The 72,089-nt window shown below is 41.0% G+C and overlaps 3 protein-coding genes across 4 annotated transcripts in view; 2 read left to right on the top strand and 1 right to left on the bottom strand.

The window, feature by feature from the left end:
* LOC138212824 (adenosine receptor A2b) overlaps positions 1-441 on the top strand; it is a 2,501-nt gene extending 2,060 nt beyond the window's left edge. The window contains exon 2 of the mRNA XM_069173417.1: positions 146-441. Within this exon, the coding sequence (XP_069029518.1) occupies positions 146-441 (296 nt within the window). The remainder of the gene's footprint in view (positions 1-145) is intronic.
* A 5,426-nt stretch (positions 442-5,867) lies between these two features.
* cyb5b (cytochrome b5 type B) lies at positions 5,868-10,705 on the bottom strand. Its single transcript, XM_069174218.1, has 5 exons — positions 10,277-10,705; positions 9,581-9,709; positions 7,698-7,724; positions 7,565-7,596; positions 5,868-7,409 (listed from the first exon to the last, which is right to left on the bottom strand). Exons 1-5 carry the CDS (start codon positions 10,457-10,459, stop codon positions 7,319-7,321), a joined length of 462 nt encoding a protein of 153 aa, XP_069030319.1. The 5' UTR covers positions 10,460-10,705; the 3' UTR covers positions 5,868-7,318.
* A 3,219-nt stretch (positions 10,706-13,924) lies between these two features.
* On the top strand, positions 13,925-34,114 carry dhx38 (DEAH (Asp-Glu-Ala-His) box polypeptide 38). Of its 2 annotated transcripts, none has more exons than XM_069173682.1 (27): positions 13,925-14,172; positions 14,721-15,055; positions 15,483-15,676; positions 16,050-16,211; positions 16,303-16,465; positions 16,869-16,987; positions 17,077-17,156; positions 17,261-17,416; positions 17,560-17,721; positions 17,864-17,971; positions 18,644-18,768; positions 18,871-19,008; positions 19,161-19,347; positions 22,089-22,274; positions 22,459-22,599; positions 22,691-22,801; positions 23,013-23,129; positions 23,263-23,370; positions 23,508-23,620; positions 25,092-25,300; positions 26,797-26,951; positions 27,849-28,004; positions 28,351-28,485; positions 29,074-29,199; positions 29,295-29,390; positions 30,320-30,441; positions 32,845-34,114. In XM_069173682.1, the coding sequence occupies exons 2-27, from the start codon at positions 14,724-14,726 to the stop codon at positions 32,924-32,926; spliced, it is 3,783 nt and encodes a 1,260-aa protein (XP_069029783.1). In that variant the 5' UTR covers positions 13,925-14,172; positions 14,721-14,723; the 3' UTR covers positions 32,927-34,114. The 2 variants fall into 2 exon arrangements, with proteins under 2 accessions (XP_069029783.1, XP_069029782.1); XM_069173681.1 differs by having other exon boundaries at positions 15,480-15,676.
* Positions 34,115-72,089: the final 37,975 nt, after the last annotated feature.

Below are 72,089 nucleotides of genomic sequence, written 5' to 3'. Positions count from 1 at the left end.
AGTTTATATACATGATCAGTGACCAGCAATAGCTAGACTGTGTTTCTTTCATTTGTGATTTCATTTGGACACTTCTGTCTTGTGTTAACTCTGCTGTTGTCACGGGGGGGATTCTTGCTCAGTCTCTATGTCTTCTGCCCCACAGCTGTCTCGGGTAGCAGTGTACCAGAGTGGATAGAGTTTGTGGTGGTATGGCTGCCCACCTCCAATGGTTTCCTCAACTGCATCTTCTACTTCTGGATAAACCGAAGCTTCCGCAGGAAATTCCATCTTGTCCTCCAAAAACTGGTTCTGGCCCTCTGCCCTAAACTGGCCGACACTCTTGGCTGCTGTGGCACTTCAAATACGCAGTTTGTGTCAGGAATTCTGGACAATAACAACAGCGTCCACGGTCGTTCTTCCAGTGTATCCTCCACCTGCACCATGCTGAGCTTGGCTTAGGAAGAGCATGACTGACAAGGACATGGTCAGTGGCCTCCGTGTTGTGCTGTATTGTCTGGCTGGGCTGGACGGCTGAATTCATGTTGGTGACATATCCTCACATACGGTATGGAACGTAAAAGATAAAGTAACATGTGGCATGGGTTCCATTGCAAATAGTTTTATAATCAGGCAGGATATGATTGTAAGTATTTGAAATAACTTGTGTATCATTATAATTTGAGTTATATTATTGTGTATTTTTCTTATTTTTATTTTTTATCAAATTTCAGTTTTCAGTTGACTGGAACAGTTTATAACTAGCTTGGATTTTTTTGGTTTGTTTTACTCATTCACGCACTGTTGCCAAGATTTGATTTACTGTCAGAGACGGCCTCTTAAACCACCTTTTAGTTTTATATTCAGCCATCAATCTTGTCTGTGCACCAAAAAATGCCTGCCATTATACTGCATTCAGCTAAATAATTTCTACTTTAATAGTGTTGGCCTATTTAGACCTGTTGCTTCGGTCAACACATTTCAGACATTTGAAGATGGTTAATTAAGTCATCACAAGAAACTGATATTTAGATATCTTTTCATACAAGACATTTGTGAACATCACTATCCGATTGGAAGCACTTTCATCATCTAACTCTTCTTCAATTTGAACTGTGTGTTGAAGACCTTGGCATATAACAGCTGGGAGAAGTTAACCTTTAAGTCACAGCATTTTGTATGCCAGGAAAAAAGTAATTAAGCATCTACACTGTAGAAAGGTCACTGCATTTGTGCTGGTAAGCGATAACTTGAGTAACTTCTGAGGCTACAGTTGTTTATTTTGAGATATTAAGCCCGAGATCTTCCCCTGACTATCTTCACCTTCAGTCTGGATCCAACTTGGCAATGAACATGGTCATCTTTGTCTGAATAAGGTTTTCTGTCATGGTGATAATTGATTTAGATGAAAAGTTAATCAGGAGTATAATTTTCCAAAAAGACAACAAAAGGAATTAGTAACATTTTATGCTGTTTATTTTAGCCTTTAGGTTGCTGCTTGGTGTAACTGTCATTGACGTTTGTGCAGTTAAACATCAGAGATGTAGCTAAATTATGTGAGGAAAAATGACTGGCCTAATAAGGACCTTTGTATGTATACATTTTCTTTGTTTATAAATTCCTCATATTAAATAATGTATTGACTGATATATGATCTAAGAAATAAAGCACAATGCCTTTGAATTGTTTGAGTCTGGGTCTTTAGTGAGTTTGATATGTTGCATATTGCAGAATTGTAATAGAAGTTTAAGTGAAAAGTGTTTACGAATCCATCTGCATCATATTTTTCTGTTGGTAGTGTATGGTCTGCTGCACAGCACATTACTAAAGAGCAAAACAGACCTGTCAAACTAACAGTCTAGAGCAGGCTAACTTACTCATTCTACCCGTATCTCATGGTTGTTCACTCCTATGACAGCATGGTACTGCATGAGCTGCTCTGCCTTGTCAGAAAGCATAATTTCAATAAAATGTATTGCCTAGTCTATTATTATAATGTAATACAAATGTGTTACTTTAAAGCAGTACTTTCAAATTAGATGAACAATTAACTTCAATGGATGGCTATTGTCTGTATAGCATTGGGCAGCCTGCACACTCTAGAATTCCAAAAAACTGGTGTTCTGACATGAATCTCAGAAATTGTATCGTTAATGACAATTAGAGGAACATTTTCCAATTACTCACTTGTGTCTGATATGTATAACCATAAGTAAAACAACTCTTATCAGTAAGTTGGTCTATGCACGAAAATTTGTCTCTGTTTCTCTTCTGTTGAAATGTTAAATTATGATTAATTTGAATAGGATTATGCTAATTGCTACCTACCAGGACCATGTTAGATAACAGGCTGAGCCCCGGGTATTGAGTTCAAGAATATTATAAAAATGTATCAGAAAATGCGGATGTAATGCTTTGGCTTCTACATAATAGATGGATACAAATTTGATTGATATTGTGCCTGGTATTGTTCCTAACAAAGGATGAACAACAGAACAAGGTCTACATATGATGTCAGCAAATTGTTTGTGAGGCAACTACATGGTTTCTTATAAAACTAGATTTATAAAGCATTAAGTTAGAAAGATATCTTAACAATCTAACAGTATGTGTTTTAGAAGTGATAAATATATGACTTGAATATCAGTAATGAAATATTCATATGCAGCAAGTAATCACATAAGTAGTCAAGTCTAATTTGCTGAGGTTCATATATGTTCATGGCTTTTAACTTTAAATTATTTCTAACAAAACTAATATGTTAGGGATATTTCAGTGACTCATATTGCGGTGGAATGATACATAGACCCAGGCTCAGAAACATGACTTGGCAGGGGGAAAAAAAGTCATTTTATTCCTTAGGTGAATTTAGTGCTTTCTTTATTCTATGTACTTCGGGGGGAAAAAACCAAGCTGGACATGTTTATGTTGTCAGCTGAGTGTTTTAGGGAACCTTTTAGGGGGTTGACAAAACTGCAAAGTCCATTGGGATTCCCTCTGCAGACAGAAAATTTTGACACTGGCTCTCTGTATGTCTCTGCTAGTGTGCCTACATGCATGAAAACAGTGATTGATATTAAAGTTATCCCATGTAAAGGTCTCTCAGGACGCTGGAGTGGTGTGCATTAGCAGCCTCAGGTCTCCTTGAGGATGGACAGAAATGACAGGCGATTCAGTCATGGGGAAAGATGTTTATCTGAGGGTTTCACATGTCCATACAGATACAATACACTGCCATATAAAAGCTTATCATGATCCCTGATCTTTATTCCTGTCACAACACCAAGGCTGACATAGAAGTAAATGGCTTCATTGCTTTGTGCTGAAAACCTCTATATATTTATAACTACAAGACAGAATGCAGAGCCAACAAAACTCTAATGCATTGCCTCTGTGGCTTACAAAATGAAAATTGGACACTTCTTTGTAAAACCTGGTTAATGTGTTGTTGATGCGCACTACCTTCCAAACTAGTGAAAAGCATTTTCAGATACAGACTGGAGTTGAAAAAACAGTCCAGATAATGGTTGTCAGTTTTGTCAGTTTATTGTTTTGAAATATCACCTTCAAACAGCTCATTAAAATGGTCTTTATCATTGTCACACTATCACTAACAATTTAGCAGGTTGTTGTTTTCATCATTGCATAATATCTGTCACACCATGTGAGACAGCGTTGTATTTATTGTGCTCTCTACTGTTCCGTGCTCATGAAATCCTAAAGATAAACACTGCTGAATTCTGTTATTTATTAGAGTGGGTGCTCAAGTCAGATTACACATTTTAACATATATTTTCTCCATTTCTGGCCATGGCCAAACGAAACAACTGGCACATTTCCATCTTGAGGTTGTAGTGACATCTTGTGTATATACTAAGTATAGCAAGGCAAAAAGAGCAAGACCTTTCAAACAACAAATTTATAATAATTTCTGACTTTTTGTGGAGGTGCTGAACAGAATGAATTATTGTCATTTCATACTATTATTTACAATATATGGGGGGATTTTCTTTTGTGTTCAAGGTTTCTGTACTACTTATATTGAGTTTCACAAAGTCCAGTACAAATTGTACAGATAGTACAGCAGCCATTTTCAATTAAACAACATTTTTTTTAATTTTCTTTAAACAATTTACCAGTTTATGCAATGAGGAGATCTGGTTCTTGGTGTGTCCCAGCTGATTGAAAAGGATGAATCATTGGGTGCTGATTGGTGCGTTCTGTGGTTTGCTATGGGCACTTGATGCTGTGAGGGCTCTTGTGGAGGTTGCAGATGGAAATGCTTTCATTTTAATCAGCCCTTCCTGCTCCTCTCCACTTTGCAGGAAACATAGCTGGAGGGAGCAGGCATATGCACAGCTCAAGTATCATGCACTTTATGCTGGTATTGCACTATATAAGAAAATTATATCAGATATAAGTGCTTAAACACTTAAACACCTAAATGCAATTTTCACATTAAATAGTATCATAGTGATTACATTAACAGATAGTACAATATTTTTCTCAATGCCATTCACTTCTCTGTACAGAATAAAAAGTGCCCCGACTTGTTATGAATCTGCTGCTCATCGCCCCTCTGTGCTACAATAGATTATACAAATTTTGATACTGCATTTTAAACGAGCTCTTTGGTCATCAACTGAATGTATGAAAGAACGCCCTCAGCTCTTGTAGCCAGGGGCAGGACCACAGAGTGAAATTAAACCCTGCTGTTACATTTTTCATAACTGCACTCTGTTGAAATTAGCACAGTATTGTTGTGACATCCAGTCCATTGATGACGTCATGAATATTTAAAGGAAAAGGAGAACTACTATGGCACATATTTGCCAATACAAAAATTAATATAAATTGTCTGAGACATTATTGAAACAGGACTGGTCAGAGGAAGGAATAATAATGTGCTAATGCAAAGGTGGTGACCACAAATGACATAAGGCTTTGATGTAGCGCTATCACCATAGTTGCCTCATCTAGTGACAACGTGATAAGTGGAGTTCTCTTCAGGGCTGCTGCAATTAAAGGTGGTTGTCGAAGTGGAAGTAGATCTCCAGACTGCTTTTGTGTTTCTGGTCCCTAGCATTGCCCTGGCATTTTAACAGGAGCTGATTTCAAGCAATCAAGCACATCAAAGGCAAAAGTTTTTAGAAACTTTGCAAAAACTTGAAAGCATGCTTCATGCACACAATACCCAATGACGGAAATGATTTATTTTCTTTTAGCATGGATAGGTTTCTGGCATTTTTTTGTTTGTTTGTATGTTTATTACATTTGTTTGACAACTGCCACAGGCCAAAAATGTATTGTGCAGGACTTTTACATATAAATTAACTAGTGTTACACTGTTATATTGAAGCCCTTGGCATTTGAGTTCACAACATGCTAAAATCACTGCCAGAGAAATCTCTGAATTTAGCAATAAACTATTTTTAAATCTGGTGTCTGTTGAGACATTCTCTCGCCAACAAACTTCTGGTTTAGCTCTTGGCTAACTTAAAAAGGAATAAAATAATTACGTCATGTGGCTCATCAAGACTTCACAATTGCTACTGAACCGAAATGGTGAAATTATGATAGTAAAACAGGGATTCTGACGCTCAACAGTTTATCCACTGTTTATCCACTTTAACAGTAGTGATGGGAGTAGGTTACGGTGAAGCTTACAATGTGAGCACTTTTTAATGGGGTATTTGTACTTACTCTCACTGACAGAAGAGGGAGACAAAAGTTCTGCTCTGCAGGTTTAAGAAAATTCATGTTTTGTTCAGAATTATAATCTTCATATATCGTATTGAATACATATAAACAGTATCCCATATATATATACACCAACATATATTGTACTTATAAATCTAAACTTCTTCACATAACAATGACTAACCATGTGCACTTCAAGAATCATTTTATTCAAAGAGACTTTTAATGACAGGAAATGGCAGTTGAAATGTAACATGATGGAAAATGTTCATCAAAGTTGACCAACTAAATCTTGCAATCTGCATATTGTTCTCACATGTAAAAATAGCAAAGTTCTAGTCAGAAACTTTTAAAAACTGACATGTGGTGCATGTAAATGGACTTCCAATTGTCTTTGTTGTTGGACATATTTTCATAGTAAAAAACTCTATGAATATCTAATCAATTAAGTGCTTTTAGAAATATTATGCAAAGTTTACCTAAACCCCAAAAAATTAAACAGGGTAAAAATCAGCAACTTGGAGCATTTAAATAGACTTAATGAATAAAATGGATTATTAAGCATAAATGGTAACTAACAGTGGACTGAAAGATACCCATCTATGGCGGCAAAGCCCCCAATTTACCAACAGCAGCCAAACAAGAAACACAGACCAGACTTCACTTAATATAATTCAAACCCTCCAATGCCTGTACCATTCATCCAAAACTTTAAATTAAGATGCATTACAATGAAACTATGTTATGGCACAGAATCAGTTAAATAACAAGTGACATTGAGGAACAATACAAATTTAAAACAGAACGCTCAAATAACAAATCCTCAATTGCATTCAAGGATCAGTCATTCACCATCATCTATTAGATATGGGTAATACAAAAAAATACTCCACACATCTATAAGAACATTTATATAGATTCCTGATAAGAGAACTGTAGAAAAAAATGGACAAGTCAGAGCACATTCTACCTTAAATGGTCACCGTTAAAATATAATTCAATTAAAATTTCAAAGAGGGACCAAACACAAAGATTTGACTCGGCATTTACATAATTGGAAAGATCATGTGTTTGTAACCAAGTGCAATCAAGCTTTGCTCAACACAAGAACTGTGCAGTTCATGATTCTTCTTGAGAGCTCGGTAGCACTAACATTTCTCACTTTAATAAACCTAAGAAAATGCACTGGAAGTTATAACCTAGTAGAATGGTGACTGCTAAGCCTCACTCTGATTTCATCACTGTTCTGCATATGAATGGTGAATTTATCTATTAAGTCCATCTGTGTGATGATGCATAACAAGTTTTCTCTGAGCAGGCAAATGGGTAATGCATATCCATAGACTAAACAGCATCAAATGCATATGAAAGTTAAAGACAACATTTAACATTAATGACAACAGGCACAGTGACAATTAAATATAAAGAAAGTAAAGGCAGACAATTTTATAAAGTCTCTGCCCAACTGTCTATTTGGTGGACTCTGTGTAGACGGACATGGGCAAACGTACTTCATCAAACTGCTCCCTCCCTCTTCTCTTTGCAAACACTCCTTGTGTGCATTCACTGTGGGGATGTTTTGGTCAAACATTTCAAGGCCTCCAGATGAAAAGAATGAGATGAAAACAGGATGCCGCACTCAAGAGGACTTGTGTTCAAACATGTAGAAGCGATACATGATACCGACGACAACTGCAGCAACAGCAGGTATAAACCACATGGTCCAGGAGCTGGTTGGAAAAAAATAATAATTTCAAGAGCACATCTTTTTCACATATGTACAGAGATTAATACACATATTGCAAATCAAGTTTTGGTGCTTATGGGCATCAATTGGGGAAATAGTAAGCAATGAGCCTGACACACATTCATCATAATGACCCACCTGGACTCTCCTGAATTTGTGATGTGTTCCTCCTGTAGCAGAAACGAAAGGACACAAATTCAAAAGGGATATCGTAGGAAAGTCAAAAATGATGTATTATCTGAGGGTCCATTGAACATACAATGGAACTTACCTTTGGCTTCTCCTTTCCTCTGTCATCCTACAAAGAAAATAAATGAGTATTACTTTCTTCATGTGATGCCCTTTACAAATCATTATCAATAAATGTGCAGAAAATCTAAATATGAAGCGGTTTATCTACACAATATAGATTCAAGACATGGACTCTCATACAGGCACACATACCAACCTTTCCTCTTGTTGATAGCCACATCACACTTGCTGTCACAAGAGCGACACTCCAAATATCATTCAGCATTCAGAAAAATGGGACTGGTAAAAGAACCAGAACCAGATCATCACCTGCTTTGTGGCAGGTTGAATCAACTGGCTTGAAAATGATGATTTGAATAAGTGTTGTGTTGGAAGTTTATATAAAAGGCAGACAACACAAACTTGTTGGAATGATGCAAGAAATCTGTGTCCTTAGAAAGCCACTGCAATAATCATCCAAAAAGGAAGATGGCAGCAAATCTTTCTATTGAAGCGCAACTTTGTCTGCTGTCTAATCTTACTTTCTGTCATTATCACACAAGAATTTCGCTTTGCATTTGTATGCCTCTGCTCACCAGTCCAGCTGCAGTTGACATCTACGCCTGTCCAGACTGTAGTGAAGAATTTATTAAAAGGAATGTGTTTCTTTGTTGATATGAAAGTTATCACTTTAGTGTCATGCATAATAATGGTGAATCATTTTAAGTGAGAAACAGTTTGTTTTCACTATATCTTGACTTTTTGTTTTTGATGGAAAGATTCTTTTGTTTTTTTCCTTTTTATGTACATGTTATGTTATACTTTGTATAAACAGGAGGGATATGATGGAAAGGAAAGATTTGTCTCTTCCTCTTGTTTGCATTGTGGCTCCGGAAAGTATCTTTGTCAAGTAGGCTCCGAAAAGTTTCCTTTGTTTTCTGTCTTATTTGCAAGTGATTCTTTCGGCATTTAATTGACGACCATCTTGTGACCTACAACCAACTCTGTATTACCATACGAAAGCAGGTACAAAGGGAATGGGGGTGATGGTCTACTGTTTGTCCCACTGTATAAAAGCTGACCTATGGAGGAGGGAAGGCCCCTTCTTTGCTGGGCACCTCTCTTTGAGGGTGCATGTATGTGTTCCTTCTTGCAAGAATAAATGTCCGATGTGTTTGATTTTGAACCAAGCCTCTTGAGTAATTTTTCCAACAGTTTTACAGAGAAATACAGAGGACTGAAAGAGAGCTTCGTCACATTATACAGCGACAATCAGTTGAATCAGTTAAAACTCAATAGCAGCAAAACCAATGAGCTTGTGGTGAACCACCAGAGAAACAGGAGGCCCCCTGTTGTGATTGTCATTCAGGGAGAAGTGAAGAAGGTGAACTCAAAGTCAATCAATAAAAACTAGACTGGACTCACAACACTAAGGAGAAATGCTTGGCCAGTAAAAGTGATTCTGTTAGAATAGAAAGTTCCTACAGATTTGTAGGAAACAAACCTGTAATTGTTTCTTACAACAGATTTTGTTGCCTCATGCTCTTGTTCTTGCATGTCCCTGTTTTTTGTCACACAGTGCTTGTTGTTCTCCAGGATAAGATCTGTTTACCACTCTTCCACACAGACTAGTTTTGTAGTGCCCGCTATCCTAATGGCATGATCTCCAGTTTCATAATGTTTATGTCATCTCCCTAAACTTGTTTATAATCATGTAAAACACAAATTATTGCACGGCACCATCATGTGACTCCAAGAAACTTTGTGCGACAAAAGGCTACTCAAAGATTTTGTGACACCAATTAGGTTGGGATCAAGCAATGATAATGAGTGGTTGGAAGCTTATCTTATGATGTGATGGAGAGATGTGGGCATAAGGGAGAGATGCTACAGGCAGGAAACCAAGTCTTTTCCTGTTCTTACCATGTGAAGCTCCCCAAGGTAGTACTGCTGGAGCATCTCCCTGGCATCTGTGGAGTGACCCACATCCTCAAAGCTCTCTGTGGCGTCCGCACCTGCCTGCTCCAGCAAAACCTCCTCACCACCTGGATGCTGAAATCACCATAGGGGAAAATATACACTCACGTATACGAGTTTATGATGTTGTATGATTCTCAAAAACGCGGCATAGTTTACATGTAAAGATTCGTGACAATTATTTTGCTACGATAGCACAAAAAAAAAAAAAAGAAGAAGCTTTAAAACCAGCAGCTCCGTGTTGTCCTCGGTTAAAGGATGACTGCTGCTGGATTGACAGGCTTGTTTTCTGTAAGGTTCATATTATATAACAAGTTATGAAATAGGAGCACAACAACTTATCTAGCTGTTGGATAACGTTAGATAATGCTGCTCAAAGTCCCCCCGGTGTTGCACAAGAGAAAGTTTGATGAAGTATTGCTTGAAACACCTTGTTTAAAACAACTCGAGGGAATAACTTTATACTGGCAGATTTTGAAAGCTGCATGGGGTCGATGCTAATGAACACACACACACACACACACACGTCCAGACTTACTAGTTGCATGAAGTCGTCCACGTCACAATAACTTAACAAACGACTTAACGTACAAACTTCAACACCAACGCAGTCGCTGCAAGCCGACACACAATGTTTCTTACCTCTTCAAGGAAACTTGTAACGTCGTATATTTTGTCGTGGATGATGAGCCATGTATCGTTGCTCATGTTATGTAGTTGTATTTCCTCTAATGTGTAATATTTTATGCCGCCATCCGCTGTTTTGCCGTTTTCTTCGACCAACGAGTCGTCAGCAGGTCTGTTTCCCTTCATTTCTTCACCCATTGCAGCGACGGGGCGAATAACCGACTCCGCGTTAGCTAACGTTAGCTTCTGCTAGCCAGGAGTGGATTTGTAACGCCAGCGAGCGAGCGGCGTCTGGGTCCGTTTCTATCCCGATTTAATTAGATTAGTTGTGTTCAAAAAGCTCCTGTTGACACGGCTGAAAAGATGTGACATAAACACAAGTAAAAAAACGTTAAACAACGTTGTGTTACGAAACCATCAAACCACCTACACCGGCGACGTCAGCTGACATGTGAAACTGACCAATAACAGGCATGTTATTTTACCAGCAAGCGGAATCACCAACAGTGACCAATGAGAGTGCGACGGTCACAGCGGTGGCCAATCAGATTGTCCGTTTGATGATCACGAGACCGTGACGTTTACAAAGATTGTCAAGCGTGCGTGTAGTCAGTGCGCATGCGAGCGTTTTGCGTTTCCACTGCAATGACTTGAATGTTACGTGGCCCTTGTAGTCCTATGTAACCTTTTGTAACATTTGTTTCGGCCATATTGTAAAACAATTCTTTAATTTAGCTTTTTTTTTTTTTAACTGCAGACCATACATTGGATATAAATACCCTTCAGACCTAAGCAAGCATTACACACTGTGTGCAAAATATTGTCTATTTGGAATATTATCTGTTCATTGCTAGCGAGCAATACTTGATGGCAAAGCATTGTATATAATTTCAAATTCCATATCATATTTCGCCTAAATATGTTGTAAATACATACTGTGCTTTGCAACAGTGGATTCATTGTTGAACAAGTGCAACTCTAAAACCCAGAGAGTCTTCATGTCATCTAATAATATAAAAGTTCTATCACTTTGTAAGGAAATTAACTCCCTCTAGAATCTATTCCTCTATGAATCTAGTACTTCATTCATAATTTCAAAATCAATTGCTTTTAACCCACCTTCTTCATAGTTTTTTATTGGTCTCCTTTTCTAATGTATTGGTGCTTATTTTTCCAAATAAAATGAAAGTTAAGTTTGTTTATTTCTTTGATAATTCTGGGAGCTATAGCCAACGAGTATGCAGGGTAGATTAGCTTTGATATACTTTCTGTTTTTGTTAATAGTGTTCGTCTAGTGTTTATATCTCTTTGCAAAGAAAACAAAATGTTTTCTTACATCTATTAATAGTATTTTGGATATTCTTTTTTTTTTACTGTTGTAACTGTTTACATTTGGTTATGCAAATCCCAGGTATCTGTCTCTTTTTTGACAGGTATATTGTACAATGAAGAATCAGCACCATTGTGGATACTCATGAGTTCAAATTTGTCAAGATTCAAACGCAGACCCAGAAGCTTGAGAAAACGGCTCTATTGTTTGTATAGCTACAGGAATTTTACATTTGTTTTTCAGAAACAAGGTTCTATCATCAGCTAGCTGGCTAATAATACATTTTTTGACCATGTATTTGTAATCCCTCTATGTTTAAATTTTATATGTGGATTGCCAGTAATCCTGTTTTATTCCCTTTTCTACATTTAATCTAGGGCAAGTTCCTTCTGGGAGGGTGATGGAAAAAAAGATTTGTCTCTTCCTCTTGTTTGCATTATGGCTCCGGAAAGTCTCTTTGTCAAGGTGGCTCTGAAAAGTCTCTTTTGTTGTCTGTCTTATTTGCAAGTGATTCCTTTTTGTTTTACTTTCCGCATCTAATTGACGACTCCCCTGTGTCCTTATCTTGTGAATTACCATACGAAAGCAGATACAAAGGGAATGGGGGTGACAGTCAACTGTTTGTCATACTGTATAAAAGCTGCCCTATGGAGGAGAAGCAATGCTGGACACCTCTCTTTGAGGGTGCATGTATTTGCTCCTTCTTGCAAGAATAAATGTCCGAATAAATGTTTGATTTTGAACCAAGCCTCTGAGTAATTTTTCCAACAGAGGGAAACACAGCTGTTAACATCTGTATGTAACATGACCATCATGTTTATGAATCTATCAACAAATCCAAAGTGTCTAAGTGTATTAAATATAAATGCATGTTCAACTGAGTCAAAGGCTTTAAAACAACGACTACCGACCGGTTGCCCTCACATCTCATGTGATGAAGGTGCTGGAGAGGCTGGTCTTGGCCCACCTCAGGCCACTGGTGAAATCTTCACTGGACCCTCTGCAATTTGCGTACCAGCCTCATGTGGGAGTGGATGATAATGCTCCTGCAGTGAAAAAAATGTCCCCTTGTGGGATCGATCGATCTATCTATCTATCTATCTATCTATCTATCTATCTATCTATCTATCTATCTATCTATCTATCTATCTATCTATCTATCTATCTATCTATCTATCTATCTATCTATCTGTCTATCTGTCTATCTGTCTGTCTGTCTGTCTGTCTGTCTGTCAGTCAGTCAGTCAGTCAGTCAATCCATCCAAAAATAGCATAAATCAATCATCCCTGATTAAGTGACCAGAACCAAGTGGATATTATTATGGGCAGATCTTCCTTTGAGGAATACTGATTAGGTCGTGCTAATAATTTTACAAATACCTGTTTTCAGTTGTGCTGTCAAGACTGTTGTGAGAATTTTGTAGTCTGTATTTAAAAGGGTTATAGGTCTGAGATTGTTTACGATTCTTTTATCTTTTCCTGGTTTATGTATTAATCTAGTTATGCCTTGTTTCATTGTCATCATCAGCTCCTTTGGGAGAACACATTCATTTATTGTCTGAAATAATAATGTTTTGATTTCGTCCCAGAAATATTTATAAAAGTTAGCGGTTATTCCATCTGGACCCGATGAGCGATCTGAGGTATATTTGTGATAATGTGATCAAATTCTTCAATTCCCAAATCTTCCTCACATCTATCCCGGAAAACAGCGTCAATTACAGGAATCATATTTTGTATCTTTTCAAATAATTTAGCACTTTGTTCAGAGGATGATGATTTATAAAGGGTGCTGTAAAAATCCAACACTTCTTCAGTTTGATTCTGTGCATTCTTCTTTCCTTGTTTATTTTTTTTTACTCAAGGCTATAGATTGCTTCCTGATAATGAGTTTCAGATATTCCCATGTCTGTATCGAAGTAGTACTTGTGTTATCATTTTCAATATCCACAATTTTTGTTTTAATTTTCTTACAGCCTTCTTCATTTATTAGTAAGTTAGCATTACATTTCCAGTAACCTTTTATTTTATTCATTTCATTGTTTCTGGTTAATTACAGGTTTATTAGACAATGTTTTTTTTTTATTAATTTTTTTTAAATTTTTAATTTTTTTTAGCCTGTCCGTTAGCTTTAAACCAAGAGAAATGTCTTTCCTCTTTGTTTAAGTTTCTCCAGATATCTATGAATTTATTATCATTGATGAAATTACCCATAATTGGGTTTCTACGTTCTTACAAAACAACAACCATCCTGTCCCTCTGTAAACGTACCCGTTTAAATAAAGTTGTCGCTGCTCTTCGACCGTCATCCCCTCAGAATTATGGGATAGCAATGGCTGCTCCCCTGTCTGTAAACATACGCGTCGTGTTAACGAAAGCCGCAGTATAATTATTTTCCAGGCCGCCACAGGTCTTCTTTTCACCACTCTCTCGTCCCTTAGTTTGCCTTTATAATCTCTAACTTCATGTGAGAGTTTCAGTGTTATACTGAAAGAAACACGCGGCGGTTTTCCGCGGTTTGCCGCCTTTGTCGGGACAGAAACAGCTCACAGGCTAGCAACGGCTAGCTGCTCCGACCGAGGTACGCTAATTTAATTCATCTACCTCCTTTTTTTTTTTTTTTTACACATGAAAATAGGATTCATTTGATCTGCGGGTTATTGTAGTAATCACAGTTAACTGCCCGGACACCCAGTCCAGGTTACCTAATACTCTTAAAACAGCGGAAAATGATTCCACCTAATCTTAGTTTTAATGTTAGCCTCAAGTTACTTAAATTATTATTGACGTAAAACAAAAGACAAGAAAGCTACTATAGCTATTAATATATGGATGAGGTTTAACGTGGTGGCCATGGTATCTTTGGGTTGGTTCTCGGAAAAGTGATAGATTACTAAATCGATCATTTCGAAGACTGATCGGACGTCAATCATAAAAATGTATAACTCATTGTTGAATCAAATGATTTATCAAGACAGAATAGCAAAAATATATATATATTTTTTCCAGCCTCATCACTGTGAAGATTTGCTGGTTTTCAGTTTCGTATCATTATAAATTAGAACTGAAACGGTTAAAGTTGCTCTCTTCAGATTTTCACATCTACCACCACATGTAATCCCCTCCCAGATAATGGATGATGATGATGTGTCCATGCATCGGCTGGAAGGGACTGATCCAGCTGCTCAAGTTGGTGGGCTGATAGTAAAGAAGAAGAGTGCTGCTGCAGAGCCCCATGTTTTTCGGGCTCCCACTCCACGCACCTCTTTGCTGGGTCTGGATCTGCTGGCTGCCCAGAAGAGGAAGGAACGTGAGACAAAGGACCAGGCGGATTCCAGCGGTGAAGACGTGAATACAAAGAAGTCAAAGGTTTCCTCATACAAGGACTGGGAGGAAAGTAAAAGTGACTCTGACTCCGATGAAGAGGACGATGATGATAAAAATAGAGACTCCAAGAAGGAGAGGTAAGAGAGAGAGTGCTGCGCGCAGAATATACGTTTATTGAAAGTAGTGTATAATGTATGCAAACGTTTTTGCACCCTCCTGCAAATTATGTTTGTTGATGTGGGAAGTTAAATAACGAAAACACAACCCCTGCTGCAAAAGATAGTAAAATTAACCTGAAAGAAAAAAAAAAAAACTTTCGTAGTTGTTTTTTATTTTGAGCCTAAAAAAGTTGAAAGAAAAACCCCAAACTTTACTTGTAGCTTGTGCAAAAAGTTATGACAGTCTACTGAGTCGGGACTTACTCCCCTTTGGCAGATATCGGAGTTTGCAAACAATTTATGCAGCCAGCCAAAAGTCTTTCTATTTTTGATTTGAATAATTTTTCATCAGTGTACAGACACAGCATGAGTAATGTTGAATATTTCATGTTTGTCTTGATAGCAGGAAGTATCGTGTGACTGGTTCTGAGACGCCCTCTGACCCTGGAGGAGTCAGCGAGGAGTTCAGACGCAGACACCAGCAGAGAGAGAAAGACAGACGAGAGCACGGAGTCTACGCCTCGTCCAAAGAGGACAAGAACAGAGAGAAAGACCGAGAGAGGAGCAGAGATAAAGGCAGAGAGCGACGGGGTGAAAGAGGTGATTGTATTCCTTGTATCGCTTCATTTAAATTGTATTTTAATGAGGTGAGACTTGTGGTTTTAGTCCAGTCCAATTCAAACATTTGCTCGTAGTAGTCTCTCAAATGTAAGGATTATCATATTTTTGTAAATTAGATGCATTTTAGATTTTTGACTGCTGTCAGAACAAAAAGCCATTTTTGGACTCTGGCCACTTATGATGAGCAGATGGGTCATTATTTTGTGTGTAATTAATTAATTAATTCATGTTTTGTAAAGTGGATCGGGCATTGGAAAAACATTAGAGGTAGATTAACTGATCATGAAAGTAACTGTTAGATCATATGATGATGATGATGATGAGTAATTCTCCTTTGTTCTCGCTCTGTCAGATGAACGTGAGGGCAGCCATAGCCGTGGCAGCAGCAGCAGCCGGTCAGAGCGTTGGGAACGCAGTGAGAGGAGCGAGCGCTCACAGAGAGACGGCTGGTCTGAACGCATCAGCCGGGGGACTAAGAGAGATGAACCTCTGACACCACAGCAACGTCCCAGAGGCAGGGGTCTTTTTTTTTTTTAGTTTCTTATTTTGCTTTTTTTGAATTTATCAATTATTTGGTTGACAACATTTATTTTGTGTGTACATAGATTCTTTCACACCTTCAAGATCCAACTGGGAGGAGGACGACAGCGGTTATGCAAGTTCAAGGCTTTCCCAGTGGGAGTCTCCGTCACCTACCCCGTCTAACAAAGAATCAGATCGCTCAGAAAGAAGCCATCGCTCTGGTAGAGAGAGTGAGCGGAGGGACAGGTCAGCAGCCTTCATTCATTTTATCTTACATTTTTATCCCCCTGATCCCAAAGCATTCCTTTTATGTAACTTTTATTATATGTACATAAAGTTGAAAGTGGACTTGTGATAGCACACAATACATGATCATACATAGGTTTTAGCTATGGGCTGTTTGAATTCTACAGCATGACTGTTTTCTGTATGATATGACCACATTTTCAGCGCCATTATTCATACTGTCACCTTTTTTGTATCACAAAATATTATCCCAACATCCTTATTATGCCCAGACACTTATCAGAGGCTTTGGTAAATCACCACTGTAAATTTTACTCTCTGCATCTGACATGAAATGGTTAACCGCTGGCAAACTCCTGCTGATGATTGATGCTAACATAATATTTATTTTCTGTGTGCGTAGGTCAGTCAGAGGCCGTTACCCTGACGACACACCCCTGCCTACCCCGTCCTACAAGTACAACGAGTGGGCCAACGACCGAAAGCATTTGGGTTCAACGCCACGTTTATCACAAGGAAAAGGTACTATTCAAAAAAACAAGCCACTTTGTCCTCGAATGCAAGATTTAAATACCTGCATGTCTGATATCATTTCTTACTCTGTTCTTCAGGCAGGAAAGAAGATGGAGGAGAGGGAGGATTTCTGTTTGATGATGAGGATGAGAAAGAACAGTGGGAGGAGGAACAGAAGGTGAGCATCACAGTTATCACTCATTCTTGCCTAAAAGAAACAACTGTTAACTTTGTCCTGATTAAAAGTGGTTTTCCATCTCTAATTGTCTCACTGAATTGCAGCAAGCTGACAGAGATTGGTACATGATGGATGAAGGCTACGATGAGTTCCACAACCCTTTCACTTCCACCTCTGAAGAATATGTAAAGAAGAGAGAGCAGATTCTTCAGAAGCAGACTCAAAAAAGAATATCTGCCCAGAAGCGACAGATCAATGAGGTAAAATCACAGCGTTACTGATCAACCTAATCAGAACTGTGTGTCTGCATGCACAGGCATATGAAATATATGTGTTTATTTGTTATTGTATTTGTCTTGTTAGCCCATTTATCAGTGTAACAGGCTGTGTTTCTTTTTGTCAGGATAATGAGCGGTGGGAGACCAACCGAATGCTGACCAGTGGTGTGGTGCAAAGGTTGGAGGTGGATGAAGACTTTGAGGAAGACAATGCTGCTAAAGTTCACCTGCTGGTTCACAACCTGGTGCCCCCCTTCCTTGATGGGAGAATAGTCTTCACTAAGCAGGTAGTAATGACCAAGTTTAGGATCAAAGACCTGTAGTCACTCTGTTTTTCAGGGTATTGGATGTCATATTTATAATTGACAACTATAATTGAAGACCATAAGATTTAAATGTTTGTATGTGGGTGTCATTTGTCTCTTGCAGCCAGAGCCTATCATACCTGTGAAAGATGCTACCTCTGACATGGCCATCATCGCTCGGAAGGGCAGCCAGCTTGTCCGTAAACATCGTGAGCAGAAAGAACGCAAGAAGGTAAGATGGATTTGCAACTAAAAATCCAACTGGTTTACGGTAGAAGAGACCTGGCTGTGTGATCCTGCTTCAATATGGGGAAGGTTTAATACTTTTTCAATAATATTGTGTATACCACGCTGTGCAAAAGTTTTAGCTAAGCTAAAATAAGGATGCTTTCAGAAATATGATCATAATCATCATGGCTTCTATTTATCAGTTATGAGTGCAGTAAATGGACAAAAACCTAAATCAGTATTTGGTGTGACCACCCTTTGCTTTTAACAGCATCGATTCTCCTCGGTACACTTGGCCAGTTTTTCAAGGCACTTGACAAGTAGGTTGTCCCAAGCCTCTTGGAGAACTTGCCACAGATCCTCTATGAATTTAGGCTGCCATGATGTTAATTTCAAATCTCGGTGGGTCCACACCATCTGTTGCAGGACTCGTTGTTCTTCTTGACACTGAGGATAATTATTTATGACTGTTAATGACATTATGTTTGTGATCATTGTTTCATGCTGCAGAAGAAATTTTTGACCAATCAGACACTTCCACCGTGATATTCCATTGTAGATAAGAATCCAAACATCTAATGGGCCGAAACGTTTTGCACAGTAATGTTTGCAGCTAAAGACTGCAGCTTTAAATTTCATAATCAGTGAATTAACTGGAATAACTATGTTCTTTCAGGCTCAGCACAAACACTGGGAATTGGCAGGCACCAAGTTGGGGGATATCATGGGTATCAAGAAGAAAGACGAGGAGGACATCTCTGGGGGCAAAGCGGTAGGCGAGGACGGCAAAGTGGACTACAGGTGACCAGACTGACATTTCACATTTTCTTTGTCATAATCCTCGTAGAACTGTCGTGTCAGCTTGCTTGACCCACCATATTCATTTTCTTTTTTTCTTTACAGAGCAGAGCAAAAGTTTGCAGACCACATGAAAGAGAGGAATGAGGCCAGCAGTGACTTCGCTAAGAAGAAGACCCTTCTGGAGCAGAGACAGTACCTGCCTATCTTTGCTGTCAGACAGCAACTTCTGAACATCATCAGGTACTGATACCAAGACTACTCTCATTGCTCTCCTCCAATCCAACTTTATCACTTAAAATTCACCTAAAAAGTGATTTACATTTATTACATCCAAACTGTGTTGAGTCATTCTTTGAGTTGTGACTGACTGTTGTGTTTACTGCCATCTGCAGGGACAACAGCATAGTGATTGTTGTTGGAGAGACAGGCAGTGGGAAGACCACCCAGCTGACCCAGTACCTGCATGAGGACGGTTACACCAGCTACGGCATGGTGGGTTGTACTCAGCCCCGAAGAGTAGCAGCCATGAGTGTGGCCAAGAGAGTGAGCGAGGAGATCGGCACCAACCTTGGAGAGGAGGTGAGACAGCTACTCTGGAGCACAGGAAAACAAACTGCAAGTGAGAGTATCTTCCAGAGCCAGCCTGCTTTCTGCCTCACTGAGCATTTTTATCTCTGATTTAGGAATGATTAGGAACACCAAAAAATATCTTGCTGTTGATATGTGGATAGATAACCTGCTGAGTATTGATTTTAGAATTAACTATAGCCATTCACATGACATTTACTTTTTAATTCTTTAAGCTATTGAAAGGTTTTGACTATCACTCCTGTTTGACATTTTATTACATCATTTCATTGATGAGGTCTGACAATATGACTGGAAACTAGCTGTTACTATTGGTTAAACTACAATTTATTCCACACACAAACCACATACTTGAAAGTGGAACTGACAACAAATGAATCCAAAAATGTCTCTATTGACATGTTGAATCAGAAAGCAGTAGCTGTGAAGCAGTAGTTATAACGAGACATTTGGCTTAATAACTTGAGTGCTCACCTTTGTCTTCACTTTCAAAAAGTAAACATGGTAAATCTGTGAACTTAGTTAGGTTAATGATGTTCGTAAGACACTGTTACTGTAGTGATTGCAGTGCATAATGTTGAGACTGAGGTAGTATCTCTTGCCAATCACAGTAGTGATATGCTGTGTAACACTGCCATCTGGTGGGTGACTTGGGATTTGCAGATAATTAGAAGTAAAAGGAAATACTAGTGATGATATAACATTTGTTATATCTGGATATACATCCATACATATCTGCATGTATATACAAAATAAATGCTTTTTTTTACTTAGCCAGTGGGATTCAGCACTATATTTCTTTTAATATATATTTTTTCCCTTTACTTGAAATGCATGAGAATGTCACACCATAGTATTTGATGTTAGGTTAGGTAGGTTAGGTAGTTACTTTATTAATCCCCGAGGGGAAATTTTTTTCACTACAGCAGCATACAGGAGCAATAAGATAATAGTAGAATAATAGAAAAGCAATAAAATAGCAGTAAAAAATATTAAATATAAATATAAAATATAAAATGCACAGTATATACAGTACAGTATATATCTATATATATTATATACAAACAACCAAGAAACACAGTCAACAGTGTTATTGTTATGTGATGGATTTTGCCAGAGGTGAGTTATTGTACAGTCTTATTGCGGTCGGCAGGAATGATCTCCTGTATCTGTCCTTGTGACAGCGGAGCTGGAGGAATCTTTTGGAGAAAGTGCTCCGCTGTCCCTGCAGCAGGTGGTGGAGAGGGTGGTCAGGATTATCCAATATGGATAATAGTTTGTTCAGCGTCCTCCTCTCCACCACCTTTTCCAGACTATCCAGATTGTAGCTGATGATGGAGCCGGCCTTCTTAACCAGTTTGTTAAGTCTGTTGGTGTCACCAGCTCCAATGCTGCTCCCCTAGCAGACCACAGCGAAGTACAATGCACTGGCCACAACAGACTGGTAGAACATCTCCAACATCTTGCTGCACACATTGAAGGATCGAAGTTTCCTCAAGAAAAAGAGTCGACTCATCACCTTCTTGTAGACAGCGTTGATGTTGGTCTTCCAGTTCAGTCTGTTGTCGATGGACACACCGAGGTACTTGTACTCCTCAACCATGTCCACATCCTCTCCCAGAACTCTCAGCGGTTGTGGAGCCGTCGTCTTCCTCCTGAAGTCGACCACCATCTCTCTGGTCTTGGCCACGTTCAGGAGCAGGTGATTTCTTCCTGCCCACTCCACAAAGTCCCCCACTACTGCCCTGTACTCCTCCTCCCGTCCATCCCTTATACACCCGACCACTGCAGAGTCATCAGAGAACTTCTGCAGATGGCAGGACTCTGAGTTGTACTGGAAGTCAGTTGTGTATAAGGTGAACAGGAAGGGGGACAGAACAGTTCCCTGAGGCGCTCCAGTACCACTGACCACCGTATCAGACAGCACACCGCCCAGACGGACAAACTGTGGTCTGCCTGTCAGGTAGTCAGTGATCCAGGAGACGGTGGACGTGTCCACCCCCACCACCCGCAGCTTCTCACTCAGCAGCAGTGGTTGGATGGTGTTAAATGCACTGGAGAAATCAAAGAAAGTGATTCTCACAGAGTCACTGGTTCCATCCAGGTGAGACTGAGCTCGTTGCAGCAGGTTGATGATGGCGTCGTCCACTCCCACACGAGGCTGGTACGCAAATTGCAGCGGGTCCAGTGAAGATTTCACCAGCGGCCTGAGGTGGGCCAAGACCGCCAAGAGCACCTTCATCACATGAGATGTGAGGGCAACCGGTCGGTAGTCGTTGAGGCCAGATGGAGTCGTCTTCTAAGGGACTGGAACCAAGCAGGACGTCTTCCACAGCACCGGGACTTCCTCCTGTTTCAGGCTCAGATTGAAGAGGTGTTGTAGGACCTCAGCCAGCTGGACGGCGCAGGTCTTCAGGACCCCGGGGCCGATGCCGTCAGGCCCTGCAGCCTTGCGCTGGTGGAGTCTCTCCAGCTGTCTCCTAACCTGGCCAGTCGTCACAGAGAGGGGGGTGGTGGTGGTGGTGGTGGTGGTGGTGGTGGTGGTGGGGGGGGGGGTGTCGTCAAGCTGTCGATGGAGGAAGAGCCCTTTGAGATTGAGGGCTCTATGCAGTTCACCAGAGGGGGGAGGGGGGGAGGCAGCAGAGGTGTTTGGGAGGTGTATGTGATGAAGTTCTCTAACGTTGTGGCCATACATATGTTTTATTTGGTTATTCTGACAATGTCTCCTGCAGGTGGGCTACGCAATCCGCTTTGAGGACTGCACGTCGGAGAAAACGCTGATAAAGTACATGACGGATGGAATCCTGCTTAGGGAGTCTCTGAGGGAGTCGGACCTGGACCACTACAGCGCTGTTATTATGGATGAGGCTCACGAACGCTCCCTGAATACAGATGTGCTGTTTGGCTTGTTACGTGAGGTCAGCACTCAACTACCTTCTCTGTTAAAGATAGATTTTCTTTGTTTCTTCCAAAACCGATAGACAGCTCTCTGCTTCAATGAAATGTTTTTTTTTCCAAATGATGTCTCCTCTTCTGATTCCAGTGTAAATACTTTATGGTGTGAATTTAAAACGCCACTTCCGTTTTACTGTTTCCTACCAGGTTGTGTCTCGACGCACTGATTTGAAACTCATAGTTACCTCTGCAACAATGGACTCAGACAAATTTGCAGCCTTTTTTGGCAACGTACCCATATTCAACATTCCAGGAAGAACCTTTCCAGTGGACATCTTGTTTAGCAAGGTACGTTTATGTTTCTATTCTATGTTCACATAAAGTGTGTTGAGTGTTTTTGTTTTGTACTGGACTGATTTGTTGTGTTGTGTCGATACAGACACCTCAGGAGGACTACGTGGAAGCAGCTGTGAAGCAGGCCCTGCAGATCCACCTCAGTGGGTTGGTGGGAGACATCCTCATCTTTATGCCTGGGCAGGAGGACATCGAGGTGAGGGACATATGGCTGTACTGCATGTTGTGTTTTTATTTTATTTTGTATTTATCCTTAACTCCTAAAAACACAGAATGGGAAGCAAACACATGCTATCGTCATCATGTTTTATTAGCATGTGTGTGTTTTATTTTGAAGGACAGGGGAAGAGAGGTATTGTCCATTTTGTGTTTCTCAAGGGAATTTGCGTTTTTCCTGGTCTTTGCAGGTGACGTCAGATCAGATCGTGGAGCGTTTAGAAGACTTGGAGAATGCTCCTGCTCTGGCTGTGCTGCCTATTTACTCCCAGCTTCCATCTGACCTCCAGGCCAAGATCTTCCAGAAGGTTTTTTTTTTTTATCACTGCCCATAATGTTGTATTGTTTGAGCTATGAATTAGTTTTCCTTATTTCACATGCGTTTATACACCTCTGAAAACATAGCTGACCCCCTGCTGCTTGACTTTGTTCCTCTGCTAGGCTCCAGATGGTGTGAGGAAATGCATTGTTGCTACAAACATTGCTGAGACTTCCCTCACTGTGGATGGAATCATGTTTGTTGTGGACGCAGGATATTGCAAACTTAAGGTACTCGGTTGCACTTTAAATACATTTTGTGTGTATTTTAAATTTTTCATATTATGAAAGATCATTTTTATGTGTACAATATTCAAAGCAAACTGATATGATTGGAGTTTTACTCACTACTTTCTTTTTCTCAACAGGTTTTCAATCCTCGCATTGGAATGGATGCTCTCCAGGTTTATCCGATCAGCCAGGCTAATGCCAACCAGCGTGCTGGCCGAGCAGGACGTACTGGACCAGGACAGTGCTACAGGTAATACTTAAGCCCTTGTCTGCTCTCAGCATACATTTGAAGTTACAAACCCATGCACATGTTTCACATACCAAGAGGTCTGAGCTGGAATTGGAGCATATTTCATGGTTTTTCTATGCTCAGACTTCTGCTCATTACCTTAGCTTTTAGTTGTTAATACTGAGGGTCTCCTGATTCTACAAGAGGAGGGATATTCTTATTTTGTCCTTCTTTGTCTGGACGGCACTTTGTTAACTTTCAAGTAAACCACCTTAATAAGATGTCTTTTCTGTTACTGCACCCCTGAACGAGTAGCATCATTGTAGCGTAACTGTTTGTTAAGGTGTGTTTTCTTCCTTCTGTCACTTGCGATCGGTGCTCTTCTCAAATGGTGTGCTTAAGGTTCTGGATGCGTGACATGGCCATGCTTTCTAGTCAGTCAAGGGGAGGAAGGGAGGGAGGGAGAGAGAGAGTGAGGGAGGGGGAGGGAGGGAGAGAGAGGGACAGGGAGGGAGAGAGAGAGGGAGAGAGAGGGACAGGGAGGGAGAAGGGGAGAGAGAGAGAGAGGGAGAGGGAGGGAGAAGGAGGGAGCGAGAGAGGCCAGAATCCGAATCGCCAGAGGATTTCACGCAGTTTATCACTGTTTATGGCAGGGACATGTGCCACAGGAGATCCTGTCAGAGGTTTTTCTTGACCTCTCTCTCTCTTTTTCCACATTAACTCAAGTAGAGACTGAGTCACACACACACACACACACACACACACACACACACACACACACACACACACACACACACACAGTGATACATTTTTCATTCCTAATGAGCTGCAATGCTTATGAAAGCCCACATATTTCAGGGTAAATCCAGCCAACCTGCTCTTACACACAAGCTCACAGAAATCTATGAAGAATCAGTTTTGGAGAAGCTTTACACACTGAGCACAGTCAAGGTGTTTTGAGTAGCTGTGGATGTGTATAAGCGTTAGAGAGCGCACAGACTGAGTCACGCTGGTTTGCTCAGCTCGCATGGAAAATTCCCCACTCAAAGACCCTTTTAGCTGTGACTGCAGGCCCCCTCATACCAGCTCACAACCGTCACATTCAAATCTGAATTCTGTAACCATAAGCACCGGCATCACAGCTGTAATTGTTGAAAAAGAGGAACCTTTACTTTAACTCAGACCCTGGATGTTCCCCTAAATATTTTTTTTTTAGCTTCCTGAAGTTTCCTTGGCAATCGATCTACATTTGGTGCTTACTGCTCATTTACAGAACATATTACAGAACAAAATACATCAGTGCCACACAAGAGAAAGATATTGGCCAGAGAAGCATACTCTCTGTCCCAGTTTACATCAAAAACAAAAACGAATGATCAAACATCTGTATATTGTTAAGATTTTACTATGACATTGTTTTTGATGGCTTAAACTTTACACTCATTCTGTATTTCTATCTTCATGTCTGTCTCGTATCACTCTTGCCGTCCAGGCTGTACACTCAGAGTGCCTTCAAGAATGAGATGCTGACCACCACCATACCAGAGATCCAGAGGACCAACCTGGCCAATGTGGTTCTGCTGCTGAAGTCTCTGGGTGTTCAGGATTTGCTCCTCTTCCACTTCATGGATCCGCCACCTGAGGACAACATGCTCAACTCCATGTACCAGCTGTGGATCTTGGGAGCTCTGGACAACACAGGTGGGTTGTGAACAAGTGAGAATTACAGTCCATCCATCTATTAACTTTAGCTTTATCCTGAACAGGTTCACGGTGATCTTTTAGCCAAAGTCCCTGACAGGTTGCTAGCGCTGAATTATCATAGGAATCATAATGGTATCATGATACAGTCATCTATAGTGTAAGATTTAAAAGTTATTTCCAATATATTGAATTTTGGAATATGTTGCAATTTAATAGCTTTTTGACAACTAAGTAGAGGTGTATATGATTGATTGATTGATAGATAATCATTTTTTTTCAAACACAAATTGTAAGACTTTCGATGAGATAGATAAGACGACTGGCTCTGCAGGCTTCCACACAGGACCGGTGCCAGTTGAATTCAGCTGTTTCAAATTGTGTGGATTTTATCCTTTTCTTTGACTTATGTGAGAGTCAGCTCCATGTCTTTGAGATTCAGACTGTTAATAAAATAGAACAAGTCACTTTCAAAAATTTGGGGGACCCCCCCCCCCCCCCCCCCTCCTCCCCACACACACACACACACACACACACACACACACACACACACACATTTGATAGGCAAAACAATTACTGGATTTATGATGATTGACAAGTATTTGTACAGTAAACCCATGTTTTATATTGCCAACTAGTATACAGTCAAACATAATAATATTTTTAAAGTATATTATTATCTATCAACATTGTTATGCAGAATGAGTATCCTTTTTCAATTGCCCGTAGGGAGCAGACCATACCCAGGCTAGTCTTAGATACTATAGGGCCAGTCATATAAATCATCCTCCTGATGGGATGAACGAGGTTATTGGGTATTTGAGAGTTGCACTTCCCTCTCGGCGCTGCTTTGAGCGGCTACATAGTGATGGTCACAACACAAACACACACACAGGAGACTAACTTGTGGAAAGGATGCTGCATTGATAATGCAAACTGGACAAACAGCCCTGGAGGAGGTAGTTGTGAGGTTTTAGCCAGTGAAGTAATTGCCTAGTAACTGATCCTGTGTTTGATTTGACTGGTCGGGTCTCATTTCTGTCTCATCCTTAGCCAGATTCCAGGGGATTTAGGGATTTGGGGATAAGGGGGGACTTTTGATGATTCCCTGTATGGTGTGTTAACAGCAGATTATCTCTGATTAAGGCTTACCTGACCAAAACTGGCTGCTCTGCTACTCTGCTTTTCCTCCTCGTAAGCTTCTTAGACTCTTTCGTCTAATCATTTAAATCAGAAACTGCAAAGTTTTTGATCTTGCTCCCTTTTTTTTTTCCCCACAAGTATTCTCAGCTGTCAGCAGTTCATCCTCCTCTCTCACGCTGATAGATAAATAAGTGTCACATTATGCTGGCTTCTCCCTTACGCCAGCAGGCTTTTGATGGAAAAGAAGCTTATCACTCCTCTTCCTTCTTGTCCCTTCTCTTTCCTTCACGTCTCATGTACTTTTATATTTTACACATGTGACCTTGTAATTGTGTTCACTGTTGACTTCTCAGGTGCTTTGACACCAACTGGGCGCCTGATGGTGGAGTTTCCCCTTGACCCCGCCCTCTCCAAGATGCTGATCGTGTCCTGTGACATGGGCTGCAGCGCTGACATCCTCATCATTGTCTCCATGTTGTCTGTGCCAGCCATCTTCTACAGACCTAAGGTATATCTCTTTTTTTATGGCACTTGCTTCCATTTGATGTAGGAGCTGCAGAAGAGGTCGACTGGAAATGTGGGGAAATTGAGCAGGGGACTGACATAACTCAAACCGGGGGCATTTCGCCCACGTGGTATGCTACCTAACCACATGGCCATCGGGATGCCCTGTATACCTCATTTGATAGTTATTGTGTAATTGAGACAAATATTATTAATTATCAGCTTATTTTAAAATGCCACTCCAAAAAGGCTGGAGGGCTCCTGACCCTATTATCATATTTTTTTTTAAAGCATCCATTTTCTGTGTTAAATCATTAATAATCCATATTTCGTATTAACAATGGGTCACTGGTACAACTTGTATCTGAATGGTTTCTTTTCATGATGAACCCACAGAGAATCACTGGACTGTGCAGTTCTCTATAGCTCTGTCGAGCCTTATAGCATTTTATAGCTTATTGTTTCCAGCTCAAAAGTTTACTGTTATGCTTCATTCTCACCACCCTCATAACATTATTTTTGGACAAAGCTTTTTCAGGGGAAAAGCTCTTAGAATGCACTGTACCAAACAGCAGGCAGACACAGTTAGCGACTAGCAGTTTAATAGCCAGATAATCCCCTCAGGAATTAGCAGATTCCAAAAACAGAGCTAAAGAGAGTGAATGTTGGACTTGGATTAGCTATGTGGCCAGGAACATGACTCCTTATGAATAATATTGGCGCTCTGTATCGGCTGGATGAGTGAATACGCGATAAGTGTTTTATACCAAATTTACTGTTTTGTCTTAAAAGGTGACAATATGTCTGTCTAGGTTGAGTTTCGCAGCTCGTTTCTCATCGTAGTATTTTTAAACATGAATGAAGACTTTTAATAATAAACTCGATCTGTTTGTGTCTGTAGGGTCGTGAGGAGGAGAGCGACCAGGTGAGGGAGAAGTTCTCGGTCCCAGAGAGCGACCATCTCACCTACCTTAATGTCTACATGCAGTGGAAGAACAACAATTACTCCAGCATCTGGTGCAATGATCACTTCATCCACACCAAGGCCATGCGCAAGGTCAGAGCTGCACTGCTTTTTTTCTGCCAATACTCTGGCATCGGATGGAAACCTATCTTTCAGTTTCCACTTGTTAAATTCCAGCATGTATTGTCAGATTTTACAGTTTAAATTTAGAATAAGTGATAGTTTGGTGATTGCATACATTTGAGGCTTTTTCATTATCCTGCTACTGAAGTTATTATAAAATATAAAAGTGCGCAAACACGGAAACTTCTCTCTTTTCTTTTTTTTATTGTGTTACAGCAGCGATATATTTTTTTCCCCACAAAACAATCAATTGCAAGCCAACTGGTTTTTTTTTTTTTACCGTATTCCCCTTCCAATAAATATTGTTTTTGTGCAGGTACGTGAGGTGCGCTCTCAGTTAAAGGACATCATGGTGCAGCAGAGGATGAACTTGGTTTCCTGTGGCTCAGACTGGGACATCATCAGAAAGTGCATCTGTGCCGCTTACTTCCACCAGGCTGCCAAGCTCAAGGTACTTTCTGCACTCTAGGTTTTCCTCAGTTAATATGTTCTGCCTAGTGGCGACTGGTTGTGGCAGATTTATAGCAGCATAATTACAGAATGGTGAAATATCCCCTCTGGCCTCACATTATAACAGTGCTAAAATCTAAGAGGGAATTTGAAATCATGACTATATAATGAAGGTTCTCAGTTTGACTTACAAGTACCCAGCTAACCTAAGCAATCATAGTAATGTTGGATATACTTTAAATTTATTTTCCTGCTGTCTCAGCCAGGTGGAGAAGCAAATTAGCCCGGGTGACCTGCTTTGCTCTGACCTTAAAGTGCACCCATAGATGCAGGCACAAAAACACATTTAAACTTCAGCACAATACGGCACACACACACACACACACACACACACACACACACACACACACACACACACACACACACACACACACACACACACACACACACACACACACACACACACACACACACACACACACACACACACACACACACACACACACACACACACCGTATGCTGTATTCCTCCTGCGGAAATTCAGAGTTGCACATTTAATTTGTTATTTATGCATGTGTTTGCTCCTAGGGCATTGGTGAATATGTGAATGTGAGGACAGGCATGCCGTGTCACCTCCATCCCACCAGCTCCCTGTTTGGTATGGGCTACACTCCGGACTACATCATCTACCACGAGCTTGTCATGACCACAAAGGTAAGAAGTCTTGATGGCTGCAGAGCTCGGCTTGTGTAAAAACAATTCATGGCATGTTTGGTGTTGATCATTTATAACTTTGCTTTGTGTTGTAGGAGTATATGCAGTGTGTGACAGCAGTGGATGGAGAGTGGCTGGCAGAACTTGGTCCCATGTTTTACAGCATCAAACATGCAGGAAAAAGCCGACAGGTATGTCAAGACAAAGCTGGTGCTTGTTCAGTGCATATTAGGTTCATTTATAGTAAAAGTGTACTCTTTGAGGTTGCCTGATTTTCAACGATCCAATCGTGGGGAATTTTAATCTAACCGTGTACAATATTTGAACCCAGCGGGTTCTAACTTTCTTGTTTTTTTAAAATTTTTTAAAATTTTTTTTTTTTTTTTTACCTCTGACCTCTTTAGAACGTAGCTGTCTACTGACCTCTTGTCACTGGTGGCTTTTTTCCAATGGTTCTGATCAGTTCAACCAAAAAGTGATTTTTTTTTTTTTTTTTTTTCTGAAATACTTTTTTTTTGGGGGTTAAGAGATAAAATTCTCCAGTAAGTCACAGGAGAATAAGTAAAATATGACAGTTTATTTCTTACAATAAACCTTATTTTGTCTTGCTTTCCTATCTTGTTAATCCCAATTGTGACCCCGTCAGATTTCTCTTGTGACCCTGAGCAGGGGACAGGACCTTTTAGACAGCATGTTTTCAATGTTGAGGCAATGGTTTGGGAAAGATATTTTCCTTTTTCAACATGGCAATGCTGAAAAAGGTAGATGTATAAAGAAATGATACGTGTTGTCTGATGTGGAAGAACTTGACTTGCCGGCACTGTTGAGATGAACAGGAACTGACGGTGAGCCAGGCCTTAGTGCCCAATTCTAGCGGCCATACTTACTAATGCACTTGTGGCTGAATGGGAGCGAGTCCCTGCAGCGAGGATGCGTTCTCAGAAAAGTGAAGGCTGTTAAAGCAGCACATTAATGCCCATGCTTAGGAACAAGATGCACTTAAAGCTATAATGTTTGGGTCTCCTACTTTTTGTCAAATATTTGTTGAGTGTTTCCAATCATCTTCTCCATTTTGTTGTTGTCTGTACGCTTTCTTAATACGCGCGTATTTCTCTTGTAGGAGAACCGTCGGCGGGCCAAGGAGGAGATCACCAACATGGAGGAGGAGATGGCCCTGGCCGAGGAGCAGCTGCGAGCGCGTCGAGAAGAGCAGGAGAAGAAGAGCAACACGGGGAGTGTTAAGTACGTCAGCAACACATCTCTCCTCCCTCTGGTTCATCACATGGGCCTCATCCAACAATAGTTCCCCGTGGCCCTCATTTTCCATACACAGTCAAGATTAGAAACGTTTAATTTACCTACCCTGCTGCCAATCCATATCTTCACTCCTCCCTCCCTCCATCCTTCCCTCCCTCCCTTTCCTCCTCCTCCTCCTCTCCTCCCACTCTCTCTACTCCACCTTTCTCACTCTTCATGATGAGCTTTTCTCACCTCTGGTCCCTCCAGACGAGACAAAAAGAAATAATATTGACTCCTGGCTGACCTCCATTACTGCAGCAATTTAAATTGTGCCATAGCAGAACAGAGAAAGGAGGGGAACGTTCATTTTCAAATTAGACCAAAAAAATTAATTTCACACCCATCTGCGAGCTTTACAGAGAGAAATAAGGTTATAAAGACAGATTAAAAAAAAAAAAAAAAAACTTTTATTGTTAATTAATCAGCTGATTTATCTGTCCTGAGCTTAGTCTGACTACGTCTGTGACAGATATGTTGAAAATAATCACACTCGAGGTATAGGATTAAGAATTAGATTTAAGCAGAGGAAGTTGGTTGTGTGATAATGAAGTCGAAGGCTCTCCTGGGCTCGCGGCTGCCTTTGTCCTCCGGCAGGCCTCACAAGCATCTGCTCTCTGAGTTCAGCGTGGCCAGGATGAAGTATTTGATCGGGTGTGCCTTCATGTGCTGGCTGCTTATCACCTGCCTCTCTGCTCAGCAGCACAGATCAGGGCTGTGAATTAGTGAAAGTCCCAGGCAGCTGTTTTGTGTACAAATGTAGAACATTGAGTGTTTTTAAAATCACGTCAGTGTGCAGTGGAGGCCTGTGTAGCTTCACTTAAGGCGAGACATTGCAGGCCAAAATAGTTTTTATGCAATGGTCAGTTTTAAGATTTTGGGCTATTTTGCTTCCCCAACATGTCTGCTTTCACATTCGCGGAAAGAAAACATCGTAAATATATATCTTGTGTTTATTTTATTACACTTTTTATATTTGCGTCTGTAGATGTTTTTTTAATTCACCGAAAGTAAGCATGTCAGACTATGAATGAAATATGAACAAACCCTTCTGTTAAAACCTTCAGAATATAGTTGGTAATAAATCTGTAAAAGTTTGGTCAGCGCTGTTGAAGTGAGTGAGAAAACAGTTTTAAACTTTTACAAAATATCTTTCATGGGCGTTTTCTCAAAATGAGTTTTTTTTTGTTCATACTCTGAACCAGAAATCTCCGTTTCAGTAGTACTTGCGTACACCAAACCTTCCAGTCTTATTCCTATCTATATTATGAGGGTTTGTTCATATATCATTCATAGATGGATTTAAATAACATTTCATTCAAAAAACCATGGCAAACATAATTTTTTCGGATTTATAAAGCAAGGATAAAAAGCGATGTCAAAAATCTCCTCTGTAAAAACATTTTACTTTAATGTCAAAATGAAACCACTATTTTGAACCTGGCTTCATCCAACATTCAGATTTCTGTTCTGGAAAGTTATGCAAAGTAGCACAAATTTAATAGACAATGCCTATTTTGCATATTAAAACAGTATAGTTCAGAAAACTTGTAACACACATTAATAGATTTTTCATAGTACAGGAATGAATGAAGAGCAGCTGATTCCCACATTGTTGGGAAAAAAACAACAACATTCAAACTTCCACTTTACAGCAAATGTAAAATACACATATTCTGTAGCAAGTGGTCTAAAACACACCAAACCGAAGGTATGGACCTTTAAGTGGAAAACACTTGTAAATGTGTGTGCACTGTGTAGCAAGACACACTGTTTGTTCTACATTTGTGCTCATTGCTGTTACGAAACTAGCAGCAGTTTGTGTTTTGGGGGAACGACAACAATTTCTCCTGAAGTAAAGAAGGAGGCGGCGAGCGGTGGACACAGTGACAGAAGAGGGTTATTGGCTGATGGTTGTAATTGCAGCAGGTGTGTGTGTGTGTGTGTGTGTATGTGTGTGTGTGTGTGTGTGTGTGTGTGTGTGTGTGTGTGTGTGCGTGTGTGCGTGCGTGTGTGTGTGGAGCAGAAGGGAGCGATGAGGGAAGTGTGGGCAGTGTCAGAGTGCCACGCTGCTGTAATTAAAGATGATAGATTGTGCTGTCAGAGGCGTCAGGCTCTACGTCCCAGCACTCTTCGCAGAGACACCAGTCTGCCTTCTCACTCTCCTCCAGTCCTGCTGCTTTCATGTTCTCAGACTAGTCCTTTTTCTGTTTTGGACTGCTGCTGCTCACCTAATGCGAGACGTTTTTTTTCCTAGCAGTTTGACCAAACAGCAACAAAGAATGAGGCTGAAAACCATCTTGTCACAGCAAATAAAACTTGTCTGCGTCTGACTTTTCTCTCGTTCAGGGCAGTGAAAATCTGCACACCGGGAAGAAGAGAAGAGGCCCCCATGACGCCCAGACACACCCCGGCCCGCTTTGGACTGTAAATCCATTCCTGGAAGTAAAAGCACCCACCCCCTCCCCCCTCCCACCCTCCAGCATGTCCTTCGTAGGGGCCATTGTCATCCTGACTTGGACCGCAGGAGCCCAAATAAAAACAGTGCAACTCCCATCTGTCCCTCCCAGCAAGGCCATCAACTGCAGTTCATGAACAGACCACTAGAGTGAGAACTTGTATAAGGCACAAGACTCGGAAACAAGACAGGTTGATCAAAATGCCTCCCTCCACCTTCATCGGCCACTAGCTGTTTCCATGATACATTTTAAGGAATAAAGGACTGTGTTTTTTTTGTTTTTTTTTTGTATATTGAGTATTTGTATGTGCTCATTCTTGAAAGGATTTTACAGATGTCTCTAATGATTTTACCCAAGTAAAAAGAAATAAAACTTCATTTTCCTGTATTCCTGACTGTATTACAGCTCAGTACAATACAGAGGGCGACTGATAAATAGTGATCTAATTCCAGTGTCTTTGTGTCCTCGCGTTTAATAGTGTTGTAGCTCCAACAGCGTGTGCCACCTTGAAGTGTGCCTCTACAGGCTGAAGCACTACTCAAACTACTTGTGGCATGAGTGTCTACTGACTCCAGAGTTGTATTTTAATAACACACACAACACACTCATGCAGGCTTAGCCAATTGACCTTTTCCTACTTTCTGTTCACCTTGTTCCAACAAGGTAATGTACCACAGCATTTGCTGGAGAACTTCACCACGCTGGATTAAACATATCAACTGTTTTATTGTCACGGTCCCTGTGTTCAAGATAGCACCGTTTCTTTTGTGGTTTACCACCAAACAAATGTTTGCATATTTGTCTTTTAGGAAGGAGCTTTTGTAGTTGTACGCCCTCTTCTGCCCTCAGCTGATTAGAATATCACGTGTCTTCAGATAAACTGGTCTATCTGGAACAAATCTGTTTAGTGAAGGCCGTGCTTGGATAGTAACAGTGTCTCTGTTTTGTCTTTTCTACATGGAGTCCAGACAGATCATCCATTTTTTTTTTCTTTTAATGTCTTTTGTAAATGAAAAAAAAAAAAATTAAAATAAATGTTAGCTATTTTTTTTAATTCCAAGTAATTTCGTTTGATATTGTAGTCACTGTGCTTTTCAATGTAATGCATAACATTTAAATTTGTGTTGCAGTGGCATGGATAAAAGCTTGATAAGTCAAAATGATGCAAATTAGCTCAGGCTATTATTTCTTCACATGCAGCTTCAGTGTTACTTATGTATCTATAAAAAGAAAACCGTGGTGTATGATGAAGTTACAAGTTCTCAGCTGTGCACATTAAGCATGTCAACAATTGAATTTGCCATATTTATTGGCATTGAAAAAGTAACAATACTGTAAAAAAAAAAAAAATACTTTTTCAATTATTGATTTATTGGCCAATTACTTCGGATGGGGATAGTTTTTTTTCCCCATCACATTTCATAAAATAGTAAAAAGTCAAAAAAGTGGCATAGTTTCTTTAAGCCCTAAGGAGACATCTGGTTAGAAGATAGAGAAAACTGCTCATCACAGTTTTCTGAAGCCCCCCAAAAAACATGTTAAACTTGCCCCTTCTGTTCAAACAACAGACCAAAACTCAAAGATATTCAGTTCACGATCACAAAAGACTAAGAAAAGCAGAAAAACCTCATCTGAAAAGCTGGAACAAGAGAATGTTTGACATTTCAGAAATATGACTGAAACAATGAAATAATTATTAAAATAGTTGCTTGATCATTTTCTGTTGAAAGACTAATCTTTTTAGCTCGGCAAAAACCTTATCAGACTTTGAGAGGATGAAGAATATACTGATTGATTTGTTGGAAAAGGATTTCCAATTAAATGGAAACTCTCCTAACAGTCATGTGCTCAACATATGAACTTTGTCCTGCAACAAACGTGATGGGTCAAAATACAGGGAGGTCATGGGCCTATTGTTTGCACAATGTGTAAATGTAAATATAAAGAAACCCAAAACACTACAGACGTAACTAAAATGCTCATAATGAAATTCCCAGCGCGGTTGTTTTCAATATCGGCGTCACAATTGTGAGCTGAGGTAAGTGAAAACTGATCAGAGAGAAACAAAAAGCATGGATCTGTCCCTCCCGCTCTCAACCACTCACACCCACATTTGCCACTCGTCTTACATGTGTGATCCCCGGGCTTTGAAACCCCTCGGCTGTAAAGATGCCGATATGCTTTAGATGAGGAGCCGAGCTATATGTGGGTGCGTCTTGTGTCTGCTTTGTTGAAGCCGTACGTAAATCTTCAGGTCGAAAGACTGTTGAACAAAAGCCTGGATGGTGTTTCAGTATCTTCATCACGGTTATTCTGACATTCCTTGGTGTCTCTCAGCTCAAACCTCTCGTACTAGCCGGCATCAATTTGGAAGGAAAGACAAAAAGAAGCCGGCCTGTCTGTGATTTCTTCAAATGCAGTGTGCAACAACGAGCAATGTTTGTCTCTTAGCCGAATCCCTCTGCTACACTCCTGTGTTGTTGGTCAGTCATCGTCTGTCTTACTGTAACCCTCATGCAAATAAGTACATTATGAGCGTCCCCTCAACCCCCTTAGTTGTCCAAGTTGTCTTGAGTGAGTGTGGCAGGTGGAGGAGGGGATGGATATAATGGACACCACCAACTTTAATGAGACAAATCTCAGCTATGGGCTGACATTTTCAAATAGTCCTTGAGAATGACAGTGTCAGCAGTCACCTTTACTGAGGCTTTCCAGGGAAGGTCCCTGTAATGATGGAGGGAATTAAAATGGCCTCCAAGGCGGGTGCAGATAGGAGCCACAGGATTAGGGTGCAAAGCCACGCCTCTTAAATGGGCCCTTCTGCCACACCCCAAATAAAGAAGCTGCCTTTTGGTAAGGGTACATCCATTCACTACAGACTACACATCGTCACCCTGAGGTTTGATGGAGGGATTATGGTGAATCTTAGCTGTTGACCACTGTGAGATTTGTTGAAATGAGCTGTCCCTCTCACATTAACTGCCCCGCCCTTGCCTTCCTCTCATTCTACCCCCCCCCCCCACCCCCACACACACACTATTGTCGAGTGTCTGGTGGCTGACATGGACAAGCTCTGCTGTCATTACAAACTTAATAGGAGCAGAAGTAAGATTGATGAAAAAAAAAAGAAAAACAGAGGCATCAAGTGCTTTTTTAATTACCTCTTGTCCCATAATGGTGGCAGGACAAAGGCACTGAGCAAGGAATGAAACATTTTCTTTCTCTTTCTACCCCTTCTCCGTTTTGTTGCCTTGCTCACCCGCAATAATGAACAGCCTTCTGGGACCCAATTACATCCAAGGCTGCATTAGGAGCGCAGCAGGCCCAGTGGAAACTTCAGCTGAGTTTCCCCTCATACACCCCCCACCCCCACATGCTGTTACCCTGCTGGAGATGGCCTTCACTTGATTGAATTTTGAATGTTACACACCCCACACCTCCCCTCCTGTTTTCCGTAGTCCCTTACCATCAACCGTTCTGAGCCCACGTGTGGTTTATGATGGAAACAGGCGGCAATGTATGCTTGTTGTTGCCTGTCCTTCACTTAATAACTGCTTTCACTGATAGAGTGGCTTTGTATACACTGTGAAATGGGCAGCACCCATTGGTGCACTAAAGCCTGTTTGTGTCTTGTGTCCCTGCAACATACTCAATATTCTTACAAGGAAAAGAGAAGAGATGATTTAAAATCACTGAACTGTGGTGTTTTTGAATTAAGTAAACAGCATTGGGACATAATTTTAAGAACTATTCGTGTCAGTGCAGAAGATTATGCTAAGTCAGTCATGAAATATATGATTTTTTTTAACCTCAAGAATAATTTCTTTTTAATCAGCTACAAACTGAATTCTTCATGTTTTCAAATACTAAACCATTTTTTTTTAAAATATTACTTGTTAAGTAAAAGGAGAAACAATTTGTCTGAAGTCAAACTTAATAAAAAAATAAAAATAAAAAAAAAATAAAAACTGTTTTAATCAACTGTTTAAACTATTTTAATGCCAATAATGGAACACCCAAAACTACTCCAAAATGAAAGCTGTCATTTAAAACACCAGTGTGAATGTTAAACAAGCTCAGTATTGGCTGCACTCTCGCATGGTGGTGCTCAATCAATGTACGATTGAAGTCTGCACATCACCAACGTTATTACAGTCCATACTCTGGTGACCATGACTGCATACATTTTCAAAATATTTCACTCTGGACCAATGTGCTGGCCTGATTAACATCAGCATCCCTGGAGTCCTGCTTGCAGTTTGGCTAAACACTGCAGGCACTTCAACATTGATATTATCTTGGTTTATTTGTGGTGTTAACATTCCCGCACAGTATTCACAGACAAAGCAATGAGACCTTTCTTGTGTACATACAGTATGTTATGGCTAAATGTCTTTTAGATGGGCACTGCTTCTAAATACAATGCTTGGGGATATCCAAGGCATTAATAACAATTATTGGTGTTCTTCAGTTTCCTCAGACACCTTAAGTGTTGTGAATTGACTGCTACGCTGCAAAGAATGTTGCCTATTGATTTGGCTAATGCAGGAACTGATGGTGTCCTCTTGGTGTACGGCTGGAATTAATCCTTCCACGCTGCCAGTGAGTGAATAACTTACCTACTCCAGCGCTTCTGTGAGCTTCCAGTTAATCCTCGCTGATGCTCTCTGAAAAACTAATATAAGAAATGGACACAACCAAAACAGATGCAGAGAGGAATCTAAAACTTTTAATTCCGTTTGTGTAACTGGCGTTTAACCACACTAAATTCATGAACTGTATTTTTGGTTTGAAAAAAGCCAAATGACATTTTACCCAACAAAACAGATACATTTGCAAACAGAGGCAAATGGTAAGAAATTTAAGAGTGTTGCAGCATCCAGTCATGTTTTTTTGGTCCATTGTCTTATCCCTAACCAGCACTTTGTGTATACTGTACTACCATGCTTGGTCTACCTCCCTGTGGACTGTGTGGTTACTAACAGCTCATCCACTATTGCTTAGGGGTCTTATTTTGTTCTAGAAGAAAGACTTTATACTGTCAAACTCAGACATCCCATGTGATTGAAGGCCGATGGGCATGGAACTCTCTGAGCTGCCCTCAAAGCTGCAACAATGTCTGCTTGTTGTGGGTGGAGTGGAAGAACAAAGGCAGACTTGTTAGGGTTTAGATGCCTTCATTATTCTTTTATTTGGCTGCAATTTCTTGTCTATCTGGCCACATTCATTAAGATTTTGGCTCCATTGGCTTGTGGGTCTATTGCTGTAGGAGAAGTTGCTGTATGTGACTTGCTCTACTTTTCTTTTGTAGAAATCAACGTACAGAAACCTAGTCATAAAATATAGATTATTATTCCTTTTAGCTCATTTATTCAACTTTAAGGCACCAAAAACTGATTGAAATTAAAACACTGCTGTGATTCAGGGCATGTTGACAAAAAAACAACACATAGTAGGGTACAAAATCAATATCCTACCTGCAGTGATAAAGTCTCTAACCAAAGATCTAACAGTTTTGATAATACTCCAGTTTAATATTTAGTTTTCTAGTTTTCTATATTCAGATTTGATAAAAACTCCATCTGACCATCTAAAGGAACTTAGAACAAAAGCACCTATCAGTTAAATACTAAAATGACTGTACTCAAATAACATGTAGAATAAAAAGGTTGTTTTTCCAGGATGCTTATTAAAAACTCCAGAACCATTGATGTAATCTTTTTGAGGTTTTACAGATCCCCCTTCAATGTGTTTTTAGTACCAATCATTAATAGTTGAATGTCCATTGGATTGGGAAGTAATGTCTGAATCTGAGAGGTGATTGAGCAAGGACAAGATCTTCAGCAGAAAACTCCCAAGGCCAACTCTGCAACAATCACGGCTGCTGGGAAAGGTAGCCAGCGGCTCTGCGCCTCTTTGTAGGTTCTCTGCCAATCAAAGCTCCTCTTGTGGTCAAATCCCTGAAAAAACACAGGAGACATCATTCCAATAAATTGAGAATCAAAGACCACGAATGTTGTTAGAAACAATCTTTTATTTGGGGTTCATGATGCCCGGAGATGTGACGTTTTGGTTCAATGTTCAATATGGTTCTGATACTATAATGACACTTTTTCTGAAACTTTATAAAAAATATTTAATTTAATAATCTTTGTTTTATATTTAAAGAGCACTGATTTTACACGAGGGTTAATTTCATAAGGTGTGCTAAGAGGAGCTCACTTGATATTAAAAGTTAGGATGTCTTGGCCCCTGCTGCTTAGTGCTGTTAGTCATCCAACCTTATTGAAGCGCAATACTAAAATGTTGGAGTACCCCTTAATCAAAAGAAGACAAGGTTTTATAACATTTAACAACTTGTTAAGCAACAACATAACAAGAACTTTGGCTAAATAAAAATACTCTACAACTGGCAAAATGTTGGTATAAGAATAAATAAGGCATACAATTAAAAATATGACCACTGAAGTTCAAGTTGATGCCATTCTTTGTCATCTTGCTGAACTTCTCAGTTTTTGATTGGTAACAAAATAGTCGAGTATCAATACTCGGCCGTAATGATGCCTCATATGTGTTATGTCACAAACCTCTGCCAGTCACACCTTTTTAGGCTTGTCAAGATCACAAATCTTACTCCTAGTTGACCGACCAGTGCACTGAGCAAGCCTCCAGCAGGTCCTGTGTCACTGAGGCCTGTTCGATATACAGTAGCTGGAGGGAGAAAACATCGACTGTCAGCTGGCGAAATGACAAGAGCTAAAATCCTGCTGTAACAATGCTGCCTAAATCCCCAATCAGCAACCGCTTGTTATGCTTCTTTTTGTGTCAAAACACTCCCTTATTACATGATTGGACAAAAAGGTTGATGGCTTTTCCATTTGTAAAACAGGTCTCTAACCAGATGTAAATTCTAACGGAATGCAAATTTGCTCTGCTTATTCTGACCGAGTTTCGACAGCGTCCCAATCCCTCTTAAGCTTCTTGTTGACCGCGTCTGCCAGCTTTGTGTACACAATTGGCTCCTCAGCTATTCCGACTGCATCGTTAATGTCTGCCCTTTTGTGCTGCTCAATTCCACCGAAATAAACAGAATCACGTCCAAAATAATTTGCGAACACAGATAATTAGCCCAAGAAACAATCCCAACTATGAATAATAATGTGCCTCGGTAACATTATAACTTTTAAGCATGGGAAAAGGAGGGATTTGAATGCCAAGGGAAATGAGCTTATCAAATAAAGCTTGAAAATGTGCACTGAATGAAATGAGTCAATCATTTTAATGTGAGATGGGAGCCCTGAGGAGAATAAATAAGCAATCGTCACATCATGCAGGGAGAACAAATGAGCATGGTACACAATTAGGCAGGGTCACATTCTGCCAGAGCTGTGAGCGTAGGATGGGCTAATGAGCTGTGAGGGAGTCTGTGTGTGTGTGTCTGTTTGTGTGAATTTCTATCGGAAGAGAAAGAGGAAGTAGGAGATGAAAAAGCTGATCCCTAGCCCTCAAAATTCTGATGTACAGAATAAGACAGCCAGACAGCCAGACACACAAGTGGCAAGTCAGGCGAGAGACAAAGATAAAAGTAAGAGGGGTTGGTGGAGAAGAGGTGGGCTATCAGTCGACTTGGCATCTGGGGCAAGTAGACATGCAGGCAGACAGAGCAATGGGCAGGTACAGCAGCCAAACAGACAAAAAGAAGAGAAGTGCCTCAGAAGGACCAAGGCACAGAGCTTTCAAAGGCGACTCATAGTTATTAACTATTCAATCACATAAAGGAGAGCTGAAGGCGTGAAAGGTTGCGGACCGAAGCACTTTTGCTTCAGTGCATTAAGAGCCTGGTCCAGCACTCGGTCGGCGTGAAAGAGAAATAGATTGCCTCCCAGGAAGATGACTGCTCAAAGGAGTTGGCGTTTTCGCCTAATAACAGCAATCTGCTGTGAAAATCTAATTCCAAGTACCATTTACACTGAATCTAGATAACTTCTGCTCGAAAAAGCGTACAATATGAATTTTTCATTCCCTAATATAGAAATAAACAGAACAAGCCCCCCATCATTCAGAGGACGTTCTCAAAGTAAGTGAACTGGAATAGTAAATTGCTGATGAATACCATGCTGTTAGAAATGCACATTTCTAAAAACCATTGTGACTATATTGTACAGGCTGAAATGAAAGTACAATTTGTCACTAGAGTGTAAAACGTATTTGATCGTACAGAAATGGCTGTCCATGACCCACACGGTAATAAAAAAGGAAAAATCTTAAGTGAAATTCTTTCAGTGTTGATAACCTGGTTGACATGTACAAAACAACAAAACAAGCATGGAGACTGTCCCTCAGCTGAAGTAATAGCGCCATCTTTGACATTAAAGTCAGATATGGATGCACCCTTTAAGTCCCCTCCACTCCTTCTCGCCGGCCTAATTCCCCCTCCTCAGTGGTGGATAAGAGGGATCAGAAACACATCCATATGCATGGACAACCATCGGTAGAGGGGATGTCAGGTCTCAGCCTGGCCAGCTTTCTGAAAGTACTGGTAATGACACTTAATGAAAGCCAGGGAGCCGGACTATGAAAGGGAAAGCCTGTGCATGTATTTCCCCAGCCCCCACCCTGCATCCAAACCAGGCCTTCAGATGCCATAAATAAACAAATGTGCTGCGTGAGAATAGATGTGCTATTTTCCTAGCTTCTCCCATGCCATCCCATCCCTTATTTATCTGCCTATTATTATTCCCTGGATTTTGGGTTTGCTTTTAAGCCCGGCTCTGTAATCCTGGTCCCTGCAGGTTTTCTGAATGCCCCAAAACATTAGCTGGACTTTGCTCCAGTAGCCCTGCAGCCTGTAATTGGCTGGGTTTGCATGTGCTCTCCTCTGGTGCCACAAATATACACTCATGAAGAGCTGTCAGCACACCACAAACCGAGCAAATGTTTTGACGTCACAGATCTCATCACATTACTAATCGCACTGCTTACTCCATGTTTCCTAATTGATTAACAAACTCGACCAAACCCCTTCTAGCCTTCGTTAAATTAGCCATTCTTTTAATTGGAGTACATGGCAAACAAAGGCGTTCTTGTGCCCGCTGTGATGTAGGTGATACGGCTGAAGTTGAGCAGGGAAGGATAGAGGGTACACTCGCTGCAGTGATTCTTGTGTTGAAATGAGTGGTGAGGTTCAATGTAAACAGAAGGAATGAGGGGATTGAGAAGCTCTTCTTAGCACAAGCCCCTAATCAGTACAGTCAACACATGGCAGATTGGGTTCACATCTTTCTCCCCTCGCTCTTGTGCTGCCTCTGTCCCTCCATCACCAAAAACGTATCCCTTCAATCAGCCGCAATTTCCCTGCTTTCAATTTAAGAGGATGTCAGATAAAAATGTGTTGCAGGCAAATACCAGGTAACACAAACCTGGCTTACTTTGAGGCAGAGGGATATTGGCTGAGAAAAATCAGATGGCTCCAGCTTCGGGATACCATTCCCCCACCAAATAACCCTTTCTCAAGCAACACATAAAATTCATACTTTATTTAGAAAATGTCCAAAGTTTCCATGGTGATGCTTGAGTGACATGTTTACTTAACGTGTCCTGTGGGGGCTCAGTGAACAGCGGCTAACACGTATTTGTCTGCCTAGCCAGAGGAGAGAATGTCCTTGGGTCAGCAGGGTGAAAAGTTTGCTAACTCTGGAGGCTCAAACTGTGCCAGGGAGGTGAGACCCCCCCTTCTCCGCCATCTCTCCATGTCCTTTGTTCACTGACTCCCTTCGCCACCCTCAACATTTCCCAGCTCACAGCACAAATATGTCTTCAGTGTTAACAAGATTTAGCCATCAGCCGAGGCTGTGCCACACAGGTGAGGATGACACGAGCTGGCTGGAGTCGAGCAGATTACAGTGGGGGTCATCGTGGGTGCAGAAGGAGAGAAGTGCTAAACATGGTTGTATGTAAAGGAGAGCCTGTGCTCCAAGATGGAGAGAGAAATGTGCTGGGGCTGCATTAGCAGCAGTACCCAGAGGCACAACCCAGAGGGGGGGGGGGGGGGGGGGGGGGGGGGGGGGGGGGGGGTGAGGCAGACTTCAAAACACTGAATGGCAGCACGTTCAACTCTCAGGCTGCTGATTTCACAGCCTGAAAACACAGACCATTAGTCACAGAAACACACTGAGGCCTATGCTAATCCCAGAACAAGAAAAATCAACATGGCAGCCAATAAAATCCTGGGAGTTATGGAGCATCTTTGTTTTTTTTTTTCAATGTCTGTGATGTGGTGGTGAGTGTTTCTATTGACCCGTGTTTCAGATGAGCCACTCCAGAAACAGTTATGCTCTGTCTGAACGCTCCCTTTTTTGACACTGACAATGTCCCAGGAGTCGACCAGAGTTAAAGCAGAGAACATGTAGTCACAGAAAGGACTTGTTTAGGTTTGCCAACCCTCTTTTGGAAGAGAAATGGGGTCTTTGCCAGGGCTGTGATAGTCACCAACTCATGAACTGTGTCAGGTCAGAGTCTGCAATGTCTTGCCTGTCAACTTGGTCAGACCATGGAAAAGGAAGGAACCACACTATGTATATTAAGGATGGTTAGGTGTCTATGGTATCAGTTGTACTAACTTGTAGACGGATACTATGGGAAGGGTGCTGCTGAGGCAACTGTTCTATCAACAAGAAAAAAAAGACATGATTCGTTGATACTAATAAAAAAATGTCTCGTTGCTTAATAAAGCAAAACGTCGGCTTATGTCACGCTGCAACACTCACATATCACACTCTACTCACTGCAATGCAAACTGTATGCAGTGGCCACAGAATTGCTTAACACCAAGCAGAACCTCTTCTGATTCAAAGTTTCAGGTGTGTTGCACCACTGACCACACTGCTGCCTGAGGTCAACAGTGATGTACACTTCTACGTCACTGCATCAACGTTATAACTTCATCCAATGGAAATAGGAGATTTTTCCTCTGGTAACGATGTAACACTGCTTATGTGGACTCGAAACCAACACTTGTCCTGCACATTTACAACTCCATGGATGAAAGGTTTTTCACCAAATGTAAACTCTGTATCTCTATACTGTTATGTCATTACATTGTACAAACATGATAATGTATTTCCGTCAAGTGTGAAGTGAATTTGATGAGCACAAAAAACATAAAAGTTAAATTCATAAATCCGCATTAATAAGTGGTGAGGAGTGGATGCTGTAGTCGAGGCAATTCACTTCCATAAAAACCTCAAATGGCTAATAATAGCTTTTTCTAGAGCAGAAAGAAAGGCGTTTTGAGAAATATATGATAAATGAAACAATAAATGGCAATGAGATTCAGCATTCAGGTCTTGTGTGAGTTAAAATGTGTTGCACTTTTGTTCGTGTGATGGCCATCCATAAATACAATTGAAAATGAATGTGAAATTCTGATCTGCACAGTGATATTTTCAGGTCTGAGTATATTTTCTTGGTATATACCTAGATCTTCTTCTCTTCAGTGTTCTCATCAAGCTCAGCTTTGAGTCTCCTGACCTCAATTTGCCGAGACTCCACACCCTCCTGCGTGTGGATTCATATGTGCCTGTAAATACACACACACACACACACACACACACACACACACACACACACACACACACACACACACACACACACACACACACAAACTGCATTTCACAAACTGTTGCATTTGAGAATAAAGCACATACAAATAGCTCTCCTCTGTCCACTTTCTCGCCGGTGATGGATGATCTTAGTGCTTTGCTCTTTTATTTTCAGTGCCAGGTTTTCATTTGCTTGCCTGCAGCAAAGTTGGGATATGATAAAATGTGCATTAGCTATTGCTGGGATAAAAACCAATTATTGTGCAAGTGCAGAAAGATCTCAGTAGTAGCGTGGTGTGCATTAAAAGCCTTACTTACATTCCTGGAACAGCCGGTTGACAGTGAAGAGCATCTTGTAGACACGAGAACAGTCTGACTGAACACAAAACCTCCACTCTGTAGTGGGACAGAGAGGAAGGAAGAGACGGGAAGCAAAGGAGAGAGGCAGCAGAAGAAAAGTAACAAAAATAAGTTTACCAGACTCAAGTTTGGAGAGTGAAGCAAAAGAGATATTTAGAGCATTGGTTGTTTTGTTAGACTATCTCTGTAATATGAGTGACCTTAAAGGCATAGCTGTCCCTGATACTATCATTACCTTTAACAATATGACGCACACCTCCCACGGCCAGAAAAAGCCTCCACTTGTCTTGGCCTCAACGCAAGTTGGAAACTCAGACCGGTCTTTACTCAAACAAGCCTGTGGGGAAATAAAAAATGACAACAAATGATATAGGCAATGTGAAAGACAAACAAATGAAAAATATCAACAAAACATATGAGGACAATAACAGCCCTTTAAGTACTAATAGCCCTTTATGAGGCTATCCTCATATTGTTAGAACCACAAATACTATTAAAAATAGAGCATTAGTGTATAATACAGCTACTAAAACATAAGGAAATAACCTAGGTACATGTCTTAAATTGTTTTGTGAGAAGTAATTTTAGTTGACCAGGGAGGACAAACTTTATTGTCTCACAATTCAAACTGCAAGTCTCTTGAGAATCCTACCATCACTGAGACTTCTATTTTCTTAGTATTGTGCACAAGGGATGCACTGAAATATTGCCAGTACCATTAATACTCCTGCACAGCTTCTCACTTTTGCAAGTGAAGACATTTTTAATAATGATTATACATTTTCCTTCTTCAATGGAATGGTTTGCCTATAGCTAGTCAGTAGGGATCTTTATCTCCACCACTGAGGTTGCCACCTAATGAAATCTCCCTTATTTTTGTGGATGACACACAATGGGTGGCATTTAAAAATATTATTCGGATGTAAATTTCTTCACAGACTTGATTTGAAATAATAAAGTCGAGAATTTGTGATGATAATCTATGCACAGCCTGTCAGGGGCCTCTTTGTGGTGTTACTCACTTCCCCCAGCTTCAGCCCCACAAGCCATTTCCTCCAAGTCAGAGTGATGGTGGCTGTGAGCACACCACCACCATCACAATGACCTTTCCACAAGCCCAGGGAGCACGCAATGCAGAGGAGATGCAATAAAAGTAATGAAAGAAGCAAAGGCAATTAAAGTGGTGTGTGTGAGGGGAGCGTGGCAGAGATGAGCCTAACTGGAGGCGGCCCTGGAATGCACTACAGCTCCATATCCCCCATAATCCCTGTGTGATCGCAGAGCAACCCTGGTGTGCTCCCAGTCTGATCATCCTCTTGCAGCATTCACCACCTAATCCGTGAAAAAGGACAGCTGTGCACACAGTGTACACACACGTCATCATATATATATATATATAAATAGACACACACACACACACACACACACACACACACACACACACACACACACACACACAGCCGCACACGTACACGTACACACACTGCTAAAGTAATTATTATAGGCTGCATACAATATGTGCTGCACATCAATGAGGAAACTACGAAAAATATATTACCAAATACAAACATATTCAGCCTCAAATGCACGCATGCGCACACACACACACACACACACACACACACACACACACACACACACATACATGTGGAGTTCTACAGTAGAAAATGAGTTACTCTATTTCCCACCCTCTGCAGCAGTGTTTCCTTGCGGCCACAGAGAATCATTAATGCCCTTCCTCTGATGCCGCCACACAACCAACAGCAATTATTTCTAAAAGCAAAGAGTGAAAACAGCGAACACACAAATATACACGGCACATAATCATTATTTTTTTGTTAGGCTGGCTATGTGGGGGTTGAGGAGGTGGCAGAAGCTTGGACTTCATTTTCTCTTGTGGAGTTTACTGACCGCAAAATGACAAGGATGCAGTTCCTAAACCAATTAAGAGGCTGCAGCGCCGCTGTTTCCATGTGACATTGACAGCACTTAAGGAGGCTGACGCTGGGCCTCACAGATAAGCCAGAGATGTGCTCTTAGCTCAGGAGTCAGCACACACACTCGCACGCACGCACACACGCACAGACACTCATGTGTATGCCATCATGCATGCACAGTCACGCGCACATCAATAAAAAGGAATGGCACTATGGAGCAGAGAGCAAGTAATGTGTTCACCAGGAACTCCTGACAAAAACAAATATATAACTAACAAAACACTACAACAATAACAATACACTAGGTCCACAGTATTGAGGTCTGCGGGTACATATAAATACATATATATGTTTTTTAACATATATATATATATATATATATAAAAAATATATTAAGAAAACAAAAAAAACCTCAAAAATCCAGCTGATATTTTAGAAAGCATTAAATACTACTGCTCACTCAGGCCTTGAGTCCAGAAAAAGACCTCATTATCTTATCAGCTTTAGGAACAGACAGAAAGGGCAAAGCTATGAGTCTCCCCTTTTCTTGACAACAGAATCTGATCTTGCCTATAGTGTACAATTAGTGAACACAGTGACCTCTGGAGGTTACCACTCTACTGGAGACAGGCTGTGTGGTCCACGCTAATGACCAAAATGCTCTGTGAAGGAGCTGGCACTGTGCCCCTCCGTCAGCTCTGGCTATCTTAAACTAATACCATAATTGAGAAAGGAGATGAGACTCCTTTTCTTTGCTATTATAAAGCACTCACATCATTGCTGTGCTTGGGGCTTGTAGGGCACTGGTTGTTCAAAGTGCTGCTTAAAGAGGGGAGAGCGGGTACGTAACTAGGCCTGATCAGTATCAACTGTGGTCCTGGCTGCTCGGATGCTGGGAGCAGTGTTAGTGACTGCTGGTGGTCTGTGATTTGATCATCTCTTTAGTTTCAAGCTTAGTACTCTCCTGCTGGCCTTCCCTGTCAGCTGGCAACGCCTCTGCTGCAGATGAAACATAACACAGAGGAGACTTGCCACCCCACGATTCTTCCCTGCTACAGTGCACGTACACACATATGCAATCAAGCACAAATGGTAAAACAGCTAAATGTACACTGTTCTCTGTTAATCTTTACATTTATGGAGATTTTGTTTTTATCCATATGAGTTTGAGGGGGGTAGAAGGACAATGTCAATGTCACAGATGGGGGACAAATTGAAGGGGAAAAAGACAACATAAAACAACCTCAGAGCACCTTCACTTCTTCCTAAAGATATTCCCTTTATCTGATTCTAAATCCGTCTAAAGTGGTCGTTAGGGCTGAACTGATGATGATTGCAGAAGCCAGTGTATCATTCATGTTTCTGCTGTCATTTGTCACCAATCTGTAGCTCCTGAAAGTCCTACATGAATGAACCTTCACATTTATATAAGAACACCAGGAGAATTTGTTCTCTAACTGTGCAGTAAAACCTTTACCGTACAGAACATTAACTGTAAACCCTCACAGTGTAGACAAACAAGTTATGTTAAAAATACCATTACAATATGCAACAGTGGTTCTGAACCCTTCTGGCTTGTGAACCCTGAAATGAACTAAATAGACATCTTCACAGCTGTTGTTCATGTAGGATAGCACACAGTTATTCAAGTATCTCTTTTCTAAACTGTATCATTTGATATTCAAAAATAAAAATAAAACACCCATAAATATTTGTAACTCTGCTCTGCACTGCTGCAGCTAAACTATAACTTCCTCTGGATGGTGCTCTGCAGCTCTGTCACACACTCCTGGAGACTTCTTACAGTCTTCCACCAGCTACAGAAAGAGATATTGGACAGCTGTCAGTTACGCACCTCTGTCCTCATCTCCCCTAATCAGCGCTCTCATCTCACTGAGCAGCATTGGTGTCGGCTTTTCACGAAGGACTAAGTTTTACAGTCACGTTCCATCTTAACTCTGTGGCGGAGACGTAGCACACATAGGTGGGCAGATGAAAGATACCCCTTGTATGCATGAAAGAGATCAAATTGGGATTAAGGAGATTAATTTCAGATGGTAATTGAGAGAAAAACTTTTTCATCAGATTTATCTAACTTTCTAAAAGATGTCAAATGTGGTGTGATTTAATTTGCTAACAGATGAATGGTTGGTAAATTGCTGTGCTTCAGGCTTGTGTCCCTTTGGTTGGTGTTAAATCATATATCGTCAAATTTCATGACTTGTGAAGACCTGACTCATTTCTCTTGGCTTCCTCTGGGGTTAAAAAATAATTACTAGTTTTGAAACACAAATTCAGACTGAAACTAATTCAATTTATGAGGATGGCTGGAGGGTGACTCTGAGTGGTGTATAAATGGTTGTAGCCAGGCTTCAATCAGAACACAAGCATGAGGGAACAATTCCCCTTCAGAGATCACAAAATGACCTTGGAAATCATGCAGTTCAGACACACATGAAGTCAATCCTCACTGCTCACCATGTGGTGCAATTGGATGTCATAAATACTAACAGATAAACATTGGCAAGATTGTCACAGAAGTGTTCAACTATTAAACATCTCTTTTAGTCTCATTTGTCTACACTGCATGTGTCCAGATACGTATATGGCTGTCTCACTTCATTAGTCACACTAAAATACTATAACATACGCCTGTCATTAAATTAAATTTAGATTTTCTTACGTTCTTGCCAAGTAGTTGTTGGGGGTATTTGTGGAGGTCATTTCAAACCATGCTACTTATTTACTGCTATTAGCAGCAGTAGTGTTAATAAAATATGTTTATTTATTCATTTTTAGTTGTTTGTGCTAATTATGAAGAAAACAATTTCCAGCAAGTTAAAACATAAAATCTAAGACAAAAAGAAGTGAGCAACTAAAAAAATACTGATTGCCTGCGTCTGAGCACCTTAACACACAAAAATACTTCAGTAAAACAGAAAACTTGTTGGAGATTGTAGGAAAAGTTTAATATATTAAAACATTTATGAGGCACCTTTTGACCTGGCTGTAAACTCAGTCAAGACTTGTCTGTAGTTACTCGCTGTCCTCTTGTGTCCATTTTTTCTGTCTCTTCTTTTTACTGATCATCCTGACCTGTTGCTCCGGCTGCTTGGCCTGTTTTTGGCACGAGGCGTGCTTAATTTAACGATAGCATTTATATTTCTAGGATGTGTGAGCCGCAGTGGTAATCATGTACTGAATGTGGAAGCTACAGTACAAGGAACTGTACTGAAAACAAATTATTCTACTGAAATAAAAAAATTGAATTTGTGTCATTAACATTATGTTTCTATTGAAAATTAAACACTCAAATTAAAGGTGGTGAGATTCACATCTTTGGATCAAAAGCCAGCAATGTGATTAATGGAAGTGAAGATGAAAAGATTTAAATCCTGATAAGATTGAAGCAGATAAAACATGCACAGCCAAAACAACTGTGTGTTTACAGAGCAGTACACTGAGACACTTACTTCAATCAATATATTGATGTTTTGTAATAGGCTCTAAATGACTCAGGCTAGAGACTGCTGGGCAGCAAACCTTCTCCCTGCTTCTGTTTCTGCAGTTCATTTCAGCACGAATATAAAACACTACCTGAGATTGCTTAGAAAAAAATGATAAATGGTGTCAAATAGCCAACTTCAAAAAAATGTTTTTTTGATTCATATGACTCATGGAAGTGGCAGAGTGGCCTTCTCAAAGACTGTCTCATAAAAAAAAAAAAAAATTCTTGTAGGTTTGATTCTCGTGAGTGCCACATGACATTGTCCTTGGTTCTCCATCACATTAACGATAGTGTAGATCCTGATTTGCGAAGAGGCTGGGAGTATTTTTTAGGTTTAAAGTTAACATTATACTATATCTATACTTTACATCAGTGTTACTTCCAGCTCTAGAACCTATTAAAAGTGATGATAAACTCCCTGCAGGTAGCTGGACTGGGGCCCAGCTCTTTTCAACCTCTTGCTTCAGAAATGCCACCTGAGTCCTGAGTCATAATGTAAAAATCTCAAAAAACATGATGGCCCTGAGAACTAAACACACTGCAATCAAAGTAAGTACCTGTAAAAAGACAAATTAAAAGAGACAAATATTCTAACCAATTGGACAGCACAGGAGCAGCATTTAAATAAATGCAAGAAAAAGTGACAGAAAGCAATCAAATAAAGAAACTGGCCACAAATACAGAAATCAACGCGTCATAGTTTGTGACTGATTAAGTTATTCAAGATAACGATCCACCAGTGGTGTTGAAAAATTACCTAAAACATACACCTTTGATTCATAGTCTGTTTAAACATTCAGATCCTATGATTCAGATACTGTTTTGTTTATTTGCTTCTGACGTTTTAGTGCATTAAGCTCATGATCACTTAAGTAAAGAGATTCATCCCTCCATCAGTTGAAGGACAACCTGCATTTCACCTTCTGACTTTGTCCTGGACTTGGTCCCAAAAAACTATGTGACAACATGGTTTTTAATGTGGCCATCATAAATATCAATCAAAGTGATCACAAATTGTAAACACTCAACAGTATACGAGAGCAATGGTACAGTTTGTAGTCTTATCATGAGATAATGTATTATAATGTTGACAGACAAACACTCGCACAAAGACTTCTGCATTTCTCTACACAGGGGATTAACATTTTCATTGGCTGAGAACAAATGCACCGTCAAAGGTGAATAAAAGTGAACTCTGATCTGCCAATCCACTGGAGCCAGCTGACATTGCATTAAGATTGGTAATGCATGCTTGGATTTGTCCATTTTGTGGGTTTTACTGGCAGAGAAGGGAGGTTTGGCAAAAAATTATTGGAATACAAGTTTAACAAGACCACACTTTTAGGGTAAAGGTGCCGACCATTAACTGTAAAGTTCCCAGTTTCGATTCAGCTAGATTTTCTTTTCAAAAAGGTCTGCATAGTAACCTCGACCTCACTGTCTACAGTCATCATCAAATCAAGATCCTAAAATGAAACTTCACAAATCTCTCATTTCATTTCACCTCTATTCAGCCCAGTCATAGGATATTAGAGTGCTGTAAGTATGTCATGCATGGAACTAAATCAATATGAGGCAATGTGTGCATGTGTGACAGATTCAATCTGACCAGGCAAGCTTTAACATTTCATGAGAGGTTATTTAATAATTCTGCCGGCAGTGTTGTTTTGTGCAGCATGCATGTTGTTTTCTGATGGTGATGTGTCACTGGAGCATAAGAGATAGAACTCGAATCAAAGGAGTGTGTCCAGGCGTGTGTGAGAGCTTTGACCAGGGCCTATTTACTGCCAGGTGAAGCAACTAATTAAATATCAGAGGGCATGCAAGCTCAGTGCCTGCCCTCCCTCGTGTTTTACCTAGGACCATAGTCACGGGGTCAGAGCTCTTACAAACTCACAGAGGCACATTTTAAGGAAAGGCAGGGAGGAGGGAGAAAGATGGCTCAGAATGGAGGGTGGCACTTTATTAGCACATAAAAACAGTTATTGAGCTCTTTGGAAATCCCCTTTTCTGTTTCCAGCTTCACTTCTGGATTGCCTGTGAGAGAGTTAAGTTGGTTTACAGATACGGAGGAGTTTTGAGAGGACTCCCATCACAACATGCTGTGTCACTGACTGTGTACGTATGTGTCAGGAGCTAGTGATGGTGAAGGATACTGTGGGAAAACCCCAGAGCTTTTCCAATGCTCACCTCCCTCTTCCATTGACAAGCGAGGTGCAGTAACAGCTAATCGATGGCTAGTGAATTCCCTGTGCACCCCCTTCGCCAGGCTGATCAATATTCCTGGCAATTAGAATCCCCTATCTGCATGGCTGTAGGGACCTTGGGGTGGCTCGCCAGCCCACAAACACCCAATTTAGTCCTCAGCCTATCACTTAATTATTAAATCCACCTTAATGCCTATTGGCAGGTGGCGGGCGTACTCACAGCGGCCCCAGTGGCTGAGTGAACATGAGACCTTTGGCAAGGTGCTGGTTAAGATGCTCTTGTCCCACTTCAGCTGCCCAGTTAAACATCTGATTTCACACGAGGGCGCCGACCTGAAATTGTCCGCCTATTGAACGACTAGCCCACGCACTCACAGTACATGGATGGTGTGAAATAGGAGGAATGGCTTGAGTGGGAAGGGATAGAGGATCCAGGAAGCCAAAGCATTACAGTGGAAAAACACCTGTCTGCCACAGCTTGGGTCTGTGACAGGCAAAGCAGGGTTTTTAAACTGTTTACACTGAAGATTATTTCCTGCTGTTTTTCATACTGACCAGATAGTATGACCTCTGAAAGATTATTTCAAGTTTAATCTCTCAACACCGCAGGGAATACGGTGTCCCTGCACCTTTGCAATTAATGCTCTGGAGCTACTCATAACCTCTTCCTGCTGCTCCAAAGTCTGCTGATGCCCACCTGCTGACAACAACGTCCTCTCCACCTGTCTACCCAGTCCCTGGACGGCAGATACACGCACAAAAACAGACAACTTAAAATAAATTGTATACAAAAACAAATGTATATGCCCTCTCACACAAGCACACATCCTAAATACACATCTGTCCCTGCTGGGCTGCTTCTCTGGATGTCACTTAAAAGAGTGGTTGCCCAAAAGTGTTTATAAAGTATTCACGCAACTGTTATACCGGTCTCCCTGCCAGGTACATTTACTTTTTTTTAAAAGAATTCAATGTTTACTTTGACCTGTCTTTTTCTGTCTGAATCTTCACTAACTTTATTTGTATTTACTTCTTTGCATATGTTTTTTCTATATGCATCCATACGTTAAGAGTCTTTTGATATGCATCCTTTTGATATGAAGCTTTTCATTGTTGCTGAATGTGGGCTTTTTGAGAGTGAGTATTTTGTGTACTTTAGATGAGATGTGTGTATTACGGCTGAAATTGATAGAAAATGTCCTTGCAGGTGAGAGGCTGAGGCAGCTGCCACATCACACACTCGGGTGACTGTCTCGCGCAATATATTAAAGTACTGCAGGCTAGCTGCCCTAACACAAAAGCCTGTCACTCCGTTCCTTTATTCCTCTCTCCCTAACTCATATGTTTCAATCACTTTGTCTTTGTTTCAATGTCTTTTTCTTTTTTTGATTTTGTAATTTAATTGCCTCTTCTGAAAGACGTATCAGACACAGAGACTGTTAAGAAGCTGACCATGAAGCAAAAACAACAAATGTGACTGACAACTTCTCCACTAAGACTTTCAGAAGATTCAGGACATTACTGTCCCATCTGACAGCAAACAGTGACAGTAAAAGTAGATCAGTTACATTTAACCTAGAACCAGAGACACACGAAATTATGCATCTTTGGTAGGCTGCATTTCTAGGGTGCTACATCATCGAAACCTGAAGGACTTTTACGAAGAATAGAGTCATTCATTTTCAAGGGTGTATAAGGTGCATCCTTTGTGTCTGTAAAGCACTATTTTTTTTTTCCAGTGATGTACACCTGGAAGACAGGGACTTGCAGTTTGGCATTAAATTGAAAAGGAGGAAGCATACACACCTAGACACATGCTAGACTGTTTTATTATGTGTTCACCAAATAGTAGGAACGAGTCTTGACTAGTTTTCCGAAAAAGGAAAGATCCATCCTGCCAAACACGTGTCCTTGAGACTGAAAAACACCCAATGTGTTGAACCATTGCAGTTTCTACACAAACCACTGGAAACTGTAAATCAACACTTCCTCAAGCAGGTGGAGAGACCAGCTTCATTGTTTTTCCCATACCTGAGCATTGTAGTGGTCTTCTTGAGCGCCACTGTATGCTTCAGCAGCTGGGCTGAGAGGAGCCCATGCTGGGTCACTGTGTGTTGTATTGATGGAGTAGTCCAGCCTCCAGCTGCTTGCTGTTTCGCCTCCAGAAACCCTCTCAATAGAGACGTTTGTGTTTGCAACAGATCCGTCTCTGCTTGATGCTCATCCACTCCACTGCTATGGAGGAAGTGAGAGGGCATAATGAGTATAGTGTTTCACAGTGTATGTGTGCGAGTTAATTGCTCAGTTCATTTGTAGGGGAGCTCCCAGCTGGTACGTGCTCTCTTTCAATGGTTGGCAGTGAGCAGCCTCTCGGTCTGGCTTCATTGTGGTAACCTTCTACTCCAGAGCTGTTATCTCATGCTGAGTATAGTGGCAGGACCTCTGCCTGCAGCTGATCCTCCTGCCTCCTGAAGCTGCACACCTCCACAAAAGAATGCAAGCAATCCGTCGGTAAACATACGTAACCTCACACCGTTTACAATATGTGGGGATAAAAAGTGTAATTTTATAAACAGTTAATTTTTTGCAAATGTCCGTCTGCCTGCCAGACAGCTCGCTTTGAGCTGGTTGAGTCCGGACCCCTCTACTCAGCTGGCACACCTTTGCACAATGCTCACTTCACTCCTGGATGCCTTGGGCACACTGCTGGGGGAGAGCCTGCTGAAGCGTGGACATACACATGCAGACACACACGCACAAACACAAAGCACTGTCACTTTCCTGTCACATAACCATGAAAATGGCCTGAGGTGAAGTAAGGATAGGTGCCCCGAGCTTTACAAATTCTCTTGAAGGACAGAGCTGCCTGCCTTCTTCCACCCCCAAGCTATCTCCACACCTGCTGCACTGCACTCACTCAGCTGCCTGCCCCTAATTTGGTATTTTTACAAAGATGACATATGTATCAGGCAGAGCAGGAAATGTCCTGGGTCGGGAGAGAACAGCTTTCTGACAGGTGTCACCTCCAATCTGCACAGGCCTGCCTCTGATGTGTTAACTATTCAATTAACCAGCACATGGCACTGAGTGGGTGCCAACACCTAATTACCTATGAGACCTTGCTTGTGAATGGAGTGAAATATGTGCGTGTGTGTGCGGATGACAGGTCACACATCGTGTTACTGTTAAGGTTTCTTCTCTCTCTCGGAACGACCTCAACATTCACACAGAATATGTGGTTTTTAGAATGTGAGTGTGTGTGTGTGTGTGTGTGTGTGTGTGTGTGTGTGTGTGTGTGAAGGTGTTCCCTGGCATCCTGTCCTGTCTCAGACTTGTCCACTTTTATCCTCTCAGTAGCAACAAAATACTGCAAGACATAAGTCTTATTGCTTTAAGTAAAATATGAGTGCAAACATTAAATGAAAATAAAAACAGTATCATTTAGCCGTGTTTGAAAATTACTCCTACCATGCGGCCTCTTCATCTCACACCATTAAAATAACGAGGTGTCACTGAGCTCTGCCTCCATAGCCCCAATGTTGACAACCATCAAGACAAATCTATATTTCATGGCCACTTACAGATGTATAAATAGCCAAATGAGGTGCGCTAACCATCTATAAAACGGCACTAAAAGGTTGCCAGAAGACGACGAGTGTCATGAGCCAGTTGTGCTGGTAATCAATCTGGGGTGGGACAAGAGGAAAGGGAGGAAGAAGAGGAGAGGAAAGGAAAGGAGTGGGCTGCATTGCGTGGCGGAGGAAAGGCACAAGGCGGCGCAACAAGCAGGCCAGTAAATCACATCTGCACGGCACGCTCGCCCCACTGACACACAGCCACTTCAACTGACAAGGGGCTTGCTCGACAGCCTGATGGATCACCACACTACACTCCATTAAAGGCAAACGGGCACGACGAGCACTGACATAACAAACAATTAGTCACTGCTGTGGGTATGGACTTTACATGCCGAGGGCCATGCCCGGCGATGGGCACTCACCCCCTTTCGTCGGCACTGAGGAGCATTAAGTCCCTGGTTGTTAAATGATATTAAAATGCTACAAACTGTTGTGCCGGATGGTCGATCTACGTTCTGACCCTCACCGATGGTAACGAGCTCTGGGTCGTGATCTAAATAACGAGATCGCGGCTACAAGCGGCTGAAATGAATTTCCTCCGTAGGGTGGCCGGGCTCAGCCTTAGAGATCGGGTAAGGAGCTCGGACATCAGGAGGGAACTCGGAGTTGAGGCGCTACTCCTTCGCGTCGAAAGGAGTCAGCTGAGGTGGTTCAGGCACCTGATCAGGATCCTCCTGGGCGCCTCCCTCTGGAGGTTTTCCGGGCACGCCCAACTGGCAGGAGACCCCGGGGAAGACCCAGGACTCTCTGGAGGGATTATATCTCCCAGCTGGCCTGGGAACCCCTCGGGATCCCCCAGCATGAGCTGGAAGATGTTGCAGGGGAGAGGGAAGTCTGGGCCAACATGCTCGGCCTGCTGCCACCGCGACCCGATCCCGGATAATCGGAAGAAGATGGATGGATGATGGATGGTTGGTTGGATGGATGGACAAACTGTTGTAACAGATATATAATTTATGATCAGCACAGAGCACCCAGTGATTGGGATTTTTTTTCCTACAATAAAACATTTTGATCAACTAATATGCAGATTTTTCTGTGTCATGATCTGTCTGTCACTGATGTCAACCTCTTTGTCAACAGTGTCAACACAGTGAACCTTATAGTGTGGGCCCTAGTATTGTCAATAAATCAATAAGTAGACAATTGATAATAATGACTTGAGTCACATAAAACAGATTCCATGAAACAATTATTGTTCCAGTGAAGCAAAACTGTGGAGTTTTTGATTACTTAACACTCTGGAGCAGTATTTCTTTGCTGGTTTTATTTACACTTGTGAGCATGTGGGTAACGAAACACTGTACATATTCCTGCTGATTGCAGAATGATCGAAGGGTCAGCTTTGCTAAGGTTTTATGAGGAAGGAAATGCATTCAACACCTTTGTTGGGCTTCCAGGATGCATTCGGTGTGTTCTGGTGAGTAACACTCAATGTAAACAGAAACTCTGTTTAGAAGAAACCTCCACAGGGCACCAGCACATATAGCATGCTTTATATAACATGTCACAGCGCAATCCAGCCCCTGTAAATATCTTCAATAGCAAATATTTTTCTCAGTAACTGACTGAAAGCAGAGAGTATATTGACCTCTGTCTCGTCAGCAGAATGAAGGCACACTGTCATGAAACAGGCTGGACCAGTGTTTGATGTCATCCTTTCTAACCAGATCCGTTCCTACTCATCTCTGTTTACCTTTTCTGTTTGAGACGCTCTGATCACAAATCTGATACCATGAATATGATTGTGGAAGTTACGTTTTAAAACTGATTTTGACTATACTTGACTATACTCCATCTGTTGATCTACCTGGTAGAAATAGTTAAATCTTCAGTAAATATTACTTTGTGGTCCAACCTAAGCTTTTCTCTTCATGAACTGACGTATGTGTTCTACAAGTTAATTAACACACTTAAACAGCTGAAAAATGATATGTTATATATTCTGGAATTAGTTTGATAGTAAAGGATATTAATCTATAAAGCACTGACACTCTGTCATCACACAGGTACATTTATACTGAGTTGATCCAACTTCAGATAGAGACTTGGCTCAACCAAGAGGACAAACACAGGACCTTCTGCAGTCCTTCTGACAATATAAATCAGTGCATTAATGTGGATGAGCACAGTTCAGCAAAGAACATAAGAAAACATCCACATTGTAACTCAAATAACAAACAACTGATTAACCATCTGTGTTGTGAGTAACCCACTGGAGGACTGCATGTATGTAAGACATGCTCATGGATATGAGGGAGAATAAAAAGTTTGGGTTTGCTAATCGAGGTCTGGCATAACAGGGTGACATTCAGACATACCCATTCATTGTATTGTTAGAAAAGGAGTTCCAGTTGGAAGACCAGGACTGAGGACTTGGGGATTTGTTGTGTCTTGTTTACTATGCTTGTGGCTGAGTAGAAAATGAGTGTGAAAGTAAGTATGTCGGGAGCAGCACATCCACACTTCAATCACAGATGGAGGTGAGCTCCCCATCAGACCTTTAGCCACCTCCACTCCTCTGCAACTGGTCTCCACTGTGCGCCAACACCCATTATTTATCACACACACCTCTCTCCCTCAGCATGACTTTCCACTTTAGTCCATCAGTGCTCTGAGATGATCCCTCCTCTTTGTCTCGCCACAGGCTTGTGTATGTGCACACACTCATAGTGGATAAATCCAGTGATGCATGCATAGGTATGCACAGGAAAATCCTGCAGGTGCACATTCACACACAAACACTCTCTCATACACATTTCCACACAAGCACATACATCACTTCAACTTGCCACTTATCAAAACATCAATTCATCCTTTTCACTGACTGAACCATGTAGTCCAAGGCCTTTCTGTAACACCATATCTCCATTCTGAATTTATGTCCTGTCCTCTGAAGGCTTCTCTGTGGCCAGGCGTGATGGCCTATGCTCTTTTTATTGTCGAGCATTTACTTGCTATGTTCTCCACTGTACAGCAGCTATGACTGCGATCAATGAAAATCAGCAAAAGCACTTAGTGAGGTTGTCTTTCGGATAAGCGTCTGTAAAAGAGGTAGATCACATGCCAGAGTATCTGTCTATATCCTGAAAGACAACCATACACTTCTGTTTCTATACACAGAAGCTGTTCAGCTCCACTTGCACTTTATGCTCACAATACCTGACACCCCTTCTCATCTGCCCAGCTACTAAACATCATTTTTAAAGCAACATTCAAACCACACCTAACCCAGTTTAATTTCCCTTACAACCCCTTCCAGTATCATGGCAAAGGGTGTAATATCCCTGCCTGACCACTAGAGGGTAGCTTATGTTTGTGACTCTTGCAATTGTCTTGACAGAAGATGTGACAGAGGTCATGCGACAAATGCCATGCGACAGAGGTCATTAGACAAAGTATAAAGTCCTTTTAGGTAAGGAGGAAGTCACAGAATTCCTCCTAGAAGGCCAGGGTTCAGGTTCAAGCCGGCACAAACTTCGGCACAAACTCTCTCAGTTTTCATTCACAACCCTAACTACATGTTTTATTTGACCTAATCCTAACTATGTGCCTTTTTAAGCCACTATAAGGCAAGAAAGTGACACTGACAAGAGAAACGAGGTAAACACGTGACACTGACATGCTACCCTCTAGTGGACTGGTGGGCGTATTACATGCTTTGCCGTGATAGCGGCTTTCACCACCACCTGTCCGTTTATCAGCACAAACTCTTGCTGATGGACCAGATTTAGTTTGTGATGTAAAAAGTCAATGGTCAAAATATTTAGTCATAGTTAAGTAATACATTCCAGGATTCTAAATATTGCTTCATTTAATTTGTCTTGCTCATTCAATACCCATAATAAAATGGAAAGCTAATAGCAAAACTGGGAGAAGTGAATGATCATTACAGGTAAGTTTAAGCCTATAGACAGCAGGAGAGTTAAATGAATGAAGTAACAAATGTATAAGACAAAAAAAAAAATACCATTATTAGTTTTAAGAATGAAGAAAGTCATGTATATCAGAGTTGCTTTGAACTGACACATCTGTAGAAACAGAAGCTTATTGTCACATGAGACGGACTCTCCAATGTTGGCATTGAGCTTTGCCCTTCACCTTGCAGATGCCACCTGGGTAATCAGGTTAATCACCGGCTCCTCGCTCTTTAATACTTTCAGAGGCATGCTTTCACACATGCTTGCTTGGCACTTGTAGAGCTGTGGAGCTCCATGGAGAGAAGTTGCTGTTTAGCCTCAGTGCCCCCTTCGGTCTCCAGAGCCAGAATATGTCTTCTCCATTTTCGGTCTACTTTAATTAGCTGCCGTGCTGAAAAAAAGACAGGCGTATCCTTACAGAACGCCCACTTATCATAACCACATATTATTCTGCAGTCAATTGCAGAAATCGTTTAGCAGGTGATGCCTGTATGTTCTTCTGTATCAGTCACCTTCTGCATAGTCATCAGTCAGGTTTCACAGTCTTCCTCCATGTCAAAACAGAGCTGTGCTATCATGGACTTCTTCCACTTCCACTGGCTGCAGTGTCTTAGGGTACAAGGAGCTCAGTTCCTGTTCACATTCTACTCTCCAACTCATGCTGGGTAAGACCACTACCACAACAACAAGAGAGCCAGCTATGAGACTGTATGTGTGTGTTTCTGTTGGGGCAGGTGGTGAGGTAGAAGGCAAACACCAGTGGGGATTCAGAGAGAGACAGATGTGTACCAACCATCTTACTACAGCTCCACTGGCACTTTAATGACACCAGCTCTAGTGTACATTAGATTATGAGACTCCAGAGTACAATATCCCAGACTGGATAATATTGTTTTTCCTCTCGCTGATGATGCATTACAAAAATAAGGAATGGTGTAACAGATGTCTCTTGGGGTAAAAATAATAAATCACACAGACTTGTAACACGGTTGAGAAAAATGCACCCACAAACACACCCACATCCATGAAACACTTCAGTGATTCATTTACTCTCTTTATTCCAACTGAGCAACAAGCCGGGAGAGAGGAAATGAGACAAAGAAATGGGGAAAAAGCGATTAGTTTGCATTTAACTTGCAAACATCATTGAGGCATTGGTACTAATTGTGTTGTTTTAAACGAGCGAAATCTGATAATGACTTCATTAGTGACTCACTGTAATGATGACTCCCAGGGTTTAGAGAGAAAGAGGAATAAATACAGAGACGAGGAGTGTACTTTTGTGTGCCTGAGAAATTGTGACTAGACAGTGGAATTTAGGTACACACCTAACTGCACAAAAATGATACATGAGATTATAAAGAAAATGATACATGCCGAAAAGATATCTCCAAAGGCTGAACAGGATGAATAGAATAATAACAGCAGAACAGACGTGGCTGAAGAGGTGTGTGTGCATGAATCTGTTCCTAAAGTTGTCTGTGTGTCCTCTGTAATGCAGGAGGTGACTTCTGGAGAAGGGAAGAGGTCTAATCCATAATACGGCAGCTCGCTGCATGGCTGCATACATTACTGCATACATTACTGCATCAATCAGTGCTAAGCTGCAGTGTAATTTTCAGACTCACCATTTCTCTCTCCCTACCCCATCACAAAGACAACACCCCATGGCTATTTCTGATGAGATTCAGAGCTAGAGAGTGGGAATGAGGGTGAGAAGGGGGGAAGGGTGTTTATGTAGGAACCCCCTCTCCTCTCCTCTCCTCTCCTCTCCTCTCCTCTCCTCTCCTCTCCTCTCCTCTCCTCCATCCCCCTGATTAATTTTCAACTAGATTGCTTGGCCAGCAGTATTATTAGCATAAAATTTCCATGGATTAAGCCTGGCTATGAAACCCTTTCATCAACCTGCTTGTCAAACACAAAATTTCAAATCTCATTTTGTTTCTAATATCATTTTCATACTGGGGGTGTGATGGGGAGAGGAATCACAGTCTACAATGTGGACAGAGTGACGACGTGGTGGGGAGTATCGCAGGATTGTTATTCCAAAGATAAACGGAGTCATCAATCAAAATTAAAAAGAGCACTGGGTTTGGAATGAGATTCTGTACAATCACACGTGTGCAGGCCTGCATGTGTGTTAACAGCCAGTGGACCTAACATCCAAGGTCAGTGCTGGATGGGTGGGGTGGGGTGGGGTGAGTTGGCTTGATTTGAACTCTGGAAGAGAAAACATGTGAGCTCAGCTTAATGTCTCATCTTCTGGTGCTTTATGTCACTGTTATGTATTTGTTTTTCTATCATCTACAAGGCATCACCACCTCCACAAATTGCCTGTCAGTGTGCTACTCTTTGACAGCCACCACAATAAATAATTCTTGACTACAAAAATGTGCAGCACTGTCAATGGTGCCTCCCCCATAGCCCCATGCCGTATCATTAATTATGAAAAATAAGGAAGGCGAGTGAGTGGGGGGTTATTTTAATAAGGATAAAGAATCAATGCAATCTAATCAATCCAGGCTAATTAAAAAAAAACTATATTGTGAAACAATCGAGGTGTATAAACAAGATTAAAATAAATGAACTGTGCAAAGAGAAGCAAGCTCGAATTAAATGATACAAATTGTCATTCCATGGCTGTGCTCTGTTTGCTGACACCTTGAAAAAAAAAAAAACGTGACACGCCTGACCACTCTCATGAGCCCACTTCTACTGCATCTTTATCAGGATTCATTAGACTGAGGGCACATGGTAAATGTTGTCCTGGTCAGATGGCAGATTTATTCCCTGTTTGGCCATTTGAAATGAATGATTTCAGTTGTTTTTTTTAAGTGATTATATATACTATTTCTGTGTGAATATGAAAGTCATTACTTGTTGTAATGGAACCATAGATAATTATTCCTTCACTCTGCAGTTCCCCGCAGCTCTACTGTTTCACTGTCTTTTAACTCATTGTTTTTTATTTCTGGCACATTAACTTACTCTCGTTGTTTTCGGATGCACCAAGAAGCTATTTTACTCTGACAAACCCACTGTACACTAACGTACTCGGCACCAAACAACAGATAAGTTAGCAGTTAGCTTGTGAACATAGTGGAGCATTTGGCAGCTAAAGAGATTTTTTTTCTGCAGAGGAGAATAAATAAAAAAAAAGAGACTGAATATTGGACTTACGTTTGCCAGGGGGACAGAGACACGACTCCAAATATATACTTTGGTTTGATGTCAGTAGGATGTCTAAAAAGGCATTGTTTGGCAACAGGCTCACAGTATCGATTTAAAACACGTTAATATAAGTAATGTGTGCTTGTGAGCATGGATGTGCACAATCCAGCATTTCAAATACTTCAGAAATGTTTCACAAAGAAGCAGATGCATTTAAACAGTGTGTCTGATCTCAAGGACACCACTGGGAACAAAGAAGAGAGGACTCTGGCAGTATGTTGCAGTGACTAGAGAACAGTGTATGCATGAGACCTGTTAAGTGACAATACCTTTCCTGCTGGAGCTGTCTCAGTCTCTCCAGTTTCTGACCAAGCTGGAGATCCCTCCCCTCCATCTGCAGCACATCCAGCTTCAAGGCAGACTCCTGCACCGTCTGCACTGCCAGCTACACAAAAAAGATAGATGTAGAAAAGGCTCAAGGAAACAATGAACAAATGAGCAAATGATCAGTGAATAAGATTACGGATGCACATTGACATTGACACACACACACACACACACACACACACACACACACACACACACACACAACACACACACACACACACACAGGTTTTTTTTTTTTTTTTAAACTTTTACATTTAATGCTAATTTGAATTCTATGTCCATGAGCGGTTTGTGAGACGAGGCTCAAGTTGGTGCCACAGAGACACAAACATGCGCGCCTGTTTGCCTACACACAAACACACTTATTTAATGTTCAGTGATTCGTTATCACTTATCAGGAATAATTGCTGCATGTTTGTGCAAGTGTGAAATTGAACAAAATCCTGCTCCATATAATTAAAGAAAACACAGTGAGCACACAGTAATACGGAGAGGCCAGGAGAGCGTGAAGGCACGGATACAACTGAAGGCAACCGCAGCCTATCATGTTCTCTCTCTATCTGACCCTCCAGTCCAACCTGTGGAGTCCTGTCTCGGTGTTCATAAAATTGGATTCCCTCAACTATTACTGTAAGTTACCTGAGCTGAGCTGTCTGAACAGGCAACATTTTGGGGAAAACTGAATTAGTCTCATCCTCTTGTGTTTTTGATGCTCTTCTTAACTTTGAGCTTCCACTCTCCTATCTTTCCTCCTATCTGTCTTCTTCTGTCTGTTGACCCGTCTACTTGCATGGAAATAACTTCCTCTGGTGAGTCCAAGGAACACCACATAAAGCAATTACTAACAAGCCTGATGTGCAACCTCCTTCTTTCCCTTTGTGTAGGGCGGGGATAGAGTGGGGCCAAGTGCCCTTCAGCAAAAATGAATTTTCCAATTTCAGTTAGTTCTTCCATGAATAAATAAACAAATGAATAATTGAAAGGAGCAACATAAATAAATAACATCACAAACATTTCGCCAGTACTCATAAGTATTCTGCAGATAACTTGGGCTGCATGCTAATGATAAAAACAGTACATGTAGCAGGTTGAGATGCATTATTCACCGCTCGGCTTCAACCAAAATTAAATAAATAAAAATCTCTCAAGGAACTCAAAACATCCTCTCAGCATTGAAGTGACAGGCCTGTCCCATTTATAACACACAAGGACACAGTGGAAAACAAATAAACTGACCAGTCAGATGCAATGGGGAATAAATAAAAAAGCAAGGAGCTGGCAGTCATTGACAGGATCTCCAACATTTCTGCAAGTTGTTAAAAGGAAAGAAATACTTCCAAGTATTCAGAAAGAAACAATATTTTCTAAGTCCTGCATGAGGCAGGGAGACATGGTGAATTCTCATCCTGCACTTATTGGAATAGTTGGACAGTACAAAAAAATTGTTCAATGGCTCAACGTTGATATTTTATATGAATAAAGAGGCTGGCAGTTCAGTTAGAACTTACGTCAGAGGGTGTGGGATGATGATTTCTAGCATAAATTATTGTATACTTGGTTTTCAAAGGCCTTTTTGTGACGCTACTTCCCACTGAATCCAAACAGCACCACACGACTCACTGCAGAGCACGACAAATCCCTGTGTGCTGTACAGAGCCGAGGTACTGTATGGGGAGCACAAAATGCACAGTTCCCATAGTAGAGTACAGTAACAAGAACAGGTCGAGACCAGGGTCGTAGAATGAGAAACTAGTCAAAATAGAGCGTCATAACAGTGTGATGCAGGTTCTAGCAAAGTCTAACCAGAACAGAGGTGGCATTATGAAACTAAATGGTTTTTTTTCTATTACGTTGACTGATTGTTTGAATGCAGTGATGAAAATAAACATAGTCAGCTGATGCTGATCAAAAAATTTTGAATAAAATGACAACATTCACCTTGCACCTAGAAATATCAGTTTGACAGAAATATCTGACAGTGAGACACAAGTCAAAGTTTTTAGGAGCCCAAATGACAAATTAAACCAAGTTCAAATCTCCAGAGCTCCCCTCCTGTCTCATTCTGTCACAACCTATGTCCTTTTCTACAGAAACACCGGTAGAGGTGGGGATTATGTGGAAGCAATATTGAATGAGGAGTTAAACAATGATTACTAATCTCATTGTATTAGAATAAAGAGCAGCACATCAGCAAATACGGTGGGAAGTTGCCCTTTGTCCTCTGTGTGCCTCGTTTCTACAAAGCTCATTAACGGATACTGTTAACATGCTTCCTAAGCACAAACTGTTAATTAAAAACACAGGGCTAATATGCATTTTAACACCACGCGCTTTTGAAAGCCATCGGAAAAAAAAATAAATCTAATTTTCTCTGTGGTTCTGCTGATTGCAGTCTGAAGTGGTACTGAAGTTAATTAGAACCCTTTGATCTGATGTGATGAGAGGGTGACCGCACGGCACGCTGCCACCAGCTCCCCTCCTTCCACTCCACCACTGCAATCACCCCGAGTCTACTCATCGTTCTGTTATTACCGCAGACAAGGCCCTCACATCCAGACAGAAGGTCCCACCCTGCTGCCATCTCCTTTTCGTCCTTCCCTTTCACAGTCTTCGACTCTGTCCCCTAACATTGTCCTTTAGTACTGGGCCACCAGGCTGAGGCTCCCTGCATCAGCCAACATATGCCTTACTGTGTACTGGCTATTCGAGACCTTCCAGATCCATCCTCAGGTCATGTTCACCTTTCTCAGCCTTGCTCAAAAGTTGCAGAAGACCAGGGTCAACATGGGAGTTACTATAATGCAGTAATCACCGATGCCAGTCATTAAGAGTGCCTCACCAATCAATGAGATTCATTAGGATCAGTTTACGGGAAAAATAGCAAAGTAGAAGAATTGTTTATGTATGTCATTCACATTTACATAAGTTTGTCCAAAGATGTTTCGATACGTTGGTGCAACTTTTTAGCCATCTTCAGCCATCTTCTTCTGCTATAGACGAATATAGTCTGTGAACTAAGCTGCCCTCGAGTCACAGTGTGCTCCCCTGACATTAAAACAACATGTCTGTAACAGCTCTGATAAGTTTTCACTAAAAGACACTCAAAGAGGGGGACCATTTTTATGAAGTGACAAACTCACACGGTGACAGGATCAGCCCATAAAAGTCCATGCGAATGAAATGAACACGTTTGCCGGGTGTGAAAATATACTGCGGCACGCACCTCTGCAGACCCTTCTATTAATCAACCTGTCTGCACTTTGTTTTGAGAGTAATCTCGTCCAACCACCAGAGAAGCACTCAGCAGTAAGTGGCGCTTGGCTGTGCTTTGAAGGCCGTGGTTTATTGCCATCCCAAAGCACAGCGAGACTGCGCTGTAAAAACACATCATCTTAGTGCTCAACACTTGCCTCCGGTTACACACCTCACACATGGCAATCGAGCCCGGGCCTGAAGACCTCTTTAACCATTCCTGGCCTAAGCTTTGCTATTACAGTAAGACACAGCAGAAGCCTGTTTTCAAGTTCTTTCCTTTGCTTTGTCTATGCAAGCACACAGCCTTGCTTCTTAGCCTCTTCCTTTGTATGCCGTTCATAATAAAAGACTTATCTCACTTTTCATGTGTAAGAACAGTCAAGCACATTTCATATTATACCTCCAACATCACACAAATGTAAATTTACAAACAATAGCAATGCAGGTCAACATCAAAAGTAAGGAATTCCTCAAAACTCACTACACTGCATCTTAAAAGCTCAAGAGGTAAATTTAAAACGGTTTCTTAGTGAACCTACAATGGTAAGGCCAGTCACCCATGTAATTCCAGATGGGCGAGTTCTTATTAAACAGATATCTTTTTAACTGATTTCTATGGCGGTCTCAAGGTGACACAAGTCAGTGTGTTTCTGAATGTGTCACTGTGTGTATGCCTGAGGGACCAGACCTTGTCCTTCAGCTGGCACTCCTTAAATCTCTTCATTTCTTTGTATGCACTGCAAAGCTGGGCTGTACACACAAAGACACAAAGACAAACTTACCATTGATATTTCTTATTATCACAGAGTTTGAGGCACATCAGTAGGAAAATGTGGTTCATAACCGTGTTGCACTTAGTGTCTTTTGAGCAATTCAGTTGTTGCCATTGCTCTCTGCGTTAATTCGACAAGGTTGTTCTTGTTTTCAATGAGTGTCACAGGCAGAGACACTGACCCCTCCTACATATTTACTCCTCTGACTACAGTAAAAAGCATCTTAAACTTCAACAAATCATTACTTGACCTCCTCAGGAATACCTCCTTTAATATTTCAATAATAGAACAGAGAGTGCAAGTCAAATTTAAAGAAGTAAATAAAGTTCTGAAATACTGAAGCTGAGGATGGTGCTACGCTGGGCAGTGGTGAAGTGGAGTGAAGCTGGCTGTGCAGGATAGAGTGTTGAGAAGAGGCTCATAGATTTATCCCTCTCAGTAATATACCGCAGCCATGAGCCAAATGAACATTATCTACAACATGTTTTTTTTCACTATGTTAAGAAAATGAAACTGAGGTGACTGAGTGAGCTTATAATAGTAAACAATGTATAATACTGACCTGCCAATTTACAACAAATCAAATTGCAAGAAAAGTGAAGCTCGCAGATGTATTGTGGAGGAAGAGTAATGCAGGTCTGAGGACGTGATTGCTCTTAAATTGGTGACCTCCTGTCTTTCACATCCTAGAAAAAGAACATCCTTTTCTGACATATGTCAAAGAAGGTATGTGTGAATGCAACATTCACCCTTCAAGGGTGCAGAGATGGAATGTTTTTCTCCTGTACCACCGATGAAAAGAGCTTCTGACCCACGTCTTATAGGCAGCGTATGTGGCACAGCTGCAGTTCCTCTAAAGGCACAGACTCTTTTTTTTTTCTCTCAAAAGGTGGAGGTCAGCGGGGCAAGGCGTGAAGGCCCACAGCACTCTCTAGCTTTCCTCTTTGAGCTCAATCAAAAGAAATGATGAACTGAAGTCAAAGGTACACATGAGCACTTATATGTAGTGGCAAACCCTTCACTCTCTACTGAGGAAAACAGTCACGTGGGTGTATGTGTATTCATATATATGTGTGTGTGTGTGTGTGTGTGTGGGTGTGCCTTCGGTCAATAGGAAGGCCACTGACCTTTCTTTGCAGCTCTTGTCTCTCATCCTCAAGCAGCATCTATCTCCACCTGTAGCTCAGAAATCTGTTCTTTGTTCTGCCTTTTCGCCTCCTCCTGCTCAACACACAGGGATGAGGGAGCAGAGGTGAGGCGTACAGAGAATCGAAGCTGTCTGTTTTTAAAGGTGTCAGCACATCCAACTTTTGCATAATACATATCACACCTCCGAGATGATCCATTAGCAGGTTACAGAAAGTGAGCCGAGCAATAAGCTGACGAGATTCAGTTCTAGCAGATGCACAAAGACAAACGCACCACACATGAATACGCGTATACACAATATCCTCTACTTTTAGAGGTAGAAGAGAGGGTTGGATTGTCCCTGTGGGGCATACTCGTGCGTGGCTGCATTTAAAACCACTTTTACTGGACTGACTTGTATGCTCTGACCGTACATTAAAGATAATGTTGAATATAAAGAATTTATCTATCTCTATATAAATTGCCTCCAGAGAAGGCACAAAAGACAACATATGTGAGAGTAAGAAAAAGAGAGAAATGGAGCGAGAGATGAAGACAGAAAAAGAGAAAAGGCAAGCCACCACACCCCTCTGCACTTTCAGACACTGATTTATAATTTTAATATCTCTAATTTCCACAGCAGCACCCATTTTCCAAATGTCATTTTCCAATTTATGTCAAACCGTGTGACCATTTTTCTTAATACAGCTTATGACAAGCTCGGTGGCAAGGCGGATATGCAATTCAGATTGAGTGTTTTACAGGCACAGCAGCAGACACACTAGGGTGTTTGTGTGTTTATCTTTATCAGTGTCTGCTCAGTATTTTGGAGGGGAAACACTGGGAGCATTATACACCAGGGAAAAATTGGGTTTGCTGCAAAATATGTGCCTTCAGGAAACAAAACCATAATTCTGTCATAAATCTAATAATTATAATAAGAATTATGATGGTGGCAATGATAATGTATTAAAATATGCATTAACATTAAGAGCTTGAAATGGGATGTGGACTAGCTTTACATGAATATTGATGTTAATTAAAACAGAACCTCTCTTTTTATGTAACACTCTATCTTGTTGTAATGGTATAAGTTGTACATGGTGGTGAGCAGGACAGAGCAGAAGTCATTACTGGTTGGTTTTGCTCTACAGCTGCTCAATGGAACCTCTCCTGGATGTGCTAGCTCAAACTCAAACTGAGCTGACAAACAGGATTTTTAGCTAAAAGAAACCTGCAAACTCGTTGTCTTAATCGAGATGTCCACGACTAAAGTGGCAACAGAAAGAGAATAGAAGAGAACTGCAGATTTAGATTAAAGAATTAAACACCATTCTAAACTTTCAACAGTTTTTTTCACAAAAATCATTGGAAAACCAGTCTGGGTATTGGTGGCTTAAAGACAGATGATTTTTGATGTGTTATCACATTAACTTTAAAGAGCTGCAACTGACCTTTTTCCAGACCATGCAATAATTTTTTACACTGATTGCCTTATCTATCCTTCAGGCATCACTAGGCTCCATTTAATGCAACTCTGGTTATCAAAATCAATTTGCAAACACTTCTTGAGATGGGTTGCCAATTACAGCGAACATTACTTTATTGTACGACAAATTAGCAGGATCTTATCATGTTGTAATGCCACTGCAGGCAGGAGCTTCCTTGTTGGACACATTCAAGTGCTTGTGGAATAACCCAGAAACTAGACTGTTAGTTGCTGAGGAGCAACCTTTTCAAGTTAAAAAAAAAAAAAAAAAAAAAAATCCATCTATCCTTTTCATAAATGTAGAATTTTGCAGGTTTGATCATTTAGTTCAATAAATAAGTAGGCAAATTACATTAATGCAAATACAATGTTTTAACACTTCCAGTTTGCAGCTTCAGTTTAATAATAATGTTAAGTTGTCCTAAAAGAACTGTAATGAAATGCTCACTGTAATGGACTGAAGAAAGTTAGTCAGCAGTTAATTAAGTATTCCATTAAGTCACATATCCTCAAGCTGCAAAGCCTCTAGGATGCTCAATGCATTCCTTGAAATGATGGTCTGCTACCAGCTTCCAGGCTATCTGACCTTCAGTCTGGCTGAGAGAAAGATACGCCCACACATGACAGACCATGATCAGCCACAAACTACAAAAGTCCAAAGATCCATTGTGGCTAAAAACATGCTCAAAGACCATCGATGATAACTGCGATCTAAGTAACAGGGTAAGACCCGTCTAAGGCGTAGTGGTGTTAAGATCTGCTTAGGGTAATCTAAACAGTCTCACTTCTAACCCTCATCTCCCTTCTGAGCCAAACACTTATCGACTCTCTGTGTAGTGGCCCGCCAGCGCATGTTCCCAACTACTGAAAAAAAGGGTAAAAATAACAGGAACAAGTTGTCGGAAATGAAATTTCAATTCATCCAGTCCCTTTATACACTGGCGCGAGAGCCTGTCGTTGAGAGGGAGGGATCAATAGTGTTTAGACAGCGGGGCAGATTTTCTAAGCGCCGGATCAATAGGAAGGAGAGAGGAAAAAATACCCTGGCTTTTCTCTGGCTGTTGTAGTAAATACGAACAAATCAGTGGCCTTAGGCTAAATGGATTGACCAGCTGTTTCCGAGTTCTGTGTTGTAAATAAAGATCCATTCTGAGGTGTGTAACTGAGGCCCAAAGGCGAAAGTGCCACTGTTCAGGTTGGGTTTGCATGAGTTGTGCAGGACCACACAAGTGTCCTGATCAGAGGGCGAGGAAAGACAGGGAACAGAGGACGGACAGCAGGCAGGGCAGAGAGCTGACACTCTACAGCAGTAGTTCTCTATGTTTTTGTCTGAAATATGAAACAGCCTTATCAGGTTAGCTCAAATATCTTTTCATCAAGGCTTTTTTTTTTTTTTTTAAATATATTGCACATCTAAATATAAGAGGTTGCCCAAATTCTGCACAACATCAACATAGATGTGACAACAGTCATGTTCAAAATGTGTTCATTTGAATATATTTTAAACTGATAGTTGTTCAAAATATGATAATTATATAAAAGGGGTATTAGTTACAATATTTTTTTTTTTGTAAATTTGGTTACGCTTCTCAGTCCACTTTCTAACTAGTATTTATATAGCTTTTAAACACATCACACAGCATTCAGTTTGCTGTAGCAAAGATCAGCCCTCGCACCAATTTGCAATCCAATTAATGTGTTTGTTTTCCTCCTAAATACAAATAAGTAGACATATATACATCCGTCTCTCTCTCTGAATGAG

This window comes from Embiotoca jacksoni, unplaced genomic scaffold, assembly GCF_022577435.1.
Source record: "Embiotoca jacksoni isolate LCO1_2020_lvr unplaced genomic scaffold, fEmbJac1.0.p SCAF_6, whole genome shotgun sequence".
NCBI classification, from domain to species: domain Eukaryota; kingdom Metazoa; phylum Chordata; class Actinopteri; family Embiotocidae; genus Embiotoca; species Embiotoca jacksoni.
This window is presented reverse-complemented; position numbering and strand designations above follow the sequence as displayed.

What these genes read in the sequence shown, in the direction of transcription:
- cyb5b (XM_069174218.1), bottom strand. Translation starts at nt 10,459, where the DNA reads ATGGGTGAAGAAATGAAGGGAAACAGACCTGCTGACGACTCGTTGGTC. An exon ending in GAGGAAAGGAGAAGCCAAAG is followed by an intron (nt 7,597 to 7,697) that starts GTAAGTTCCATT and finishes TTTCTGCTACAG; the next exon opens with GAGGAACACATCACAAATTC. An exon ending in ACAAATTCAGGAGAGTCCAG is followed by an intron (nt 7,410 to 7,564) that starts GTGGGTCATTAT and finishes TTTTCCAACCAG; the next exon opens with CTCCTGGACCATGTGGTTTA.
- dhx38 (XM_069173681.1), top strand. Translation starts at nt 14,724, where the DNA reads ATGGATGATGATGATGTGTCCATGCATCGGCTGGAAGGGACTGATCCA. An exon ending in AGAGACTCCAAGAAGGAGAG is followed by an intron (nt 15,056 to 15,479) that starts GTAAGAGAGAGA and finishes TTGTCTTGATAG; the next exon opens with CAGGAAGTATCGTGTGACTG. An exon ending in GGACCAGGACAGTGCTACAG is followed by an intron (nt 23,621 to 25,091) that starts GTAATACTTAAG and finishes CTTGCCGTCCAG; the next exon opens with GCTGTACACTCAGAGTGCCT.